The 72,089-nt window shown below is 46.1% G+C and overlaps 1 protein-coding gene and 1 pseudogene across 4 annotated transcripts; both read right to left on the bottom strand.

The window, feature by feature from the left end:
• Nucleotides 1–30,649: 30,649 nt before the first annotated feature.
• On the bottom strand, nucleotides 30,650–38,856 carry LOC139057037 (alpha-1A adrenergic receptor-like). 4 transcript variants are annotated; one of them, XM_070534846.1, is made up of 3 exons: nucleotides 38,779–38,856; nucleotides 34,102–35,042; nucleotides 30,650–32,781 (listed from the first exon to the last, which is right to left on the bottom strand). In XM_070534846.1, exons 2-3 carry the CDS (start codon nucleotides 34,994–34,996, stop codon nucleotides 32,492–32,494), a joined length of 1,185 nt encoding a protein of 394 aa, XP_070390947.1. In that variant the 5' UTR covers nucleotides 34,997–35,042; nucleotides 38,779–38,856; the 3' UTR covers nucleotides 30,650–32,491. The 4 variants fall into 4 exon arrangements, with proteins under 4 accessions (XP_070390947.1, XP_070390943.1, XP_070390937.1 ...); XM_070534842.1 differs by lacking the exon at nucleotides 38,779–38,856 and adding an exon at nucleotides 35,180–35,453 and having other exon boundaries at nucleotides 34,102–35,092; XM_070534836.1 differs by lacking the exon at nucleotides 38,779–38,856 and adding an exon at nucleotides 35,132–35,453.
• Nucleotides 38,857–68,981: 30,125 nt separating this feature from the next.
• Nucleotides 68,982–72,089, bottom strand: part of LOC139054955 (uncharacterized) — a 17,302-nt pseudogene continuing 14,194 nt past the window's right edge.

Raw genomic sequence — 72,089 nt, forward strand, 5'->3', positions numbered from 1 at the left:
TTTCTTGCAGCAGGATAATGTCGGGTTCCTTGTTTACTGTGGTAATATTGTTGCAGTACTGCTTTCTTGTTGTTGCAACTGTAGCAGTTCCACTGCCAGACCATAAGGCCCGGCAGCGATCCTATTGTGGATTGGGCCTGGGACATAGTTGTGGCGAAGGTGGGGCTTGCGTCTGTTCTTGGAGGTATGAGTGGTTGGCGAATTCCGCTAGAAAAACGGGGATGCGCACTATGGGCTTGAGGGTGTGTTCAATGAACTCGAAACGCTCTTGTATGGTGAGGCAGGACGTGGTGATCAGTTCCTCCAGCCGCGCCAGTCGTTGGTCGGTCACGGCAGCTGTGCTGGCGTAGGTGTTGGCGAGCGCTTCAATTTTGGCTTCGAGCTGAGTTTCCAATTGGGTCAGGTCCTTGTAATGTCGTGACGAAGTGCGTGTTCGTTTCTTGGTGGTTGGGTCAGTGGTCTTCTCCTGGGGCGCGTCTTGGGTTTTGTCCTTTGATTCTGTGCCTTGGTTCGATAGCGTGTCAGTGTTCTGCTCGGGGACAGCGGTGGGTGTAGGTTCGGTGCATGCTCATTTCTTGGGGGTTGGATAAGTGGTCTTCTCCTCCTGGGGCTCGTCTTCGGTTGTGTCCATTGATTGTATGCCTTGGTGTGATGGCGTGTCGGTGGCGGGTGTAGGTGTCTCGGGTGACTGAACTGGGTCTGTCCTTGGGTGGGCTTGCAGAGCTTGAAGTTCCTTCTTCACCTCGGCTAGCTATTCGGCAAGCCGGCGCGTGGTTTCTAGCAGCGTCGAATTGCTTGCGCGGAGTTCGAGTTCCTTGTAGTAGGGGCTGGTAACCCACGCCTGCCAGCTCTTCGGAGTGCTTCGGCCAGTAGTGGCACTGTTAGAGCTGGCGCTGCTGCCTTTAACTTCACCCTTGGCTACGTCGGCCCAGCTGACTCTGTCACGGGAGCGCAATCGCTTTGCGCCGTAGCTGTTCCTGTCCGACGAGTCACGGCCGCGGGATGCGCTGCGCGAGGCATGACGGCAAGCGTAACGTGATGCGTGACGTGAGGCATGGCGCGAAGCGCTGCGGGATCTGCCACGGGAAGCGCTGCGCGAGCGGGAGCGTCCTAGGCGTGGAAAGGAGCTTGATTGGAGTGCTTGCTTTCGCTGTTCTTCGGCGTTACAGCGTTCCCATCGCCGTCACCGCATGATGTATGGTACCTTGTATTTGGCTCTGCAGAGGCGGTCCCCAGTGGGGTGTTCTTCGCCACAGAGCTTGCACTTGGGGACACACTTGTGGCCTTCTCTAGGATTAGAAACACCGCATGAAAGACAAACACGTATGTTCGGTGTGGGGCACACGTCGCGCCTGTGGCCGACCTTGCCGCATACTTTTGCGAACTTCTATTTGCTTCCTGTAGAGACTTCACGGATAGAGCGTGGATCCATAACGCACATACTTAGGTACTTTGATACCATTGAACACTACGATTATTGTCGTCGTGTTCCCTATACGCATTGCCCCCACGGCGAGGGGGTTGTACTTGGTAACGATCTGCTGCATTATTTCGGCTTCGCTGTCCTTGAGCGCTATGCCCCTGATCACGCCCTTGACTGTGTCGTGGGCGGTCGCTCCGTAAGCGCTCACTTCGTATATTTTGCCTTGGATGTTGATAGCTTGTATTCGAGCATACTTCTTCGCTCGCTCCTCGCACGGAGTGCTGAGCACCATAATGTTCTGGTGGGTATTGGGACACGCCATATGCTCAGCTCGATCTGCCTTCTCAATTCCCGCTGCCGCCATGATGGCAGTAGCCACGCATGCCGCTCCCGCCTTGGAAATATCGAGCCCACCGCGGGACCGCACGACGATCTTAATTTCTTCCGCAGGCATTGCGGGCATGCGAGCCGCCCGGATAACTGCGGTCCTTACGTTCTTGTTCAATTTAGTCTTCTGTTGAGAGCTCGGAGTATGGGTACGAGAATTCGACTCACCCTGCGTTGCTTGCAGGCGTGTTCGGCTCGTATGCCCACCGTTGTGCAGCCATACGGGCGTGCGATGAAATTCCTCGGGCATAATTTCTTCTCCCTCTACTCGCACGCACATTTGAGAAACCTGGGAACCGTGCGTCAAAGCGGTGGGGAAAACCTCCATATTGCCGTGGCAGTAGTACGGCTGGCTAGGCCTAGCAAGTCTTGGCTTCGCTTAGGCCTAGCAATGCCTATTAGCGGTGAACCAGGTAAAGTCTGATAAATCGATGAAAAACGCACCTTTGATGGAAAGTCGGGTATCGGACGATAGCGGATACCTTCACAATCACAGTGGTAATAAAATCTTCGGGATCCAAACTAATTAGCACTGCGAAAGCTGGCATTAACGACGGAACCGATATGAGCACTTCTTTGTCAGCAATGGCTCATACCCTCCACCCAATCATCTGTACTTGCTGGCATGATGTATGCATTGCCAGTGTTGAAACTGCAGCCTTTAGTTCGATGTCTAAATTGGAACGCGACCATCGAGGTAAGCCAAGATTCATTCTTGGCTTACCTCGTGATGCGTAGTCTCTTCCATAACTCACTGAAGAACACCAGCTGCCCCTGACGCTGCAAGCAGACCAGAGAGCGTTACATCACGTCGAGCGTCTGTATAGAGCATCAAATGGGGAAGCAATTATTAACCGGCTGATTCAGCGACCGTTCTCTCGCAGGGGGAAAATGGCAGCATTGTTCGTTGCCCTTGCTGGCAGCTCAGACGATACTACCTCACTGACGACTCCGAAGGAATACAACAACAAATGCCTCCTCCCTATTCATCTTTCGATTCCCGAGATACACAAAAAGTCTGACCAGCCTGTTTCGGCACTGTTCCAGTTGGCCCAACTACACTTACCTAAAAAGTATGGAGATCATCTAAAGGTATTTACGGACGCATCGGTAAGCAGTGACGCTCGCGGCACTGCAGGAGCTTTCTTCTGCCCTTCGACTCACACAAGAAGGGTCTTCAAGGGGTGTACGGTAGTGCAAATAAAAGACGGGACAAAAGAAGACACACAGGGACACACAGAAAGCTGTTTCGAGTGCCTCATCTATCCTCATCAACAACTGCGGGGCTGCCAGCGATTTATGTTGCTCTGAAGTACGTACCGGAAGAAATGAGCACATCGAAGGTCTTCATCCTTATAGACTCCCGTGCTGTCCTTATCAGGCTGTTGAGAAAGGATGCCAATAGCCCAATTCTCCACAATATAAGAGAGTGCGCCGACAGAATTACTTCTCGTGGAGTGTCCCTCACGGCCCAGTGGATACCTTCACGCGTAGGTATTGCTGGAAATGAAGAGGCTGATTGCCTCGCTTCAACCTGTGCTCAAAACGGGAGTGACCGCCCAGAAATGTATTGTATGGTTGACAACGCCCGTTTGTTAATGCGCCGATACCTCCTAAAGGAACACGCAGACTAGCCTGTTGTAAACGGCTCGTTCTCTCTCCGCATTCGGGGTCGTGACTTGCCTCGTAGTGCCACAGCACTGTTAGTGAAATTAAGAGTTGGCTCTGTGTTTGTGCGCGAACGTTTGTATCGTCAAGGACGTGTGGGCAGTCCGTCGTGTACGTCCTGTGGCTCCTGTGAGACACTTGAACACCTTATACTGGAGTGTCCCACATTGGTCACACAACGTGCACTGCTAATTAAGGAATACTGACTGATTGGACTCAAGTGTACCACCATCGATGATTGCCTTTTTCAGAGGGGGAGTGTTGTTCAACGCGACCAGGCCCATAGAGTCTTGCTAAGTTTCATGCAGAAAACTGATTTGACCTCCCGTTTACAGACATTTTTTCCGCTTTCCAACTTTGTTTTATTCGTGTCTCTGTCATTTGTTTATTTGGTATTTTCTTTCCTATTTCTTTGTTTCTCATCTTCTTCTCCTCTTTTCATTCCCTCATCACGAAATAATAACTAAGCGTTAATTGTGCCCCTCTCGGTTGCAGTTGTCAGCTTGCTCCCTCCCTGTTTGTTTTGTGTGTTTGTATGTTTCTATACCCAATAATATAATAATCTATAGAAAACAGGGGGAAGGTGGGAGATGGAAATTCAAAATAATGAGTAAAACTAGAACAAGGTGAAAGCAGGAGTCAATGTTTGGACAAGTGGACTTGTCGTGGGCATGCCGTGATCCCATTATACATCATCTGCAGAGACAGAAACAAGTGGCAAGGCTGATGAAGTCAATAGGCCGGTTGCGTTTGATTTTGCGTGACATCAGCAAATGCACCGGAAGTGATAAATACAGAGACCACAACAACATGTATCTATATACTGTAAACGGCAACATGTATGCACCGCTCACAGCACCTGTAGATGCACGAAACTTGGTTTACACGTGCATTGCACAATGTTCTGTTTCTACGGAAAAGAGGCATACTTCAATAAACTGCTTTAGATATAGGGTACTTCTTTCTTGAGAAGTATATTTTTTTAACAGAGTAAAAGTTGTAATGCCACATGAAAGTGAACATATGCTTCCCTCGTCATTTTACTCAGTAGAAAACTTAAAACAATGAGCAAAGTTGCATGGAAGCAGACACCTTCTGTGTGTCTAGCCTTACATAAAAAAGCATAGCGCTTCCTTTAAGAGGAAGCTTTAGCTCGGGGGCTCCTATCTGAACACATGAGAAATAAGAAATAGTGTTTCTCAGCAACCACTGCATGGTCCGTCTTTTTTCTTCACTTATTCTGTAGGAAGGAACCCGTCTTGTGAAGACCCGGCCACTCAGCAGTAACACCCCAGTCCTTACTTTATTTGGCATTCCGGAAAAGGTGCAAAACACCAAAGCCTAATAAGTGCACCTAAAGCTTCTGTAAGTTTCTGCATAGCTTCGTGTGATCTACCTACAGCATTCATGCACTAATCACTGCTACATGAACCACAATGCATGTACAGCAAATTGGATTTTAGGGTTTTACGTGCCAAAGCCACCACTTGATTATGAGACACGCCGCAGTGGGAGACTCTGGATTAATTTCGACCTTCAGGTGATCTTTAACGTGGCCCCAATGCATGGTACACGGGCGTTTTTTATTTCGCCCTCGTCGAAATGCGACCGCTTCATCCCGGATTTGATTCTGCAACCTGGTGCTTAGCATTGCAACACTATAGCCGCTAAGACACCCCGGTGGTTGTCCTATTTCTTCTTGCGTGGGCCAAACCTTATGTAACCTTCCTGTATCCATGCTCTCGGAACGACAAGTAAACCAACTGGTTTCCGAAATTGCTTCGCCCACCACTATTCGTGCCAAGCTACCTGGCCTTTTCTCAATGAAAATGTCCTGCTCAAGTGCTATTGCGCAATAAAAAGACATGGACGTAAGGGAAGAACACATACCAAGCGCAAACTTTCAACTGAATCGCCACTGAATCGGTTTATATATGTGAAGCAGTATAGACTGCGCATGCGCTTGCATGAAGAAAACGAACTGCTCCTTCGTGTAACAAGTTATGATTCATGCGATGTCACCTCCAAGAAACTTTGTTCTTTTTCTGTGAAAGCCAGTGAAGGGAAACTAACACACTTAGCACGCAATTTTGCAATCATCTGCGCTTCAGTGATTTCACGGATGAGCTGCGTTCTGCCACTGGATACAATCCTGCAATCGTCCTCGATAGGTTTCTAGCCATGATCGAGACAATGAATCGCCAAGAACCCGCCGGTTACATTGTTTACGTTGTTGCGGTGCTCCCGGAGCCGATCATTGAAGCAACGCGCAGTTTGAACCGATATATTGCTTCCCTCATGAAATCGGGAGGTTGTAAACCACACGGTGAACACACTTGACGAAAGTTTTTCGGCGATGCTTAGTGCACTAATCGGACGGGATGGCATTTGGATCCGTCAACTTGCAAAGCATGTCGAGCATGTTGGGAGAGAAAATACAACTCTTACATTTACCCTTTGGGCCATCTTTTTCAAGTTATGGTATATGCCCATGCATATAAGGTCCAGCACTCACTTTAGGGCTTTTGCCGGGAGGAACATCGGCAACTGACTTCTGCGTGCTGGATCGCGCGACTTTAACAATGCCTTCAGTGACAGACCTTAGGATATCCAGGCAAGTACAAACGTCGAGTGTGGTTTTGAAAAGCTAGGTCCACTACATGGCAGCAAGACTTGCTAAGGGCGTTCTTGAAGCACAAGCTGATAATGTCCCGCTCAACAAGCATAGAATGTCCGGACGTATATGGCAAAAGTGGCTTAGTGGCTCGCCGCTCATATGACCAAGACGAAAAGAACTAAGTTTCGTTGAGGCGACATCACATGACTCATAATTTCTAACACGAATGCGCAGTTCGCTTTCTTCATCCAAGCGCATGCGCAATCTATCCTGCTTCACGTATATAAACCGATTCAGTGGCACAGTAAATTAATGTTTGCGCTTGGGGTGTGTTCTTCACTTACGTCCGTGTCTTTTTGTTGCGCGATAACACTTGAGCAATGAATTACGAACTTGCCCGAAATGCTGCTCTCAGGAAATGTCTAATCCCAGAAGAAATCCGTGCTTTATATGGGAATTTATGTTAGATGCAGTTAAGCACGCGTGCAAGCTATTGAAGTCTGAGTAACGCATAATATCTTTCGTCTTTTTTCTCTAATATAGCGGTGGCAATTATATGGACACTCCAGGCGCATTTCTGCCGTTGCCGTCGTTATGATGTTCCGCATAACGTCCAAGGGCGATAACACCGTCGCTGCGCGCCACCTATGCTGTATGTACGAGTGAAAGCGTGCGAGGGGAGCCGACGGTCGCGGTTGAATCTCGCCCGGGCGAAAGGAAGGAGAACGGGGACGAAGCGCGCCGCCTTCCATCGCGCGCCAGGCACACAACGTTGCGTGGCGCCGGGAGAGGGGAGGGTGGGACGGTGTTCTACTCTGGCTGCAACTGCGTGTGCACTGGCGACGCGCGGTCGCGCGGTCGCGCGGCCGTATCTTGAGAGTAATGTGCGTTGGAGGCAGAGTCTAGGTGTGTCGACGGCTCGTACCTTTGAGCGTGCTGTCCGTTCCCGGCGCTCAGTTTGCGTTGAAGCGATAGACAGCACGAAGGCCACTTTGTTCGCGGCTGCTGCAGTTATTTCTCACCCCAGCCTTTTGACAGTGAGTGTCCGCGATCATCGAGTGTGATCCGAGGTCATCGAGTGTGTCTGAAGTGCGCGCTGTCATCATGCTTGCTAATTTAGTTAGCAAGCGAATATTTACAAGTTGGAACAGCCGATAAATGTGATATCCTTAGTTCGTATAGCTGTCTGCTAATTTGCTATCGCAATTGATGCGTGACCTTTCTGGGAAAACTGCGACTTTTTCTTCAATTATGGCTCTAAAACCATGCCCCAACATCGAAACCACGTAGCTCGACAGAATGTTTGCTATTTTGTTGTGATTTCCAATTAGATGTGCTTATGGAATCACGCTTTCAATTTTCCGTTGAACCTTGCCTGATATTGGTGCAGAATCAGCACGTCTATAGCCAGCATAATTATCTGATTGACTTGCATATCTAGAAGAATCTAGATATATGTCCGACTTAACACTCCAGCCCAATTATGCGGCCAGGGTTTTTTCTTTCTCTAGAGTGGTATAGACTATGTTTGAAGTTGTGTAACAATTCCTGCTTCGGCCACCAATAGGAAAGCCATAGACTAAGTAAAAACATTTACTCACCTTTGGCAGCTTTCACCAGTCTCTTTTAGCATTAAGGGATTGGCAATGTAGAAACCTTGATCAAAGAAAAACAACTTGAGGCATTGGTAACGATAATGTTTCATTTTTTATCAGACACTGCATGCAAACTTGTCAGGTACAGAAGGCTGAGTTTCGGTAGAACGATAATCATGGCAGAAACTGCCAGAAAATATTGGTTATATAGATGGATAAGCAGTGCAATGGTTTGGAGTGTACGAGTACATACTATTCTTACCTCCAAGGGCTCTTCGTAGTGATGATTACAAAACGCTTGCTCGCGACATTTCATTATTAGCTTGTGCTTTACTTTCAGAGATAAGCTTTCTCGAACTGTAAGCACGAAAATGTGGAATGGTTGCGTGTCATTTACATAGAGCAGCTGTAGCATGTTTTCTCTGCGCAATAGTTATCGAATCGGTCAAACCAGCGGACGGCCCAAGAAATTAAACATCGCTGATCCCGGGTAGCATCGGACCGTGTGTAATGCGAAAGTATTGGCGGCGAGGAGTTACGGAGTCGCCATCTAGCGGAAGCGCCTCGCTGGCGTATTATGAGGGATCCCGCGGCGTGCTCCTCATAGGTTTTGCTGTCAGCGCTCACTGAAAACAGCACGCGCGAGCTCTCCCGGACATTTCTGTAAGTACTTTCGAAAGGAGAGGAGTTTTTTACTGTCTAAATAATAATCTTGGGCAAACTGAAAGCACACAATCGTTTACAGACGCTATCTCTTTACCGAATACGTACAGTGAACGCCACTGCGCGCGGTCGCCGCGATGGAGTCTCCCGAACCAGCTTCTTGCGTGAGAGCAAGCTATGTGAAATATGTTCTTATAGTGTTTGTATAACCAAATGGAGCGTAGTAGAACGAAGCCTCAATCCAGCGATCGCGCAGATTCCCAGCGACCGGCGCGTCTGGATGCTTGTCCCAGCACTGTTTCACTTTCACCGCGCGCGCTCGTTTTCGCACCGCGCCATGAGCTTTAGGCCGCAGAATATGAGCATTTGACAGTATACAAGCAGCCATTGTTGCGTGGGTGCTATCAGAGCTCTTCAAAGATAACTTCATTGTAGAGATTTCGATGCCTACGGGGACTGTGATGTGCCGTCGCGACGATTCAATCTTTTTTTTCTTCTAAATTCTTTGATCTTTCAATATTATTTCTCGAGTTACGTCGCACTGTATGTTTATCGGTGTTCTCAGCGTGCAATTTCCCGCTGCTCCTTTTTTGTAATCCAGTGCATGCATTAATTCATAACACAAACATGACCATATGCCAGGCTTTTTTCAATGTCCTTCTTACCGCTGTCTTTCCACTCCACTCAACTTGCCAGTATCTATAGCATCGACAAGTTCATAGACCAAACCGTCATGACATTAGTCGGGCAGCGGACTCGGGCGAGCGTCTCAGTGCGCGTTTTCAGAACATCGCAGACCACGCGCCGTAGCAGAAATCTTCCTCGCGTCTGTGCTTGCTGCATACCCGAGTTGTAGCCGATGACTGTTTGCCGGTTTTATATTTCGTGAGCCAAGCTTCACGCAGCTTCTTGTCCTGCGGCTACGTGTGAATAAGGCTGACACCGGCCTCCGTTACGTGCGTTCGGCCCTGCGGCACTGAGCAGTAGCCTACTATTTTGCGCGCCCTCAAAGGCAGCCACTACCTATTGTAGTGTTTTCAAGCGTTGTAAAGGAGACACTCGAAGCGGGAAAATTTCGCCGTTAAATGAGGACCGCAGCGTATGAGGGAATTTAAACTTGTTTTCACCTCGCTTCGGCGCTCCCGAAGCAGCCGACGCGGCCGCTATGTCCACGTGATCCCTCCTAGCACGTCACGCCGACGGTGGCGCTAGCTTTTCCAGTGGTGGAGCTCGAGGCCAATAGTAAAAAGAGCGCGACGGGCTCTGCAGCAGCTACGTCTTGATGGCTGTGCCAACGCGACGCCAAATGTGTAACGAGAGAGCTCATGGTCTCGTCGGCACCTCTGCCTGAGCGTGGTTCAGCGCTTTACCTGTCTCCCACAGGCAAGCAGCGCTTGGGCGAGTCCGCCTTTGTTTCACGGCGCATGCGCCCTGCCCTAGCGGGTAAGTCGCGAAACGTTTTGCAAGTGCCGCGTGCGTGGCGGGATCTCGAGAACAAGTCCCTTGAAAAAATGCGCACTACTACAAGCACTAGTGCAGTGTACTGTGTTCGAACTCCAACGGTAGGTGTATGCACGTGTGTAGCGTACGACTGCAACTGCATGTTTATAACGGAAACGACCAGGAGTTCGTCCGGAGTGCAACCTGAACCTCACAGTAGCCGCGTTTCATTGATGGCTAGCAAATTTATATAAAAAGCGCTGCGTTACATTAGGGCGACACATGAAAAAATCACGTCGCTGACGGTCTTCTTTGAGCGTCGGCTCTCTGTTGCTAAGGTGGCAGCGTGTGCCTGGCTTCACGTACTCATTTGGGACGCGGTAACAGTGGTTCTATACGATACCGTCAAGACGCCGACGCCAACGACTGGCCGATGATTCAGCACAGTGTGTCGCTGGAAACCATTTCATCATAGCAGGCCGATGCCGACGCAAACAACGCGTGCGAGTTATATATAGTGGGGCCTGCTTTCGTGGCGACGCCACTGACCAAATCAGCGTGCCGAGCATCCTTCGAACGATACCCGCCTGATCGGCCGCTGAACCGACAGCGCAATGTCAGGAGTGCCTTCACTTGTATAGTTATTCGCGCTCAAAATGAGTCGAAACATACTTTCGAAGTTAAAATGCACGAACTTCAGGCCTCGAAAACTGTGCACATCAAGTTTGAGCCGATGTTGATCCTGTTGAGCGTATAAGGTTAGGCCTAGGGTGCCGTCAAGTTCGTGCACCGGCTACCAGTGGACCTGACCTGATACAGTAAGGAAGAAAGGAGCTGCTCTTATAGTTCAGTTATGCCTCTATAGCGGCTTCCAGTCAACTACTAATCCACTTTGCACGGCGCGCACATTAAGCAGCGGCACCGCGCTGTGCCATCATCTGTGCGCGCCCAGAGGGCTGCCAGTTGTATCAGCTACGTAACGGACGTTGCTCTGTTTTTTCGAGCGTGAAAGAGGGCCGTGAATACACGCAAAGTGCCTCGAGAGGCCAGTTGCGCGGCAATTTCGCGTGTATTCGGGGTCTTCTGTCAAGGTCGAAAAAACACTCTTATGTAGCACGTACAGTGCAATAGAAAACTGTATCGGCAGTTTTTCATGTCGCTCTACAATTTTCTCATTGACCCTTGTCAGAGAATAATAACATTTGAAAATTTAATTATTTAAGACTAATAATATAATTAGGTAGAATGCAATAGATAACCTCAGTATCTACACGTGAGGGCAAACAACATTACTTGCTGGCTACGTGGAATGTGCGTATATTGAAATCTTGATGCATTATAGTTGGGACACCCTGTATACGTATCTGGTTCACAGTCGTCGTTATTTAAGATGCTCGACCACTCATATTATCTGACCTCTGGGTGGGAGAACGGCGCTCACATGAACAGATGTGTATCTTTTGACATGATTGCATACCCTCATGCTCGGTATTCATAATATTTCAGGAAGATTTGTGGCTGTAGTTGTCGGTGTAGCAAATGTACCGACGCGGAAGACTTCTCGAATATACGAAATGCCTAGAGAATGTTTAAATAAATACAAAAAGCGAGCTGTGAGTGCGAGAAATCAATGCCAACAAATTGCAAGGCAGCCGCGTCGGCAGATGGAGCCTTTATCGGCCTGTTAGCAGAAAAGGCGTTCGCACTCGGTAAGAGGTTCCAGGAACGACATCCCGCCCCGGAGAAACCGTAATTAAATAATCGCCATCAATGAAACGCCCGACCGACTCTACATGGTATACAAACCAACAGCCCCGTAACCCTTCCGAAATGTTTCCAGCGGCGTGCGGCAGAGGTAATCACTGAAAAAATGAAAAAGGCTGATTGCTCAAGTGCCCTCTCTAGTGGCTTCACTGGCAACAGAAAATTCAATGGCCGAGCACGTGCTGGAATTCTCATAAAAATTAATCGACGAAACTTCTCCGCGGCATATTTGATCACAGCGCACAAAAAATTGACAGAAACCGACAGAGTCGACACTACAAAGCGCTTACTGCAACTGGTTCATTGCCACGCAAAGCCCTTCCTCGACAGCGGTCAAAGGTTTAGTGCGAATCAAAGCCACTTCGTATATAAAACAAAAAGAAGTCTTTGCTTATGGGTGACGTGCGCTTGATTCGCACGACACCTTTGACCGCTATCGAGGAAGGGCTTACTATATCGCCTTGGCCATGTTGTTTTTTTCTCCTTGCGATTATGCGTCGAATTGTATGTTTACAAGCGCTTTGCGCAGCAATGAACCAGTTGCAGCCAGCGCTTTGTGGTATCTGCTCTGTTGGTACCTGTAAATTTTTTATGTGCTTTGTTCAAGTAGACATGCATAACTAACGCGCCCACAAGTTCTTCCTGAGTAAAATCTCCACGATGTTTGCAAAAACACGCTCCGCTCTGAACCCCTCCTTACTGGCCTCATGAGAAAAGTATCTGTAAATTTGCACTGTTTGATCTTCCATGAATACTATATACCGCTATCACCGAAATACGAAACGTCACTTGTAGAAAGAAAGTGATAGTTTCACCTCAAGTGCCAAATAGTGAGAGCACCTACTATGCGACTGTCAATGAGTCAGTTGTATCTGCTAGCCAGGCAAGATGGACACATGCTGCGGGCTCTCAGGGAAAGCCCATAGAGATATGACTTTCCTGTTTTGAGCGAGGCGCCTTCGTGTGCAGTGTTGTGGTCGAAAACTCAACAGTTTTTCCAGGTTTTAAATCAGCTCTTAAAATGAGAAAGAAACCTTGTAAGAATGAGCAAGAAGATGTTCGGGAAGTGCAATATGCTTCAGTGATGTTCGTTCAAGCACGGCTACTGTTACTGCGTCACGTCGCTCAGCACCAAAGAAGGTTCAGCGGTATCGCATCGTTCCGAAGAGGTTTCATATGCTGTGCAAGGCGTGCGTACTCTTTTTCAGCCACGCTGCTTCCAAGCTGGAACACTGCATGCTGTCTCGTCTGGCCGCTTTTTACGCATGCTATTTGATGTCGCGCACATCATATGCAAATGGTTAGGCTTTGCATTCAAGCCGAAGTTAGTACAGGTCCAAGAAAACAACCTGTTCACTTGAGACGTGCCACCAAAAACTAATGATTTGTTTGCAAAGTATACATGGGCAGTTTGTGCTGCGTACCTTCTCTGGTAGAACTTGAGGAAAAGAAGAACGCAGAAACGGAAACAAGACACAGCGCTTGCTTCTGTGCGTCTTTGCTCTCGAGCGTTGCAAAATATTTTTTGTTTGAAATTTGTGTCCAGAAGATCACATATTCTACGCATGCCTTGCATCCACTTGGATGTGTACGTTTCCGAGGTCGGAAGTGTCAAGTCAAAGCGCAATTGCTGTTCAGTCTGTTCTCCATTTTACGGCGAGGGTTGTCAACTTGCAGGAAACATAAGCAAGCAATGCGAATCTCTACTGCTTACAATAAAATTTTCTGCTTTTGATATAACATATCAGGGAGCAAAAGCGATCACTGTAAACATACAGGCTGTTTCAGAATATCGGCGCGAAATTACTTAAAGATAACGAAGATGCAATAATTATGTGATTTCATCGGGACTGCTTTCACAACCAGGGTATGCATTTCCAAAATTAGATAATGTTACAGATAAATAAGTAATTTTAAAATTTACTGCTAACTTTTAACCGAACGAGTCAGATGACTGGTCCTAAAAACTGGAAGCCTTAATCTGAGACCCGTGAAGACTTGAAGACCGCATTCTGAGGAACACATAACCGGTTTATGTTTTTATGAGAGTGGACTTCACAAGACACTTCAAAGAATCTTGGAGCCCGCAAGATTTTCTCTACAATCTTCATCCCCATAATCAACGTCTTCTCTATTATTTCTATCTACACCCTTCCCCCAGCGCCGAGTAGCAGGTCAGAACATTGATTGAGGTCGACCTCTCAGCGTTTCTATCATAGTAATACCTTTATCGCGTTAAAAATACCTCTCATAGACGCATAAAGTTGAAGGGCAATGAATTCCGGTCAAGTTCACCTTGAAAATTGAAACTGGGGCTGAATTCACCAAGCTGCTTTTTCGTAAATGCGAACCGCTTGTGAATGCAGGGTGCCCTTTGCTCAAAATATGTCCAGCAGATCAGTATCGGCTGACGTGTCCTCTTACGAAGACCTTTTATGTGCGCTGAAGAAGACTTGAGCTTGACTAACGTGATCGGCCAGGCAGGTGGGAACGTCGATCATGGGCGCTTCCTTAGGGCACCATAGTTTCCACATCGTGAGTAGCTTCATTTTGGTTGTATTGCCCCGAATTTATTACCCTGTGGCCGTCAGCTTTTTTCGTGTCCGGAACCAGTTTTTAACTCCTCGGATTACCGGCTTCAAGTCTTAATCGCGTCAGCATAAATGGTCCAACTGCTTCGGTTAAAATAATAATTCGTTTATTTTTAACACTAAATTTATGATTCCTACCTCGAGTCATCTTTTGTCACTTATGTTTGGCAGAGGCTACGATCAGTGCCATGTTTATGGAGGCTGTCAGCTGATTGATTGATTAACTTTTATTTTACAGTCCTGCAGAACGCGTATTAGCACGTCGCGGGCCGCTCCCACGTCGGGACCGAAGCCATAGCGAATAAAGAGCACTCATGAGCGTACAGTACGGCTCAATAAGGAGTTGCTGCCTTTACATGTAGTCATTGCGTTCTTCATTAGAAAAAGGTAATTGCTTCTCTTATGAACTACCTTATAAAGGTCATAAGGGGACTTCGGCCAAGTCAATAGTTACAAAATGTTGTCGATGTAGGATTTTAATTCCGTTTTGCCACATACTATACCCTTGTGACATTTATGAGGCAACGGTATTAAGGTGCATTGCCCAGTACAATGTCGCAAAAGAATGCGCAAATACTGTACTTCCGCGCTATATTTAACAATTTAGCCTCTCACGTGCTGCAGCCCGCAGCAAGATATGCTCAACAAAGCACTCAACCATGCCTCTATAGTCAGGTACGTTGCATAGGGAATCACAATATAGTAATTGTCTGCTCCTGCTTTGTACTTATTGTTCCTCAGTTTTAATGAATTATCGGACCATATATCATGTCCCCTGTGCGCACGCAATTTCTAGTTTAGACGACTTGTTTTCGTTCTCTGTTCTAATCGTGGATTTTATTTTATTGGATGAGGGCAATTATGAGGCACGTCGTAGTTGGGTACTCGGCAGTTGTTTGGACTACTTCGACTTCTTTAACATGTCTATAAATCGAATTGCAAGGGCGTTATCTATCTATCTATCTATCTATCTATCTATCTATCTATCTATCTATCTATCTATCTATCTATCTATCTATCTATCTATCTATCTATCTATCTATCTATCTATCTATATATATATATATATATATATATATATATATATATATATATATATAGAGAGAGAGAGAGAGAGAGAGAGAGAGAGATGAGAAGCGCAACTTCGCGGTTTCTTTGGCTTACTTACCGAATGGCGTTGGTCGGTCCACCGACCCAATCTGTTGGTTCACTAAACCAAAGATAACCACGCAGTTGTGCTTCCCATCCAATATATATATATACATATATATATATACATATATATATATATATATATATATATATATATATATATATATATATATATATATATATATATATATATATATATATATATATATATATATATATATATTGTTGCGCGCGAAGGAGACCGTTTGTAACCCTTACGGATGAAGGGGACCGTTTACTTTAAGTCGCGAAGGTGAGCGCAAGAGCGGTCAGCTGGTTTATCCACTGAGCGTCGTCGTCTTCCTTCCTCCACTCGGGACCGCAAGCACGTTCACTGGTCTTCGTTTTCTTCACGCGTAACATTCCTCTCGTCCCAGACGAAGCCCGCCGGGCGAGTCAATCCATGTGTCTTGACGTGAACAATTTCAAGCGGGCGACATGGACCACCTGTGTCTTGGCAGCTCTTCTACCACTCGCCGTGAGGCGAGCTATGTTATACGTAACTTCCGTGAGTCTGTTAATAATCACAAACGGTCCATCGTAGGTGGCCAAAAGCTTTTGGCATAACCCGCGTTTCCGTACTGGAGTCCACAGCCAGACTAAATCACCAGGGCGATAGGTTACCGGGCGGTGGCGAATGTCGTAGCGTGCTTTTGATCTGTCCTGCGATGCCAAAGTGCGCAAACGAGCAATACGACGAGCTTCTTCGGCGAGGCAGAGAGTCTCGGCGACAGTGGGATTTTCGTGACTGCAGAAGGGGAAAACAGTGTCGATTGTGTACCGGGGTGGCCGTGCGTACAGCAGGAAGAAAGGGCTATAGCCGGTGGTCTCGTGCTTGGCGGTGTTGAACGCGTACGTGATAAAAGGCAGTACGTCATCCCAGTTCTTGTGGTCGGATGAAACGTACATAGATAGCATGTTTACAATTGTTCGGTTGGTGCGCTCCGTCAGCCCATTCGTTTGTGGATGGTATGGTGTCGAGTGACGCAAGTGGGAATCACACAAACGAAGCAGCTCCTCTACGACGTCTGGTGTGAATTGTCGTCCACGGTCGCTGATGATCACGCGAGGCGGACCATGTCGCAGGATCACATATTGCAGCAGGAATGTTGAAACGTCAGTGGCAGTTGCGGAGGGCACGGCCGCCGTCTCGCAATAACGTGTGAGGTAGTCGACGCAAACAACTATCCAACGGTTTCCCTTGGCTGATTTTGGAAATGGGCCTACGAAGTCAATGCCCACTTGTTGGAAAGGCGTGCTTGGAGGCGGGATCGGCTGCAGAAGACCTGCTGGAGCAGTAGATGGCCGTTTGTGGCGCTGACACTGCATGCAGCTGGCCACATACGTCTCAACAGATTGTCGCATTCCAGGCCAATAAAAGCGTTCCTGAATCCGGTAGAGCGTCCTCGCCGAACCTAGATGGCCAGACGTAGGGTCGTCGTGCATAGCACTCAGAATCGCTGTGCGAAGGCTCTCCGGCACCACTAGGAGAAAACGTGCGCCAGTGCTGGAAAAGTTCTTCTTATAGAGGTGTCCATCACGTACACAGAACTGGTTTGCTGTCGTCGAGGCGGTCGTAGAGGTGAAGAGCGGTGTTAATTTATCGTCTTTTCGCTGTTCGGTTTTGAAGCAGTCGACGTCTGGAAAACGCGGCGACACAGAAGCCACGACGTGATCGAAGTCGTCGGCGTCACAGTCCGTAGTACTAAGTGGCATACGCGAGAGACAGTCCGCATCAGCGTGTCGTCGACCACTCTTATAAGAGACGGTGAAGCTGTATTCTTGCAGTCGGAGCGCCCAGCGCGCAAGGCGGCCACAAGGGTCACGAAGATTCACGAGCCAACACAATGAGTGGTGGTCGGTGACCACTGTAAAGGGGCGTCCATACAGGTAAGAACGAAACCGCTGAACCGCAAATATTACCGCGAGGCATTCTTGTTCCGTCACAGTGTAATTCTGCTCGGGCCGACTTAATGAGCGGCTTGCATATGCGATCACGTGTTCGCGATCACCGTAGCGTTGAACTAGGACGGCACCAATACCTATGCCACTGGCATCCGTATGGTGTTCTGTCGGAGCTGAAGGACTGAAGTGTTGAAGAACCGGTCGTGACGTCAGCAGGAACTTCAACTGACGAAAAGAAGAGTCGCACTCCGGAGTCCACTCAAAGGGGGTGTCCTTTCGTAGCAGGCATGTCAGCGGATACGCAACGTCGGCGTATTTAGGAATAAATCGGCGGAAATAGGAACAAAGCCCCAGAAAACTACGGAGCTCCTTGACAGCGCGGTGCACTGAACGCTTCAACGGCTGCTGTTTTCTGGGGATCAGGGCGGATGCCATCCTTGTCGACGAGGTGCCCAAGCACAAGGGTTTGGCGGTCTCCGAAGTGGCATTTCTTAGAGTTTAAAACTAGACCAGCGTTTCTGATGCAGTTCAGGACAATATCTAGACGCGAGTTGTGTTCGCTGAAGGTGCGGCCAAAGATGACGACGTCGTCGAGGTAGCACATGCAGATGTTCCATTTCAAGTCACGCAATACAGTGTCCATAAATCTCTCGAAAGTTGCCGGAGCGTTGCACAATCCAAATGGCATCACATTAAATTCGAAGAGCCCGTCAGGGGTTACAAAGGCAGTCTTCTCCTTGTCGTCAGGATGCATCGGAATTTGCCAATAGCCGGATCGTAAATCTACTGAGGAAAAGTAAGAGGCGGAATGAAGGCAGTCTATTGCGTCATCGATACGTGGGAGTGGGTACACGTCCTTTTTTGTTACAGCATTCAAACGGCGATAGTCGACGCAAAATCTCCAAGATCCATCTTTTTTTTTAACAAGAATCACTGGAGCTGCCCACGGACTTGCTGACTCTTGTACGACTCCCCTTTTCATCATTTCGTGCACTTGTTCGTTGATAATCTGGCGCTCTGATGGTGAAACACGATATGGCTTTTGTCTAATCGGATTTGCCGAACCCGTGTTAATGGTATGGCGCGTTCGAGACGCAGGGATTGCAGGTATATTGTCCTTCTGCGCAAAGTCGAATACCGAAACGTGCTTTGAAAGCACACCCACTAACGTTCGGCGTTCACTCGTGCTGAGCGATTTATTTACCATCGACAAAAGGGCCGTTTCCGAACTGTGGCCATCGGGTTCTTCCGGCACATCTGTAAGTCCAGCCACTGATAAGGACGCGTGTTCCCTGGCGAAGGCTAATTTCATGCCATCTGATAGTATAACGGGCTCCTTAGAACAGTTTACGGTCCATAAGCCAGTGCGTCCGCCTTTGATCGACACCACACAATGTGGCACCAACACATTCTTCTTCATACAGTTAAAGTGCATCGGTTCTACGGTAGCTTCGAAGCAGTCGGAATCGGCGCCGCAACAGACAACGGGAACGCAAACGGTAGATGATGCAGGTATGACCGTATCACCACAAACACACAGTGCAGTTTCGCGATCTACAGGGTTCTCCAGGAGTCCTGATGGAATCCTACCACTTAAGAATACTTTTCCTGTGCGGCAGTCGACAGTAGCACCACACTCCCGCAAGAAGTCCATGCCGAGAATAACATCATGAGTCGACCGAGGAATAATTACAAACTCTGTCGTAATAACATGGCCTCCCAAAAATACGTCAGCACTACACACACCAATAGGTCGCAACGGCTCACCACTCACTCCACAGAACTTTGAATCTTCGTCCCATTTAAACAAAACCTTTCGCCCTAACACGTGTTTAAAAGAGACACTCATGACGGAAATTGTTGCGCCTGTGTCCACCAGAGCCATCACAGGGACATTATCTACAAGCACGCACACTTTGTTTTTCAGCATCAACACAGGAGGTATTTCTGTCAGTAGCAAGTCTCCAGCGACCTCACCTCCATCGGCCGCGCTAGCTAGTTTTCCGGTGACGAAGGGGACGCGGTGCGACGCAGCGGTGAGGGAGAACGGGGAGCACGACGTTGCGGTGGGGGTGTCAAACTTCTGTCAGATGCTGGGGAGCGATTCCGGGAGCTTCTCGGCCAATACTCATCGCCAGACGATACGTGTGCTGGCCACGGGGCACCGTGTGGCCGTTCGGAGGGCCGAGAAAACTCTGACGGCTGGCCATACCACGTGGTCATACGCTGGTTGCAAAACCGCGATATATGACCCGGGACGCCACAGGAATAACACACCGGGAGAGGTCGAAACCTTGGTCGTTCGTCGATGAAGCGGATATTACCATTTTCCCGCGTGTAGTGGGTTGGTTCGTGGCGTGTGTCACGAGGATACATCGGGCGTCGAGAAGGCGTGCGCTGAGTGCGTTGGTCATAGCGCGGAGTCGGCGGGCGTGTTGTCATCCTCGACTGTGGGGCTGCGCTGTACTCCACGGCCGCTGCGGTAACCATCGGTTGCCAAGGGGCCGAATGTTGCGCCGTCATAGCCTCTCGCGACGTGTACACGCCATGGTGGTCAACAGTCGAATGCAACAACCCTTCGCGGCGGGAAAGTTCCTCGCGGACAATCTGTCGGATGGTCGAAGGAAGGTCGAGGCAAGGACTCGTGTCCACACTGGCAACCGTCGTAACGTTTGCCAACCGACCAAACTTTGGCGCAATCCGACGCATCTTGAGCGTTTCAAAAGTTCTGCAGTGCCGAATGACGTCGGACACAGAACTGAGGCTCTCCTTTCCAATTAGAAAATTGTAGACATCCTCAGCCACTCCTTTCAGCAAATGTCCCACTTTATCTTCTTCCGACATGCGAGCATTGACCACCTTGCACAGCTTTAACACTTCTTCGATGTATGTTGTGCATGTCTCACCTGGTAGCTGCGCCCGTCGCGACAGTGTCTGCTCCGCACGCTTCTTTTTGGCGACTGAGACCCCAAAACACGCCTTTAACTCGTCAACAAAATGTTCCCACGTCGTAAGCGCGTCCTCGTGGTTCTCATACCACACGAGGGCGGTATCGGTCAGGGAGAACACCACATTGGTGAGCTGAGCGGTTGGATCCCACCCGCTGGATTTGCTCACTCGTTTGTAGTGGACGAGCCACTCGTCGGCATCTTCCCCCGCTTTGCCTCCGAAGGTGGGTGGAACTCGGTAGTATGGCAGTGGACTGCTAGGCGCTGCCCTCGGAGTGGCTCCTTCTTCTGGCATGTCGAAGATGGTCACGGCTGATGGCGGGAGGCCGGCAAGTCGACGGCTTCGACGAAGCTGCGGCAGTGGTGGTTCCGTTGTTGTGAGCGGTACCCAGCACCTCCACCACTTTGTTGCGCGCGAAGGAGACCGTTTGTAACCCTTACGGATGAAGGGGACCGTTTACTTTAAGTCGCGAAGGTGAGCGCAAGAGCGGTCAGCTGGTTTATCCACTGAGCGTCGTCGTCTTCCTTCCTCCACTCGGGACCGCAAGCACGTTCACTGGTCTTCGTTTTCTTCACGCGTAACAATATATATATATATATATATATATATATATATATATATATATATATATATATATATATATATATATATATATATATATATATATATATATATATATAGCATGTGCCTGGTTACTCCCACTGCAGGGCCAAGGCCTCTCCCATATTTCTTCAACTACCCTGGTAATGTACTAATTGTGGCCATGTTGTCCCTGCAAACTTCGTAATCTCATCCGCCCACCTAGCTTTCTGCCGCCCCCTGCTAGCTTCCCTTCCCTTCGAATCCAGTCCGTAACCCTTAATGACCATCGGTTATCTTCCATGCTCATTACATGTCCTGCCCATGTCAATTTCTTTTTCTTCACTTCAGCTAATATGTCATTAACTCGCGTCTGTTCCCTCACCCAATCGGCTCTTTTCTGATCCCTGAACGTTACACTCATCACTCTTCTTTCCATAGCTCGTTGTATCGTCCTCAATTTAAGCGTAAGCCTCCAGGTTTCTGCCCCGATCGTGAGTACTGGTAAGACACCGCGGTTGTAGGGCTGTATATATATATATATATATATATATATATATATATATATATATATATATATATATATATATATATATATATATATATATATCATAGGCGTGTATATATTAAATTGATGCACTTTTTAACAGCAGCTGTTTACGGTCATGGCGATCCGGCCAAGGATACTTCTTGTTCCTTTAAGGGCATATATATATATATATACATATATAGATATGTATATATATATTGGATGGGAAGCGCCACTGCGTGGTTATCTTTGGTTCAGTTAACCAACAGATTGGGTCGGTGCACCGACCGAAACTGTTAGGTAAATAAGCCAAAGCTGCGCTTCTCATCTCTCTCTCTCTCTCTCTCTCTCTATATATATATATATATATATATATATATATATATATATATATACATAACGCCCATGCATTTCGATTTATAGACATGTTAAAGAAGTCGAAGTAGTCCAAACAACTGCCGAGCACCCAACTACGACGTGCCTCATAATTATACTGTTGTTCTGGCACGTAAAACCCTAGAATTTAATTTTAATCAATGTGTGTAAATGTAACCATCTCTGTATTGTTCCATGTTCACCTTTCTTTATTGTTCCCTTTTCTTTAGAATGCGATTGCGTGCTCCATGTCAAGTTCAATGGCGCTATGGCAGGCCCGATTGATGTACTCTGTTTTTAAGACACAATAAAGATTATTATATTAATTTTGTAGCTATATGCCCCTATGGTAATAATCTCATAAAAGTACCCATACCCCGCATACGCATGCCCACACCCATACGCATACCCCGTTTTTTCAGGAATTTCGAGCTCATTCTCTGATACACCCTGTATGATCCTCAACTTGCATGCTTCTATACATGTTAGAAGCATGCATGTTACAAGCATGCATTTTACGCGTGATTGAGAACCATATTGTTTTGCCGCCCGTTTAGGCACTTTTAGGTTTAGCCACTTAGACAGGATTTGCCCTTTGAGCGCAACTCTCTGTCACTGCACCCTACTCTCATGTGAAGTCCCAGCCTTGGGCGGCGCTTCAGTATCAGTTCCGTCTCGTTCGGAAAGATTTCACCAATGTCTGAGTGCTGTTTTAAGTGATGTTCAAATTCACCAAAAATATATCGTGTTTGTCGGTAAGCGCTGAAATCTTTTTCCGCTTCCTTATTTTTTTTCTCACAGAAGTTTTGAGTGCTTCCGCCGAAAATATATTGTGTGCCTAGGCGCTTTCAAGGCCGCATGCGTGGTGAGATTCGGGAACCGCGATATTAGGACCATCGAGAATTGACACTATATCGTGCAACATATGGCGATCAGCAAAACCCGCCGATGGCGGGTAAACCAACGGAATCTAGTAGGCATGTAGGCCCCTCTGAGCTGTACTTTTCGACGATTAGATAGCCTCGCCGCCAGCGGGATTATCTGACTGAGCTATGTCGAGTGCTCGGTTGCCATAGTCGGAAGTTCGAATCCCTCTATGACATTTTTTTAATCGGACGATAGTGACCTTGAATTCGTCCTCCTCCTGTGCGCCACATCTGCAGGCTTGTAGTGACGCCTCACACAAAGATGCCATGGGCGCGTGGGAATTTACTAATCCAGGTACGATCAAATTAGGACGCCCCACTAAGCTTCAACAAAGACACTCCCTCACCAGTACAGCAATTGGCCTCCCTAGTGCAGTATTCGGCCGATACCTCCCTAATGATTTCTACAATTAATCCATGGCCCTCAATCCCCAGCAGCTGCGGAGCACCTGACCAAGGCGGCGGTCATACATGTAAAGCAGTAGAGGGTATTAGAACCTCTGGATCCGGACAGGCCGCCAATGGAAACTGACCCTGGGAACCTTTAACAGCCGAACTCTGCCGAGTGAGGCTAGCTTAGCAGGACTCTGTGAGAAACTATCAAATGTTGTTTGTGATATCATTGGCCTTAGCGAGATTAGAAGAGCTGATGACGCTTATACAGGGCTGAATAATGGCCATGTCCTCTGCTAAAGGGCTCTTCCAGATAAGAAGCAATACGGGGTAGGATTCCTAATCAATAAGGACATATCGGGAAACATTGACGAATTCTACAGCATTAATGAGAGGCAATATCCAGTCACGATGACGATGAAGTAGATCAGTTTTACTAAGGTGTTGAATTAGCGATGAGAAAAGTGCAAACTCAGTATACTTTAGTAATTGGAGACTTCAATGCAAAAGTGCGGAAAAGCAGGCTGGTGAACAAGCACTTGATAACTACAGCGTTCATTCTAGGAACTCTAGAGGATAGATGCTGGTAGAATTCGAGGAAACACATAAGCTGCCAATAATGAGCACCTTTTTCAGGAATCGTAGCAACGGAAAGTGGACCAGGAAAAGTCCTAATGGTGAAACAAAAAATGAAACGGATGTCATACTTTCTGCCGATCGCAGCATAGTGCAGCATGTAGAAGTGATAGGGAGGGTAAACTGCAGTGATCATAGGTTAGTGAGGGCTATGATTCACCTCAATTTGAACAGAGAACGAGTAAAATTGGTCAAGAAGAAGCAGGTCAACCAAGGCGCAGTATGGGTAAAAGCAGACCAATTGAGGCTGGTACTTGCAAACAAATATGCAGCCTTGCAACAGAGAGATGACGATGACATAGAGGTAATGAATGAAACCATAACTAGGCTGGCTTCAGAGGTAGCATTTGAACTGGGAGGCAAGGTGCCATGGCAACCAGTAGCAAGATCTCCCACATAACCAAGGACCTAATAAATAAACGATATAGAATGAAAGTGTCGAACTCAAGAGAAAAGATGGAATTCGCGGAACTGTCAAAACTGATCAACAAGGCGAAAATAAGTAATATTCGAAATTATAATGTGAGAAAGACTGAAGAAGTCGTAAAAAAATTGACGCAGCCTGAAATTAGTGAGAAGGAAACTTAGCATATGACAAACAATGATGTATGCACTGAAAGATAAGCAGAGTAATAGCATTAGCAATCTCGAAAGTAAAGTAAATGCAACGGAAGAATTTTATACTGACCTGTACAATACCGAGAGGAATCAGGATACCTCAATTCGAAACAGTAATCAACAGGATAGAGAAACTACTCCTATACCTAGCGATGAGATCAGGAGGGCCTTGCAATACATGAAACGGGGAAGAGCGGCAGGAGAATATGGAATAACAGTCGATTTAATGAAAAACGGAGAAGCTATAATGCTTGGAAAACTAGCAACTCTCGATACGAAGTGTCTATCCTCTGCAAGGGTCCCCGAAAACAGGCAGAATGCAAATATTATACTAATCCACAAAAAGGGAGACATGAAGGAATTGAAAGATTATAGGACCATTAGCTTACTCCTAGTATTATATAAAATCTTGACCAAGATAATTTCCAATAAAATAAAGGCAACACTGGACTTTAGCCAACCAAGGGAACAGGCTGGCTTCAGGAAGGGACAGACTACAATGCATCACATCCATGTAATTTATCAGGTGATCGAGAAATCAGCCTCTCTATATGGCTTTCATGGATTACGAAAAGACATTAGATTTAGCACAGGTAGCAGCAGTCATAGATGCATCATATAATCAAGGAGTACACACTGCTTTCTTAAATATCTTGGCAAATATCTACAGAGATTTCACAGCTACCCTAATTCTCCACAAGAAATGTAGGAAGATACCTATAAAGAAAGGGGTCAGACAAGGCGACACAATCTCTCCAACGCTATTCACTGCGTGTTTGGAAGAAATATTCAAGCTATGAAACTGGGAAGGCTTAGGAGTAAGGATCGACGGCGAATACATCAAAGCTTCCGTTTGCCGGTAACATTGCTCTATTCAGCAACACTGCAGACGAGCTACGACAAATGATTAAGCACATAGAGAGTGCAAGAGTGGGGTTGAAGGTTGGTATTGTTAGATACGGGACATTTTCCTGAGCCTCCTTCGAGTTCACCAGACCACATCGAATCGCATCACACCTAATTAAGGAGCGCAGAAGCACATATACCACGTTCCCGAGGCGCGGAACGTCCAAACAAGTTGGCGTCCCCCACCACGTGCGCCGCATCTGGAGCTATTGTCCCACTGCTTGACTCTTCCCGAAAGTGTAGCGGGAGCCTGGCACGGTTCCAGGTAACGTGGGTCCCGAGCAACGCTCCTTTGCAGCTCTGAAAGGTCGCTCGAAGACAACCCGTCTCCGCCCATCCGCCTATTGTGACGGCGCTTGCAAGCCGCGAGGCAACGACGGCCGTAATGCACCGTAAAGCCCTGGGAGAAATCCCCCCGCACGCCTTTGTGATGGCAATTGCAGACTAGGAAGGCAATACCGCAGACAAGTAATCCCTCGGACAATTGGAGCCCAAGGAGCGACCCTCTGAGCCAAATGTGACGTACATTCGCACGGGCGCCTACCATTGGCCGAAAATGACGCCACCTGAGCAGACTCGCCGATTGGCCGAACGTGGCGTGACTTCGAGACACCGAACGGGTGAAAAACCAGAGACCGGGAGCAGCAAGAGAGCATTCCTTCATTCATCTCTTTCGAGCTTCTTGCCACGGGCCGCAGCGTCCGAGTTGCTGCCAGCCCGTAATGACTTTATGAGTGTTAAAATTTCTTTGTACTCTCACTTTAAATAATGTAAATAAACCTCCAGTTTTCATCTCAAAGTCCTCCTCAACCTCGGCTAACTCCCGCACCCAACGGCAAAGTCCAATATCTGTACGGGAACCCTATATATATATATATATATATATATATATATATATATATATATATATATATATATATATATATATATATATATATATATATCCTCAATTAGGTATGACGACACATGTGCAGGTCATAAATACCAGGTTCTCTAGTCGAGTGCCATCCGTGCGGTATAACCGATCTCAGCTTGGTCAACCTTGACTTATCAAATAGGGCACCACTGTAGCTTAAATGAGGCGCACAACTCCTGCGGGACCCGCCGTGGTTGCTCAGTGGCTATGGTGTTAGACTGCTGAGCACGAGGGCGCGGGATCGGATGCCTGCCACGGCGGTCGCATTTCGATGGGGGCGAAATGCGAAAACACCCGTGTACGTAGAATTAGGTGCACGTTAAAGAACCCCAGGTGGTCGAAATTTCCGGAGTCCCCCACTACGGCGTGCCGTATAATCAGAAAGTGGTTTTGTCACGTAAAACCCCATAATTTAATTTCTTAATTTAACTACTGCGGCGACGGTAGAGTATCTGTCTCCCGTGCAAGAGGTCCGTGGTTCAAATCCCGGTGCCGCGCTATTCTCCACCGGAAAATACAAAAAAAAAACCGTGTGTTGAGAAAATTGCACAAACAGGCCTGGAGTGCGGCCTGATCCCGGCGACCAGAACCGGTAACGCACTCTCTCACCAGAGCAGGATTGGCCACCCTGGTGCAGTACTTGGCCACAACCTCCCATATGAATACAACAATCAAACCCCGGCCCTCAGTCCCCAGCATCCGCGAAGCAACTGACCACGGCGGCGGTCAGATCTGTGACGCTGCAGAGGGTGCTAAGAATACCTGGCTCCGGACAGGCCGCCATTGTAATCTGAACCTGGGAACATTTAACGTTAGAACGTTATCTAGTGAGGCGAGTCTAGCAGTGTTATTGGAGGAATTAGAGGGTAGTAAATGGGATATAATAGGGCTCAATGAGGTTAGGAGGACAAAAGAAGCATATAGAGTGCTAAAAAGCGGGCACGTACTGTGCTACAGGGGCTTAGCTGAGAGACGAGAACTAGGAGTCGGATTCCTGATTAATAAGGAAATAGCTGGTAACATACAGGAATTCTATGGCATTAACGAGAGGGTGGCAGGTCTTGTTGTGAAACTTAATAAGAGGTACAAATTGAAGGTGGTACAAGTCTATGCCCCTACATGCAGTCATGATGACCAGGAAGTCGAAAGCTTTTATGAAGACGTGGAATTGGCGATGGGTAAAGTCAAAACAAAATACACTATACTGATGGGCGACTTACATGCCAGGGTAGGCAAGAAGCCGGCTGGAGAGAAGTCAGTGGGGGAATATGGCATAGGCTCTAGGAATAGCAGAGGGGAGTTATTAGTGGAGTTTGCAGAACAGAATAATATGCAGATAATGAATACCTTTTTCCGCAAGCGGGTTAGTCGAAAGTGGACGTGGAGGAGCCCGAATCGTGCGACTAGAAATGAAATCGACTTCATACTCTGCGCGAACCCTGGCATCATACAAGATGTAGACGTGCTCGGCAAGGTACGCTGCAGTGACCATAGGATGGTAAAAACTCGAATTAGCCTAGACTTGAGGAGGCAACGGAAGAAACTGGTACAGAAGAAGCCAATCAATGAGTTAGTGGTAAGAGGAAAACTAGAGGAATTCCGCATCAAGCTACAGAACAGGTATTCGGCTTTAACTCAGGAAGAGGACCTTAGTGTTGAAGCAATGAACGACAATCTCATCGGCATCATTAAGGAGTGCGCAATAGAAGTCGCTGGTAACGCCGTTAGACAGGAAACCAGTAAGCTATCGCAGGAGACAAAATATCTGATCAAGAAACGCCAATGCATGAAAGCCTCTAACCCTACAGCTAGAATAGAACTGGCAGAACTTTCTAAGTTAATCAACAAACGTAAGACAGCGGACATCAGGAACTATAAAATGGATAGAATTTAACAGGCTCTCAGGAACGGAGGAAGCCTAAAAACAGTGAAGAAGAAACTAGGAATAGGCAAGAATCAGATGTGTGCGTTGAGAGACAAAGCCGGCAATATCGTTACTAATATGGATAAGATAGTTCAAGTGGCTGAGGAGTTCTACAGAGATTTATATAGTACCAGTGGCACCCACGACGATCGTGGAAGCGAAAATAGCCTAGAGGAATTCGAAATCCCGCAAGTAACGCCAGAAGAAGTAAAGAAAGCCTTAGGAGCTATGCAAAGGGGGAAGGCAGCTGGGGAAGATCAGGTAACAGCAGATTTGTTGAAGGATGGTGGTCAGATTGTTCTAGAGAAACTGGCCACCCTGTATACGCAATGCCTCATAACCTCGAGCGTACCGGAATCTTGGAAGAACGCTAACATAATCCTAATCCATAAGAAAGGGCACGCCAAAGACTTGAAAAATTATAGACCGATCAGCTTACTGTCCGTCGCCAACAAAGTATTTACTAAGGTAATCGCAAATAGAATCAGAAACACCTTAGACTTCTGTCAACCAAAGGACCAGGCAGCATTCCGTAAAGGCTACTCAACAATAGACCATATTCACACTATCAATCAGGTGATAGAAAAATGTGCGGAATATAACCAACCCTTATATATAGCTTTCATTGATTACGAGAAAGCGTTTGATTCAGTCGAAACCTCAGCAGTCATGGAGGCATTACGGAATCAGGGTGTAGATGAGCCATATGTAAAAATACTGGAAGATATCTATAACGGCTCGACAGCCCCCGTAGTCCTCCACAAAGAAAGCAACAAAATCCCAATAAAGAAAGGCGTCAGACAGGGAGATACGATCTCTCCAATGCTATTCACCGCATGTTTACAGGAGGTATTCAGAGACCTGGAGTGGGAAGAATGGGGGATAAAAGTTGATGGAGAATACCTTAGCAACTTGCGATTCGCTGATGATATTGCCTCGCTTAGTAACTGAGGAGACCAATTGCAATGCATGCTCACTGACCTGGAGAGGCAAAACAGAAGGGTGGGTCTGAAAATTAATCTGCAGAAAACTAAAGTAATGTTTAACAGTCTCGGAAGAGAACATCAGTTTACGATAGGAAGCGAGGCACTGGAAGTGGTAAGGGAATACATCTACTTAGGGCAGGTAGTGACCACGGATCCGGATCATGAGACTGAAATAACCAGAAGAATAAGAATGGGCTGGGGTGCGTTTGGCAGGCATTCTCAAATCATGAACAGCAGGTTGCCACTATCCCTCAAAAGGAAAGTGTATAACAGCTGTGTGTTACCAGTACTCACATATGGGGAAGAAACCTGGAGGCTTACGAAAAGGGTTCTGCTGAAATTGAGGACGACGCAACGAGCTATGGAAAGAAGAATGATCGGTGTAACGTTAAGGGATAAGAAAAGAGCAGATTGGGTGAGGCAACAAACGCGGGTAAATGACATCTTAGTTGAAATAAAGAAAAAGAAGTGGACATGGGCCGGACATGTAATGAAGAGGGGAGATAACCGATGGTCATTAAGGGTTACGGACTGGATTCCAAGGGAAGGGAAGCGTAGCAGGGGGCGGCAGAAAGTTAGGTGGGCGGATGACATTAAGACGTTTGCAGGGATAACATGGCCACAATTAGTACATGACCGGGGTAGTTGGAGAAGTATGGGAGAGGCCTTTGCCCTGCATTGGGCGTAACTAGGCTGATGATGATGATGATGAATTGGGATAGTCCTACAGATCCAACGGTATGCAGAATACAAAGATAATGATGAATAGCCGGGCAAGGAAACAAGAGTTCAGGGTCGCCAGTCAACCTCTAGAACCTGTGAAGGAGTACGTTTACCTAGGTCAATTAATCACAGAGAAGCCTGATCAGTAGATGGAAATTAATAGAAGAATAATAATGTGTTGGATCACATGCTATACATACTGTCAACTCCTGGCTGGAAGCTTACCACTATCATTGAAAAGGAAGGTGTACAATTAGTGCATTTTACCGGTGCTAATATATGGGGCAGAGACTTGCAGATTGGGAAAGAAGCTTGAGAACAAGTTAAGGACTGCGCACAGAGCTATGGAATGATGAATGCTGAGGTCAAGAAACAAGAAGACAGCGGTTTGGATCAGACAGCAAACGTGAATAGCCGATATTCTAATTGACAATAAGAGAAAAAAATAAAACTGGGCAGGTCATGTAATACGCAGGTTAGATAACAGTTGGACCATTAGGGTTACAGAATGGGTATCAAGGGAAGGGAAGTGCAGTCGAGGATGGCAGAAAACTAGATGGGGCGATGAAATTGGGAAATTCGCAGGTGCTAGTTGGAATCAGTTGGCGTAGGGCAGGGGTATATGGAGATTGCAGGGAGAGGCCTTCGTCCTGCGGCGAACATAATACAGGATGATGATGATTATGGTGTCACAAATTATTAACACGCTAAAACGCCGGTGGATACTTGACGCTAATGTGGAGCATTCATTTCTCCCACGTGGACTAGCATGCACGTTAAAGAAAAAGTATTGAAATGTAGACAATAACGCGGCCTAAGTATTTTCCAGTCAAACGCCGAACGCAGGTGAGCTTTCCAGTAATATGTTTGTTTTGTTTATTTACTGAGTAACCGGTGTCGTAGACGTTACTGAGTAACGGTGTCGTAGAAGCGACAGCTAGGCACACGTTGGAAGAGATCGCCATATACACTTGAAAACATACCCATCAGTCGCTTCCAAAGCAAATATGGAACTCGGAGCACGGATTTTATTGCATTTGCAGCCGAAAGCCCGTTCTAGCATTTCGCTGTCACGGTGGTGCCACTTTCCCGTAATGTACTCGTGAATAACGCCTGCAGGCACGAATAGAGGGCCAGGGGAGCACATTCCTTCCGACACCATAAGTCAAGTTTCACGCGGAGGTTCGACTACTATTTTTCTCCACCCGGAGCTAAACACATCTCTGCGTATTGCTTCTCCCATTTCAGCTCCTTCATTGCTAATTGTTTGCGTTCGATTGTCCAGTTTGTTTTGCCTTCTTTACCATGAAAAGCCGACAACATTTATAGACTGCATATTAGCACACAAGACATTCTATGACCCTGATACGTGCTCCAGTTCTTTGTGAAAGAGGTAAGTGTGCAGAATATGAATAATAATATTTCGTTCGATATGAGTAGCAGTGATAGCGGCACCAAGTATAATGTCCCAACGCATGCTATACAGTGTTGCTGTTTCCTTGAAGTGTTGCGATGGCGGCCTCCATTGCTGCTCCTGGACGTCGAGGTACATTTCATGTGACGTTCTCACTGCATTTAACACTGCTTCAACACCGTACCAAGATTCAAGATATTCCTGTTCGAATAACCCAAGGAAACATTGCTGGTATTCTTCAGTTTTCAAATCCTTTTACAGTTTTGAAAGCCTCCAACTTATAAAGAAGGTAGTTTTTAGAGACAGTTAATCATGTTGTTCTACCATGAAACGATAAACTGAGATGTATTTCTGGCTTTCATTCTCGTAGCCTAATGTACGGGACCAGGCTCCTGCACTTAGAAATTTTAGATATCGTGCAGTGCAGAAGTATTCCCATCAAGGAACTGACAAAGCACTCAATAAAGCACAAGACGTCACGTACAGGCGGCTTCAGACGGGCACCTACCCATGCCCGGCCTTCCTGCACAAATCTTTCAGGACGCGCACCCTCACAATGCGTGTAGCTTTTGTCAAGATATAGCTAGCCTTGCTCACATGCTCTGGGGTTGCCCCCCGGCGCCGGGGGCCAGAACCACCAAGGAAGAGTGGGACCGAGCTCTAGGCAGCTCGGACCTTGAAGCACAGCTCTGGGCTGTCCATCGGGCCCGCGACGCTGCGGAGGGGCACGACCTCTTTGTCCCGACGTGGGAGCGGCCCGTCGCGCGCTAATCGCGCGCACCGAGAGACCTCGATAAAGTTATTCATCCATCCATCCATGCAGAGAGACTCCCATGATTGGTTCGATTTACGGGCCGTCTTATTGGAATATTTCTGGAACCACTTAAAACTGGGAAAGTATAAATGCTCGTTGAGGAGCTGAAAGCGCGCTGCACATGGCAGTTTTATGGCAAGGAGGTACTTACAGACGGACGCATCATATAGCCCATAAGCGCTACCGGTGTAAAAAATTGGGGGCCAAAGCCTCACACATTTCCCATTTGTTGAATTTCGCAACATGCTATCCCTATGAGTGTTATCAGTGTAGTCATCCTCTATACCAATAAAACATTATGGTTTCTAGAACAATAATTCATCTTCACACCTTTACCTTACTTATTGATTTATAGGTATAAATATACTTGACGTTTACGGGGGCCCTGCAGAAAAATAACTATAGCGACCGCCTATATGTCGATTATATATATCTTTAGTTACACCACAGCTGGCCCCTTGTTCCTATCTACCGTGTCCCAAGACCACTTTCGGTTGGCAAAAGACCACACAAGAGGTGAGACACGCAATCCTCTCAACGAACTTCACTGTCTGTGCCCTCAGTGGAGCGCCCGAGGCTGCTGACACCCGAACGACTGGTTCTCTGTCTCGTGTTGCCAGACCAAGCTTGATGCGTGTCCGGTGGAACGAAGGAGGGCTTGTTCCACTGGCAATGCAGAATAGCACGAAAGGCGCGGTTGTACTCGCGGCTGGTCGACGCGTAGATGAATGGGTTCAGGCAGGAGTTGAAGTAGCCAGTCCAAAAACAGAAGTCGAACAGCAGTGGCGGCACGGTACACGGCTCGCACAGGGTACCTGCAACGAGCAGAAATGCGAGGCTGGTGACAGCCTTCGTGTAAATCACGACTAAGGTTAGTGCTTTGCACAAAAGTCTACCTTTAATGCGTATGTTCTACTCGTTACTAGCCATGCTGCAATTGTCTCAGCCACATTCTTAGAATTTGAGTTGCGATATTGCCAGCACTAAAGCTAATTTAATTGCGTCCCACCTGTGAAACAGGAACGGCACACTGCCGACAATTCCAAACGAGTGCATAACGTGACGAGACTGCATAAAACATAAGATTGGGGAATACATTAAAAAGCTACCCAGTGCCTTGTCAAGCAATAGGACTGTGTGTATGACCTTGGTGCTCATCAGCGCGAATTTGAAATAATAACATTATTATAAGAACAGAGTGGCGTTTCGGCGGAGCTGGAACAGCGCTGTGTGCTTGTTACAATCTTGGATTTCTTGTCCCTTGTTTTCGGTAGTGTGCTGACCACCATTATGAGTTAATATATGAGCCATAATTACTTTTCAAAATGGCGAATAATAGCCACTTTGTTTACATTGCGACGGCGGTTTAATGCAAGAAATTATTGTGCACTTATATTTAGGTGTTCCCTACTAAACATACTGAAGCTATAAATTGCACCCCCCCCCCCCCCCAATGACGTGCCTCAAAACCCACATTACAGTTTCAGGGGTCATATGAAGGAAACTAGTATTTCTTATGGTGTCTCACCTGCCACAGATTGGAACCAGTAGACATAATTGATGCTGATTGTTCAATACAATTACATTCTTTCTGCTCACAAGAAAAAAGAGCAGCCTCGCAAAGCTACAATATCAGTAGCTTGGCGAGGTGGCTGCCGTCGCTGCGAAAAATGCAGTAGCGCAGCAAGCTTCATCCATAAACGTGCGTGGGCGTGGGCTATATTGATTGCAGCTAGTTAGCAGTAGATCAGGGGACAAACGGTGCCGTCTTATTCGGGATATGACTACCTGTGTCAACAATCACATAAACAGCTTGCGCTTCCGCTATGATTTCCCAGCCCTGTAAAGCCATGTGTCTCCAGCTTAGATGAAAGTAGTTTTCCTGAGCACGTTTTATAATGGCAGCTTATGTCTAAAAAAAACTAAACAATGGGGTTTTACGTGCCAAAACCACGATCTCATTGTGAGGCACGCCGTAGTGGGCGACTCTGGAAATTTGGACCACCTGGGGTTCTTTAACGTGCACCTAAATCTAAGTACACGGGTGTTTTCGCCGCCATCGAAATGCGGCCGCTGAGGCCGGGAATGGATCACGTGACCTCGTGCTTAGCATCCCAACACCATAGCCACATAGCAACCATGGTGGGTGGAGCTTGTGTCTGAACTTACCCAGTGGTAGCATGAAGAAGAAAGGAAACCAGCAGACTATGAACACGCCGACAACAATGCCAAGCGTTTTGGCCGCCTTCTTCTGGCGCTTGAACTTGGCTAGCCGGCCACCAGCAGCCGAAGAGCTGTGCGCATCCTCTCCCGCCACAGAGGGTGTGTGCACACGCAGAGTCAGTTGACCAGGCTCGCCCTTGATGGTCTTCACTCCCCTACGTAGGAACTTAGTCTGGCGAGTGGCCGCCTTGTAGATGCGGTAGTAGAGCACCAGGATAATCAGCGTCGGGATGTAGAAGGAGAAAGAGACCGAGAAGACGACATAGCCTGTCTGCTTTGTCACCTCGCAGACAAACGGATCGGCGGGAGGGGGCTCACGCCATCCGAGTAGAGGGCCCACAGAAATGACAGCCGACAGCAGCCAGACAAGGACACACGCAAAGAGGGCACGCCGGTGTGTCACCACGCTCGAGTAGGTGAGCGGCCGCGTGACGCCAATATACCGGTCCACGCTGATCACACACAGGCTGTTGATGGATGCCGTGCAGCAGAGCACATCCGTGGCGGCCCACACGTGGCAAAAAATTTGACCGAAATACCACTGCTTATCAAAGATCTCGAGCGCCGCCGAGAAGGGCAGTACACTTGCACCCAGCAGTAGGTCGGCGAGCGCCAGGTTCACGATGAGGCAGTTGGTGGCTGTGCGCAGGTTTGCGTTGAGGAAGACAGCCAGCAGGACCATGAGGTTGCCGCTGATAGCCAGAAGAATAATGGCAAGCAGTAGGCAGCCTTTGAGCAATGCCACGGGGGCCACAGTCGCGTTCGTGGCACCGAATGAAGAGGAGCCGTTCTCGACGAAAGCCAAGGACAGCAGCCACGGCTCGCTCCGGTTCGCCTCCATTGCTGCGGGGGCTAAGAAGTAGGAACAATGGCCGCCCTTGGGCTGCCTGAAAAACAGGCGCGCGTCACCTGTAAGGTGGATGCAGGTAGAACCACGCTGCAAGGATAAAATAAATATTCAAGTGATTCCACTCACAACTGGCACGAGGTTTCTGGGAACATTTTCGCAATTATATTGACTAACCGGGTGAATTCATCCTGCATAGGCACGGAGTCGAACTCTCGGCAGAAGTGAACCGCTCATTCGTTGCCCAACTCTGAACTTGGCCGGAACGAAAATGTTCCACTACGTTGAAGTTGAACCAGAATCAAAGCAAAAAAAATACCAACATACGCAACCGGTTCGGCCGGTGGCTAAAAATTCATTCGGAGGAAAGCAACGGAGCCTTTCCGAACCAATGTCAGATGCAGCATGCGTCGAATCAAACCAAAGCAGTTCTGAACCACCTTCGCGGGCGTTTGTGGACGTTTCATCACAAATTGTATTTCTACTTATGGTTTCCGCTGCTGAAACTCCCCGCTAAATTCAGCAATCCATTGGGGTGATGAAAGTCCTTTTATCTAACGAGAACGCTACTTTTTCTAAGAAAAGACAAGCAACTATGTTCAACGAAATCTTGCGAATTACGCTTTCGTGCGTGACATATTAAATCATCAGGCTTTTCAATTTATTTGTGACCTTACATGCTAACATATGCAGCTTTTCTGGACACGTACCAACTAGTGCCCCAAGCGGCCCCGGCACGAAGCTAGCGCGTTTTCAATGGAACGAGCGGGTTTTTCGCGAATAACAAAAGCTGCAGGTCGAATATTCAAAAAGGCAGGTGACAGACATTTTCTGGAAGACAATACACATGAGCCAAATGCAGTGATCACAATGTGGCAAGCAAGAATTCTGTTCCCAGAACGGCTAAAAATATTGCAATGGAAGCCTATGGAAAAAATGAAAATTTGTGCTCAATTTTCGAGACAAAAACGGCACCTGTGATAAAAATATGCTGTCTATCATAAATGTCGCTGCAGAGTATGTAGTCCAGAGACTCAGCTTTCAATTTATGCCTATCTCGACTCTCTACACATGGCGTAACACTGTTCCCAAAAGCGATTTTTGAAACACAGTCGTGAAAGTTCACGTGGTATCTATAAAAACCCGAGCGTATCGCCCACTGCAACGTTGAAAGCCGTGGCCGAGTCGGTTAAGCGCTCGAACCTATCGTTCCGTGTCATGCTGGCAGCGGTTCGATACCGTGCTGCGTGATATCTATTCTTTGTCTGACGCCACTTAAGATTCAGTTCGACAGTCTCCCACCAGGTGACCAAAACATGGTTTGAATGGTTTATTTATTTATCATCAGTTCAGCATACATATCCAGTGGTACAGCGGGAAGGGGTGGCGAAAAGGCAACTGAATGCCTGACAATGCGCCAATCCCCGCCCAGACCACGACATTTCACAACACTCAGCGAGTCACTAGATAATACATAAATGTAGTAAAAAACGAAAAAAAGAAAGAAAAACAATTGTTGCAGTACACTCAGCATGTAATACATAATACATAAATATAACACTACATAATGACACATAATGTAACACTAATACATCATGTAATACATAAATGCAGAAGAGAAAAAAGAACTAAGCCGTGGTTTTAATAAGTGAACTAGAACATAATTGGTATGAACAGCTTATTGACAAAAAATTTTCATGGCTGAATTTTGAGGCACAATGCAGTTCTGGAAGAAAGCTTATACAATATAAGGAAGTCTTACACGGAAGAGAAAGAAAAAAAAATTGAAGAAACTGAAGATTTGGTTTCAGTTTAGTTTTTTTCAGGAGTGCTCTTCAAATATTGTCTATTTTTGCTTCCTAAAACGTACTAACGGGTTACTTATTTCTTAAGTCATCGCTTTTATAACCAGATTGTACTCTTTGGACAACATAATAACAAGCATGCGCATGTCTTTGTTTTACGGTAAAAAAAATACTGTCGTGCCTTGTAGCAAGGACATACTCAGGAATTCTGGACATTGCACTTTCACCATCCTGTGGAACTTCACGGCAATGCACATGCGTAACTGAATGGGCAGTATTTTAACCAATTTTATTTCTATATCATAGTCGAGTATCAACAAGCTTCAACTGTCTGCGCCAATAGGTTGCCGTTTGTAAGAATATATTCATTTATGGCACTTAGTCGGAACATTGCTGGTGCGTTAAAGCAGTTTTGTTCGGCGATGGGCGGTTATTTCACACGACAGGAGGAAATGGCTGCACCCGCTCAGCAGAGGGCAGATTCACTTAAAGAAGCGCAAAATTTATAGCGTAATGTGATTTTTGACAGCTGGGGCGCGATGGGAGATCTTTGTTCGATACGCATGCTGTTCGGTTGCTGCAACGTGACAGAGTGGCAGTATGCAAAATTTCTGAGAACGGGGTGGAGAGAGCAGCTAATCGACAAGCGGTGAACTGCCCGGAAATTTACTTCTCTGGTTTGTCGTCTGCTTGGAGACAGTATACTACGAAACGAAATGTTTCTTGTCTCCTAATGAATGAAATCTTTATCTAAAAAATACCTTTTTTTTCTTCTCAAGCTTAAGCACGTTTTCACATAGTAGTATATGTGACTACTGCAATTTATAACTAGTAGATTCTCTGCGTCGTCCCTAGGTGGTGTCGCGCACATCGAGAAGAAAAAAGAAACGACGGGAACGGCGCACTTTTCAAGAGGCAGCAACAACATTCCAGTGGCTCGCGTGCACCGATGATGGGGTCGATTTCGCTATGCAGCCAACGCACCATTTGTTTCGAGAAACCAAAGCGACACCGGAATTCGCTTTCTGGCATTTTTTGAAACGTGTTTCCCACCGTCACCCGCTCTCCTTCTTCCTCGAGCAACGCCAGCGCAATAACCTGTGGCCAAATCTTATAACGGTTCGGAATACGAACCGTTCGCTTCGCCGCTTACGTTACTAGATGTGCCACTCACAAGCCGGTGGTGGAAGAAGGAGAGGACGCGACCAATAGATGAGAGGGTGCCACCTCTGAAGTGTACGTCATTATATGACGAGCTAATCGAGGAATTGCAGAATGATTCCGCTTGCTAAATAAATGTAAAATATAAATTTAATATTATACGCCAAGTTCTAAAATATAAACGTGTGGAGCCGGGCGTTTACGAAATGCAGAAGTAATTTATTAATGTCATTCTTTTTCATTCTCAGCCGACAGGCGGTATGGCAAGCGTAAGTGCGTTGGAAGAGCGCAGCGCTATGTCGTCCGCTACCAGGAGCTCACACGATGCACGCAACAGGAACGCACTGCAGCCCTTCTTAAGTAGCGAGCGCGACGAAACCGTAAACCGGTTCTTAGGGGCACCTTTACTAGCCGACTATATCAATTTTCCTTCTTTTTCCGCCCTTCGTCATCGGCTCAGACATGATTCGCTCGCCGCCACGGTGAGTCGCGTGGTAGAAGCAATGGAACATGAAATCGAACGTTACGATATACGGGCCCTGCATTCGCCGCGCGAAGTAGAATCCAATAATGTGGTGCTGACGGTGCGCGTTGTGCGGTGAAATTCAGGAACAAAGTGTGGCACTCCCGAACTAGAGAAGAAAGGGCAGCCAAATAAGAGATCTACACAATATCTTCCCATGCTGACTGCATAGTTTTATCACCCGAACGAAGGAAGCGCTGAACCAGCCTAGGTTGAACCCTTCTGATTGCTGAACGGCGATCTGCGAGCTATTCAGGCTGGCGATAGCACTGGGAATTCGATCTTACCATGCAAATATCTCCTTGGCATTGGCTTTGGAGCGGAGGTCACGGGGAAGCTGACCCAGCCCTTCTACCGGCCAACACAGTAATTGCGAGAGCAACTTTGTGGACTGTGTCGGCAGCAGAGATCTAGGCCATTCCGATGAATGCTTCGCATCCGACCAACCTCTGCGAGCTGCAGGCGGGTGGCGATGAACCGCAGCGCGCAATATTCCTTCCTCTGCCTGGAATGACCACTTGTACGCTCGCCCCCTAGTGTCCTCCATTTGATAGCGTAGCCTGCAAAAGGTCTACTTAGAACGCCGGCAAGGGCGGTGCAACTCATTATCCGTCACTTCTTCGAACGCATATCGCACTACCAGCCGTGGTCGACACCGAAAGAGCAACACCAAGCAGACGATGAAGGCAAGTAATAGCCTCCGAAGCAACCAACGCACCCGCGCCCGACGCCCGCGTGTCTCCGGGGTAGCGCGACCGGCGCGTGTGGTCAGGGTCCCAAGCCAACAGCCAAGCCACAGCAACGGAACCCAAAGTGGACTACACCTTCGCTGGTTCCTACGACTGGTTCCCTTTGAAGATGATTGACAGATGTGTGACGTATACATAAATTGCGATAGCGCCCCGCTGCCTCTGATGACCTGTGACGTAACCAAAATTTTTGCCAATCAGGTGAAGCCAAACGAACGGTTCCCCAACCGAGCCGTTATAAGATTCGGCCCCAAAGTTCCCTACGCAAGCGGCATTTTCTCGAATTATAAAATTGATTCGATCCGAACTGCCATTCCGCAGCCGCAGCCACCGGTTGGATCCAATCGAATCCACCAGACGCGCTATGCGAAGCCGGTTTCCTAAAGGCCGATCCACACGACGGACCATGGGCGCTATTCTGGACATTCCGCCATTTTCTTCGATGAGTGACGTAGGCGCGACGCAAACAAAATGGTGCGGGTGGCCCAGTTTTGCTTACGTAACGTGACGCCAACTTGACGTTTCGCCTAAGAAACTGATATGAAGACACTGAATGTAGCGTTATCGGTAAAGCAAAACAGTTTTCCTCCGCAGTAAAAATAAAGCAGCTATCTCAAAGCGTATGATTGTTCCGTCGAAAACGCTTCGCGCTTCCGTCGTCTGCTGCGTACAAGCCGTCGTCTGCTTCAATAGCTAGGATGCGTGTCCCCGGAAAATGCAATGAGTCATCGCATGTTGGCGCCAACGCGCTTGTTTTCTTGCTTGAGACAACATACGCGACCTACCAGTGGTGATGCGCGCACGTTCTAGGCCACGTTATCGCTATTTCGTGAAACGCAAGTGACTCAGCCCGACTCGGCTGGCTGAGAAACGGCCGAATATCACCGATAGCGTTGCGGGCGCCAGAGATAACCACTAGCGCGACGCAAACGCCGGCGCTGCCATCTCTTGCTCATTTCGCTGGTTACTCGCACCGCGGGAGGGAACTTCAAGGCGCCGCCTTGCGTACATTTCTTTTTGTAAGTTAGAAAGAGGCCGTTGTCACAACGTCTGATTGTGCGAAAAGGCATTAATCTCGATTACAATACAAATGCAGCAGTGAAAAGTGGACAACATTGCTGAAAGTTTGCTATGTTCAACCAATATTATTTTGTATAAACGCGTTCTTTAAAAAAAATGGTGGCCCCAAACACAAATGCCAACACCACCCGAGAGCGATGCAAATACTGTGAGCACGCGTTATGAACAAAAGATTTTCGTGGTGCCAAACGATGGGGAAAGTGTGGCGATACGCATTCCTCTCGGCTGCCATTGCATATGGCTGCTCATTAGCATAATTCGCGTGGCTCGTCGCAGCAAAAATTATGGCGGAAAATCTCAGCATTGGCGGCCCAGAGCAACGTCACGCATCGTCAAAATGACGATTACGAAACAGCCCTTCCTGTGCCGCTCCTCACGAGATATTCCTTCAGCCAATCAGCAAGCTGGCATGGCGCATATCTTGAATCGCCACCACATATTCGCGCAATCGCAGATGCATTGCATTGGATTCTGCACGCTACCGCTCACATTCTTTTTGAAGCGCTAACATCACAATATACCTGCCAAGGACCAAAAAAATGTATTAGTCCATAAAATTTGCAGCTCCACGTCACGTTTCGTCATCTTGATGAAAACGCAAAATGACGTTTCGCAAAACTTCCGTTTCCCGGCAAAAATTTCTAGGCACGTGAGCTCGCCACAGCCAATAAGAGAGTAAACACGGCGGATAATGGCGGCTGTGCAGCCGCCATGCGTGTCCAGAATAGCGCCCCAAATTTATCTTTTGGACCGCGGTCCGCGCATCACGTGATAGGACGTCACCAGTTCGTGCGTACCGCCGTTGGCCCGCGCAAGACCGCGGCCCTCGCGGTCCAACAAATCGCCGAGGCTTTTCCCGATTTCGTTTTGGCGGCGGACCGCACGCAAACCGCAGCGATATTGGCTTAGCCAACGAATGTTGTCCGGCAACAGAGTGTCTTCAGCCAAATCCAATCTAGTTTTCGGCTCAACAAAAGCCAGTCAAGCCAGTCGTTTCATGTCCGCTGTTCCACCTACACGTGCGTGCAGCAGATATATTTTTTAGACACCGTGTGCTCTTGGAGTGACGAGGAGGTTTTTTCATTTTGCATACCTCGTTGAGCAGTTCCTGGCTTTGTGGGACTCGAGCCGGTATGATAACAATGATAACACTCTGGCCGAGAGTGTAGCTGGTTGGTCTGCTCTGCCGTCTGCTATGGCGGTCCGCCGTGTGGATGTGCTCTGCGCCGTACCGGACTGCGGCGGGCCGTGACGTCGAATCACGTGACCGAGCGGCCCGCGGACTTGGTCCGTCGTGTGGATCGGCCTTAATGAGCCTACGACCGCTCCAAACTTCTCAACTCCCATTGGGTTCGGCGCCTAGCAGACGACGAGCTCGGTTGCACGATGATTGACAGGAGCGTGTCGTCATCTTGACGTCATCAAAAACGTGGCCGGCTGGCGACGTCGGCGCAGAGTAGGCCAATCGCGCTCGCCGGTAACAGAACGAACGCGCCGAACAACGATCTCCGATCGCACCCTGCAGTTTTGAACGGTAATTGCCGAGCGAGTGTCATTCAGTCTGTTTCCACGCGCATGTTTTTGGGAGGCAACAGCGAAGGAGAGTAAGTATGTATGAGTGGTGCACACCTTGAGCGTGCGTGCGTGTACACTTGTATTTGCGTGAGCGCGCATGCTTGTGTGTCAGTATTTAAATATGCGTGTGCAGGAGTGTGTGTATGCGTGGGCGAGCGTACCCGTGTTTGTGCGCATGCAGTTCCTTGGGCGTGCGTGCGTACATTTTTGTGCGTGTGTGCATGCGTGGGCGCGTATGAATGTAAACGCGGGCGAATATGTGTCGTCTCCCTCTGTGTGTGTTTGTGTGTGTGAAAGAGCACTTCCATGCTAACGCCTACTATCCGGGATGAATGGTATATAAAGTGTATTTAAACCGGTGTTTATGCATACGAGACAAGAATGAATGACTGCATTTATGACATTTATCTCTTTCCGAAAGGGAAGTCAAGGCAAAAAAAAAGAAGAAAGACGCCTGCGCCGTCAATATCGCTGCCCCAGAGTTCGTTACGATGGCACCGTCACCATCGGTACGGCTCCGTGAGCCGCTATTCACCTTCGTAACCTTCTTTCCCACAGCGGCAGCTCACTGTCTTCAAGCCAGCGACGCGCTAGACCTGCACCATCATCGCGTCATGCGTCGCATCTACCAACAAGCCAGCTTTCGGCGGCACACGTTCGCGGGTATATTTATATTAAAAGGGTGAACTGCTTGCCTTCGAATAAACAGCGTTAAGAGGAAGCTTTAGCTCCTAAATACATTTATATTGTGGGGTTTTACGTGCCAAAACCACTTTCTGATGATGAGGCACGCCGTAGCGGAGGGCTCCAGAAATTTCGGCCACCTGTGGTTTTTTTAACGTGCACCTAAATCTAAGCACCACGGGTGTTTTCGCATTTCGCCCCATCGAAATGCGGCTGCCGTGGCCTGGATTCGATCCCGTGGCCTCGTGCTCAGCAGCCCAACACCATAGCCACTGAGCAACCAAGGCAGGTTCCTAAATACATGGAACATGTGAATTCGTTTTTCTCGGCAACCACTGCACTGAATTTGAAGAGGTTTGTGGCATTTAAAAGAAAGTTTGAAAATCTAGTGACCGTTGGTTTCGAATTTTCGATTTTGGTCGTCAATGCTTTATTTAGAAGGGGCAAAATCAAAAATTTTCAGAAAACGAGACCATCAAGTTTACAATTGTGTATCTCAGCAAAAAAAAATGATGTAATAAATATGCGAATTGCATGTAATAGTACATCTAAAGCGGACGAAATCGATATGTTACACATGAACCTCAAAAAATTGAGTAATATGTAGATACAGCTTTTGCGGAACCCTAGTATACAAAGTAAGAAATACGCGTAACATCACAAACGGCATATCAAATTTATCAGCTTTCAATGATCTAGTGGATGCCGTTTCCAGAACCGAGATATCTGTTCTTGATGCAGAGCTATTATTTTTATAAAGTTGCGCTTCTATTCTTTTCAAACTTTCGAAGTTTTGAAAATCTTTTTAACAAGATTGGTGCGCTAAATCAAAATTCCACTTCCAACAGCCATTACAATTTGACTTTGCCTCTCAAATGTAACAAATGTTATTAAAATCGGTTCGGGGGTTATCTCAGAAAAATGTTTTTGTGTTTTAGATGTATTTCAATAGGCTGCGTCGGAGTTGGGCCATAGCTAAACTTTCCTCTTAACAAAAATCGCAAGCGGGCTGGCCACCAGGAAGACGATTACGGAGCCATAATATGACACCACAAAAGGCTGCGTGCGGTTACGTTAACATTACAACCTTTCTTTTTCTGCGTCAGCTACGCTTTCCGAGGCCATTTAATTGGAGCATTTTTGCTCGCATAGCTCTTACAGACGCATGTTTAATCAAAATGTCTTCGCTCGGCTAGATAATCTCGAGGATGGGCTCCAAACAACTCATTTTCTTTAGCCATTTGAGATCAATACATGAAAATATAATTAACGTAGCTTCGTTAATTATGCACACAACGTCTCAAGTTATCCGTATCTAGGGGTTACCAATATGAACACTCGAATGATAAAATGATCTCACCAAGACTTATAATGGTAAGTATTTTCATTTGGTGCAGTTAAAGACAGCCGTCATATTGATAGCGCAGTAGGCTTCCTATAAAGCAAGTGTGAAAGCATGGGCAGGTTTTCTTGGTGCAAATCAAGTTCGTGAGCTTAAACGCACGTGCCCAGCCGTGCACTTCTGCATTATACAAGAAGAACCTCAGCGCTACGGTACATCACAGAAGGTGTGCGAGAACATTGCGTGTGTTCCCCATTACATTTCCGAGCCTTGCTGGCCTCAGGCTCGATTTCCTGGTGTCATTACGAATAAAAAGTCGAGGTACGCTTAAGCTTTGCCTTTAAGAGTGGAACGCGATAGCATTCAAAGATTCCCGACTGCTTCTCACGCTTCCCGGGAGCTGCAGCTTATGTAACCCAGTTGAAAAAGACAACATGAATTATTGTCGCAACTACAGAAATTTCTGTTGTACAACAGAAGTTCCTGATGTTTCTGTAGTTGCAACAGACATTTGTGACATTACGACAGAAATTTGGATGTCGCAACAGAAAGATTCTGTCGCGACGACGAAGACTTCAGAAGTCCCAACAGAAACGATCTGTCGTGACAACAAGAGTTCTGTCGTTACAACAATAGATTTCTATCGTGACAGTGACTTTGACGTTACGACAGCAATTGTGACGTCGCAACAAAGATTCGGTCGCGACGGCCAAGAGTTCTGTGGTCGCAACAGAAACGTTCTGTCGCGACAACAAGAGTTATGAAGTGGCAACAACAACTTTTTATCGCAACAGCGATTCTGACGTCGCAACAGGAACTCTCTGTCGGGACTACACAGAAAAATTCCCCTTTCTGTCGGAGCGACATAAGTTCTGACGCCACGACAGAAGCGCTTTCCGTCGCCACGCTTTAAAATTGTATGCCAGTTTCGCATCAGTGGTGTACACTGTACTTTTCTCTTGCGCGGTATTCAATCGTCCTTCTCTGAAGCCGGCAATGGTGATAGCACCAACACCGGTATTAAAGTCGACGTGGCCAATTGTAATAATTGTGCCGTGACGATGAGGCGCCAGCAACACGCTACCGGCCTCCTCAAAATCATATCATCTGCGGGAATGGCTGCGTATCCGTTTTGCTTTATTTGGTAAGATGTGGCACACAGGCCTGTGGATTTACATAAGCCGTTATACTGACACATTAGTTAATTTCGCAGAAATATTGCATAAGCTTTTGCGAGGCGAAAAGGAAGTCTTGGCTTGTTCCACAAAATTGCGTGAAAAGCTGTCTCGCTCGGGTCTCATTATTCTGGTATAGCGCTGCCGTGAGAAATCAGTATGCTGTCAGAAAGAACCGTTATCCACGATTGTATATATAGCTATTTTGCATTGAACACACGAATTATATGCGCGCTCAAAAGTGTAAAGAGCGGGAGACAACTGTCGAAACTAGCAGTAACAACCCTAACAGTCACCGTTGTCTATTTCTGAATTTCTGATTTAATATGGATGCCGTACAGCAAAATCGATGTTCTAGCAATCCACGATGTACCTGTCGATGGTAACAACACTTTTGCTCTTCTAGAGATGCGGCAGTGGACGCGATGGAGTGACAGTGGATCTTGGCTCTTAAAATGCAAATGTAAACATCAGCGCAGGCAGAGATTAGTGCTATAGACATGGCCAAAATGTACACCCAAAGATATGTTCGCACGCTCTTGGTTTATCTGCGGGCTGTTTCCTGTTTCTGAAAAAGAGCCTACTTTATTCAGCATTTAGTTACCATGTCGACACTGAAGGTCGATATATATGTTGTGATTTTGTGTTGCAGGGTGCACTATGGCGAATAGTCAACGTCTATGCATTTATTGACGCTGCAAGACGAACTCTTTTATTTCATACTGTGTCCAGTCTATTGTACTGTGATCGCTGCATTGTTTTAATGGGAGATTTCAATTGTGTATGTGATCCCAACGATCGACGTGACATTAACACTCAGTGGGACAGGAGTGGTGAAGTTTTGTCTGACATAATAGAAAATGCAGGGCTCGTTGATATAGGAGTGTCGAGACAGGGAGCTCGCTCTTATACAAGAATACAAGGTCATTCCTACGCCCGCCTTGATCAGATTTATGTTTCTTCATCACTCCTCTCTCGAGGACTATCCTGTATTAGTATCCCAGTTTCATTCTCTGATCATTATATGGTTATCGCAAACATTGGTAAAAAGTCTGTAACTAATTTCCGACCACAGTGGGCACTCTGGAAGCTAAAAGCCTGTTTCACATGATGCGATTTTCGTCGCACCGGAAGTGCGATTTCCGTCGTTTGCGATGAAAATCGCAGTCGCAGTGCCGACCCCCCGATTTTCGGCTGCGACCAACCGGTTGGTCGCACAGTCGCACCGTCGCACCGTCGCACCGATCGCTGCGATTTTCCGTCGAAATTGCGCGGAGAGCTGTCAACGGAGCTATTTCGCCGGTTTGTTTTGGAAAGTGGCGTCTCGCCCGACAAGTGCAATGCGCGGAGACGTGGATCGTCGAATTCGGTACGTACGCGAAGGGAGAATAAAAAACTTGTACCGCAGATAGCATTCTCCGATTTCTATGCGTTTGTTGGCACGCTACACAGCAAATGAAGTGCATTTTCACGTTTGCTTCGTACGCCTTTGCGAGTTGTCAGTGCTAGCTAGAGATGTTCGATCCCCAGCAGACGACGAGGTCGTCACAATTTTCTTTTGTTGAGTAGCATGGAAAAATCTCGCTTACGGAGCAGCTTGAATTATTTCAACCTCGGCAAGGGCAAATGACAAGACAGCAAAGTACCCGAAATTTCAACGTTGCGCTGAACGCGGTACCGTTCAGTTGCATTTTCTTGTCGGTTTTCAAGCATGAATTTCCCGATGCATCTTGAAAGCTCATCTTTGACAGAGCAAAAGTGTAGGCTATCGTAATGAATTTGCTACGATAGCATTAAATCCGTGGCTCGAATAAAATATTACATGCACGTTAAGTTGCACCTCTTCTTTGGAGAATTTTTTTTTCTTGCACAAGAACCAATAAACATCGACTATGTTGCGGAGTTTGTATCCTTATTGCATCTGTATGAACACTTGCTCTGCAAGGTAAACTGTACAGCTAGTAGATTAAGTAAATTGCTTGCTATAGTGGCACAGTGACAACGTACCCTCCTGCACAATCATGTAGAACTTGTGCAACAATGCAAAAAGCAGGCAAACGGCCTGTTCTTGCGGGGATAAAACAGTATAAAACGACACGCTGAAGAAAAGTAAATCAAAACTGTGCAGTGAAGTCAGCCAGTACAAGCAGTTCTTGCACGTTCACAGCTGATCAAGTGTGCAGAAATATTCATGCCTTACATGTTTCTAGTAAGTTTCTAATAAGTTTGTGATCACATATATTAGTGTGTTAACCCATATAACGATATCCGCTGCGATTACTATCTTTATAAGTAATGAAATACCATGCTACTTGCAAGAACATATATCACCCGAGGATCTTAGAACAAATTTCTGCATTTCAACAATACACAATATGTGGTTTATTCAATAAAGGACCACAAACTGGGCTTTTTTTGCAATGACAAATTTATTCCAAACTTTACTTGCATACAGGCAAGAAAAAAAAATTATAGACAGAAATATTGTTCTTCAATTTGGTCACCTGCCACTGTGTCTATAGCATTCTGCTGCTAACACAAGGTGAGGGGTTGATTTGCCGGCCATGGAAGTCGCATTTCGATGGGAGTCATAGGTGAAAAAAAAAAAAAGCTCTTGCACTTAGATTTAGTTCATCACCTTTTATTGAACCCTTAGACTTCAAAATACTATTGCATAGGGGGGCATGCTTATGAAAATCTAACACCAATAAAAAAGCAATAGAAAGCAGAGGGCAGAATTGTAAAACAACCATCTTTCGTGATAATTCGAGTGTGTAAATATTCATTGCGTCAATATGTATTGTTCAACAGCACTGCACAAATAAGCATGATCAGGTATAGCAACTACTCTGTCAGGAAGCTGGTTCTACAGATGTATAAATGTCAAGGCATGAATGCTCATACTACGTCGCACACATAGCACAAAGAAAACCTTTTTTAAGAGTTGTCCCTTCTGGCAGTTATGAGTGGGCCATAAGCAGCAGAAACTTTATCGCAGGACATTGTGTAATACCGCTTATGAAAGAGTGAAGAGGCCTTTAACAGCAGTACCTTATGCTGCTCTAATAAGAGGAGCGATGAGCAAAAACATTTCTGGTACAGCACTTAAACAGTAACTTTCTGCAAGACAGAAAATTCAAGGTCAGAGTTGGAGGTACATTTGGCCCACACACACCAACAACACGGGCATACTACAAGAAACACTACAGCCTATGGTGTATTACAGTCTATGTGAAAGCTATCTTATACAGAAATCAAGAATGATGCAAGAAGCCCTCGACAACACTGCAGACTTTCTTGGCCAGTCTGGCCTCTCGCTTTCTGATAAGTCAGCTCATATCGACGTCGGAAAAAAAGAAAAACTAGAATCAAGAACTACCCCAGATTGCACATTGTGATCCACATAGCTGGACAAGTATGCCCGAAAGTCAATGTCCACAAATCCTCAGCAAGTGTAAGCCCATGACGGCAGAGCCAGCACGTGGGTGAAAAAATTATGCAATGCCTGGACGCAACTTCCACACCTGGTGAAAAGAAATCTCGAAATAATGGGGGTGGACGAGTGGATACTATAGAAAATCGCAGATGCATTGCTTGTGTCCAAGGTATGGTACGGTATGAATTACCTGCAGCACACAAAAAAGACAACTCATCGAATACAGGCATCGGGTAGTAATAACAGGTCTTTCCAACTGTACCATGCTTGAAGACCTCTATGAGAAAGAGCTAACGAGCAAGCACCTAGACAGAGTAGAATTGCTGCCTGCAGCACAAATTCTTTGTCGCAAGAGCTCAGAACCTCGTACCAAGATACTATGCCAGCTAGCATATGAGATGCAAAGACGACTACCCCTCCCTTCAGAAACACAACCTCGGGAGTACCTGAACTTGAAACACAACAGGCCCATACCGTGGAATATGGGGGTAAAGAATTAGGCCAGGAGACTATATGCAACTGCCAAAACCACAGGGGAGGTTGCTAATCATGAAGATGCAAGCAAACATAAGGCACATATAGTACACTGATCTGGCAATAGCAGTGTAACAGCAGTACGACACTACATAAAACTAAACCCCATATAAGTGAGTACCATTCCAGGTCATCCTACACCTAGAAAAGCTGAACTGAAAGCAATCAAAGCAGCACTTGTAGTGCAGATTACACCCTGCACAACACCCTGCATGGATTCACCAGAAACTGTCTGGGCCTGCACATCACACAAGATTGTCAGGAAAATCAGATTGACACGCGACTTGCAAGCACATGGCCAGAAATTAAATTACAGGATACATAGCCATGCAAATATTCCAGGACACAAGCGGGCTTATAAGCCTGACATAATAACTGAAAATTAGAGTTTGTGTGTATTCATTATTAACTAAAGTGCAACAGATAGACAACAGACAAGAACGAAGCGCTCTGTGTGTTCACTCCATTCATGTCCATTGCATTTCTGTTGCACTATAGTTAATGAATTCATAAGGCTGCACAGGAGAAGAATGATACCTCTGCCCAAGGGCCCGATCTCACATCCAAATCCACATGTGTGCACACACACGCACACAAATGTTGCAATAGTGCATAGCATGAAGCAGTATCAACAGGATGACACTAGATATGGATGAGGACTAACTTTCAACTGAGGTTCATTTGTAAAAATGTGGCGAGTTATACAAATTACCAGAAAAAGAAAGGACGACGAGCAAAACGAGAACAAGGTGAAAGCAGGAGCCAACGTCTCGGCTAGTGGACTTGTCTTCTTCAAGGTCCACGTTTGGAAACATTGGCTCCTACTTTCACCTTGTTCTCATGTTGCTCATCGTCTTGAATTTCCATCTCCTGCCTTCCCCGAGTTTTCCCCAGAAAAAGAAAGACATCTTTGAAAGATAGATAAAAATTGGTGCTTGATGCAGCCAAACATAAATAAAAATGCTACAGAAAGAAAACAGAGAAAAATTCCAAGTGCAGGAAAATATCATTACAATTGCCAATCCTGCATGCCAGCACCTTTCAAGAAACACTGTTGTTATTCCAACAGATAGACTGACAGCTTGCTTATGCAAGCACATTCTTCCAGTTCCATGCCATTGGGAAAAAAAATGAGTTTCCTGGAAGGTAGCCACATACACACTTGGTGATCACAATGTTTTTTTTTTTCCCTGGACTTGTATATTTATATGTATATTCTCCCTTTCCTGCTTTTATGTTTGGTTTCATCAAGCACTAGTCTTTATCAGGTTTTATTGTTGTACTACTTTGTGGTAACCTTTATAGATCATTGCATTTTCACAATAAACCTTTTAATTAGAAGTTAGCATAACCTGTTCTTACTGCTTCACACTGTACGTTCTTGCTACATTGGCCAAATAAAAGATTTTATAAGGTCTCATGAGGGCCATTAAAGTGACTTGTTGCAGTCTAAAAAAAATGAATAGCCTGGCTGCAAATGGCACCAGAGAACACATAGGACAAACAAGAAAACCGAGATGATCTAACAACCAAAGGTTTAATGTACACACTGAGTAAATGCTCGCTGACAAGCAATAGACTGAACATACACAAAAAGGAGAAGCAAAAATTCATGTGCGTTTCCTGACAGGAAATGCATCCATTCTAGCGGAGGCCGTGATGACAAGATTAACGCAGCGTTTTTAGATCTACAGCTGCCGTAACTTCTCTAGGCAGCCGATCTGCACAGAATGCTAGCTTCTTCCTCTACAATGCACGCTCAGATGTGGAGAGTGCATTGTAGAGGAAGAAGCTAGCATTCTGTGGAGATCGGCTGCCTAGAGAAATTATGGATGCTGTAGATGCAAATACACTGGGAGAATCTTGTGTCAGCATGGTCGCTGTTACACTTTCAGAGATGGATGCGTTTCCTGTTGGGATCTGTATGGACACACATCAGATCTTGCTTCTGCTTTTTGTGTAAATTTGATTTATTGCTTGTCGAACAGCATTTACTCGGCATGTTCAATAAACTTTCATTTGTTAATACACCTCATGATTGTCTTGGTCTTTAGCAGAAAGGTGTTCATTCTTTTTACAGTGAAGCTGCTTATGCCTAGGCGAAACACTCATGGTCCGATCCCCAAAACCCTAGTGTAGGGGTATGAGCCATTGTTTAAGGGAGTGTGAGCCATTGCATTCGTCTTGCATGATGGACGGAGACATTTCGTGCTGGGTAGACATAGAAATGCTTATGCATTTCAAACATACATTTATCTGCGTATTATTGCAGGGAAGGGACACAGAGAGGGATGGGGTTAAGACAAGATCGTGATGTCATTATTATCTCGCAGCGAAGGTGTGGTGGGCCATTGGCTAGACCGATAGTGACATCGTTTCTCTCTAGCAGCAGAGTGCGCGTGCAGCAGTCTCTCTCCGACTTCCCAAGAGGTTCGAAAATGTGTCCCTGTATTTAATTAAATGAAATGTGCAGCCGCGGTGTGTCACTTCGTAACTACAGTGCATAACTGAGTCATAAACATTATGATTAACGTATTACAAAACACAAGTGCGTAACATAATCCAGAAAGACTTTGATGGACCCGCTGGATTAACGCAATGAACCACTCATTGCACTTTCCACGATGGTGATCTTGCAAAGTGCAATGCGTGGCATTCCAAACAAACAATGTGATAAACCCAAGCCAAACATGTGCATAACCTCATTGAGAAACACAGACATAACCAATAATATAGAAAGACTTGAATAAACCATTGGAATTAACTCAGTGATAAACACCGGGGCCGCACATTTCAGCTTCGCAGGTTTACCGTCTGTACAGGGTGCATGGGCAGTAACTTTTTCTGGTATTGTTTGTTAAGTATTGTATAATGTTGTGCCAGTAAAACATGTTGGGCTAGTTGGTGCAATGTATTGGTACTGCTTTTTTTCTTAATGTTGTGCCCTTCTTCCTTTTGTAACAACTTTTTTATTCCTCCTTGCATAATACTCCAACCTTGCAGCCTGCGAGGTATATAAATAAATAAGTACATAAGCACGTCATTCATTCATCTGCATACACCTCGCACCATTCCTTGCTCAACAAATGTCACTGTGTTGATGTCTCGCAGCATGCATCTACATTAACTGTCATTTGGGTTTCGGTATCGTTTGTGAACAGTGTAATGCATAAAGATTACATGACATCAAGGTTGTGACTTATGCGGTGCATAAGCAAACCTTGCAAAAGATGACAAGTTGGATTGTTGAAAGTAAGACAAATTGTATATATCGCAGTTACTTTAACCGCATTTAATTGACCACTTGACAAAAACTTCACTTCGCATAGATTCCAACACGTACACTGAATCTGCAGTTTTTTTTTGCTTATTAATGTAGTTGTTACTGCATGGCCACATTGTAGATTTGAAAAGAAAGTTAAATAAATTTGTTTGTTGCAAAATAACAATATGTGTAGATCACTGCGATTGTAACACCAGAACTTGATACAAACATGCACACTATAGGATGCAAGCAAATGCTCAGGACAAACTCCAGAATGTTTGCATCCTGATACTTATGAAAGTGAACGGTTTCATTCCATGGCTGTCAAAAGAGGGAGAGAGAAAACTTAATTGTGTTCGTGGAACAAAAACGCATTGATAAGCTTAGACATATAGTCATTGCTTAAAGCTTTCGAAATGAATAATTATAGCTTGCTATCGACATTGAAGCAGCCTTTCGACAGCAAGAAAAGGAATCAGTTTTTCCAGCTCTGAACATTGAATTGCAGGAAATGCAAGCAGGCATAAAATTCTGCCAATATAATATGTTTAGGAATACCAAATTGGAATAAACATTGAGGCTTGGATTTTTACTTTCTCTGGCTGAGCAATCTAGCTTGAAATGACTCCCATAAGCATGTCGTAGCAATGTTGATCTAATACAGGTTAAATGCATGACTACCTTAAGAAATCTGGATGATTGCTATAAATTACAGTGAAGAAACTATAATATCTAATAACATTAATAATATAATAATAATATTTATTTCCACAAAAGAGGCTAACCGTGAGAGGCGTGCGAGGCTGAGCAGAAAGCTGAAAAATTCTACGGCAAGTGCGAATGCCGCAGGCCTACGATCCTGCTTTATGAATAGCGCGTATTGATATGGTCTTCTTGTTAGAAGTTCCGAGTATACTGCCAGCATGAGACACAGAACAACAAAGTGGACGAGAACCGTGTCCTTTAGAATGATATGTTACAACGTACAGGTTTCTACAAAAGTGACGGTAACTGCTCGAAACATTTGATGCGTCGGCTTTTGCGCCTTTAGAAATATTTAGAGAGGGCTCCCGTATATATATTCGCAGCGCAAGCACGGCGATGGACGAACCAGGATAGCGCTAAGGTTGAATTTCACAACATAATTTTCATTCCACGTCGTAATCAGACAGATCATTTGAGGCTTCGTTCAGTGGCACACGCGTGCTTTCGGGTTGGTGCTTCTTGTTGCGTTTGGCGTAAGAATATGGCTAGTAGTAGGCACCACATATGCGCAATCACGGGCAATATACACGCATAATTTCTTCAGAAGCTGGCGCTGAGCACGGGTAGCGCGAGGATCTTGTTGGGCTGACACGACGACTTCGTGGCAGCCGAATTCCGAATACTGCATATGCGGTGAGGGTAGCAATATGAACTGGTCGATAGGTCATCTTGGAGATTGTTGTAGCGCAGGCAGAACGAAACGGTCATAGAAGGCAGATGAGACAACACACGGCGCAGAACCATGCAGAACCACCTGCGAACAGCTGTTTACGTGCGCCATGTCGCACTGAACTACCGAAACCGCCGTCGCGCACTCAAGACAAATCTTAACGTTTTTAAATTAGTAAACGTACATAATATTTGCTTCTAATCAAGAAAAGTCAAGAATATTATACTGTAAACGTTTTATTCATTACAATAAAAGAATTATGCAGCGTGTGCCACGAAACCTGGCAGTAAGCAATCCTGGACGTCGCACCAGTCGCATTGTTGAAATCGCAATCATGTGAAATGAGCCCTCTAAAAATCGCATTGCGACGCGTGCGACAGCACCGATTTTCGTCGTTGCAGTCGCAGCATGTGAAACAGCCTTAACTCTGAGCTCCTAAATGATCAGGAATTTATTAATCGCGTGCGCATGGCCTTAACCAATTCTCTTTATACTGACTTGCCATTATTTACTGCTTGGGAACTATTTAAACAAGAGGTTCGTACAGTGGTTATAGAAATTGGATCGGTGAAATCATTCTATAGAAAGAAAGAGGAAAGAATGCTCCTTAAGAGCCTATGTAGCCTTTATGAGATTGAATGCGAAATGCCAGGGACTTACATTGTTGACGGAGAAAACCTTAAATGTGAGTTACAAAAGTATGACGCACTGCGTTACAGAGGTGCGCGAATTCGATTTCGAAATAGGCGTGCTCTGCAGTCTGAGCAACCAACACGTCAAACTTTACCTGACGAGCGACGTCACGGTATTTCCAAAGTAATTCCGGAAATATACTTTGAAGGTAGTCTTCTAACAAATACAAATGACATGATTTCTCAGTTCGAAACTTTCTACACTATGTTGTTTAGTGCCCCTCCGGACGATCACGATGAAAAAGTTTTACAGAGTTTTATATATTTTGTAAAACCGTTACGGTATGATGACTGTGCAGTCATCAGTGTTAGCCTTACGATCCATGAAATTGAGCTAGCTATTGATCAGCTGCCTTTGTCGAAAACACCCGGCCCCGATGGACTTTCAAGTGAATATTACAAAGCGTTCAGATCAATTATCAGCCCCATATTATTAGACATATTTATTACAAGTATAGATATTGACGCCCTTCCGCAGTCTTTTTGGAAAACCCACACAGTTTTAATTCCCAAAAGTTCAGATAAAGAGAAACTGCGTTCTGTTGAAGGCTACCGACCAATCACATTGTCAAACGTGGATTACAAAATTTTTGCGAAAGTTTTATCTAATAGATTGCAATTTGCGATGCCAATTCTAAATGGTTCCCATCAGACGTGTGGAATCAGGGGCCGATCAATTAAAACCAACATACATATAGCCCGTACACTTCTTCAATACTGTTATGGTTCCACTGAGCAGCTTGCAATGCTCCAGGTAGACCTTGCTAAAGCTTTTGATCGTGTCAGTCACTCCTTTTTATTTTCTTTTCTGGAGCATGTCAATGTTGGCTCCATATTGTGCTTAAAGGCGTTAGGCTTTGCTACACCTGTTGTACTGCTCATTTAGTTATTAAAGGCCAACTCTCCGAACCCATTTCTATTTGCTCATCAGTAAAACAAGGATGCCCGATGTCCCCACTACTATTCGCCATTTACCTGAAACCTCTATGCTTAAGCGTAACTCAGTCGAGTCACATCTATGGCTTCAATATACTGGGTAATGAAGTAAAAATCTTAGCTTATGCAGACGATCTAGCGTTCTTCTGCATGGACAAGTCCAGTATTGAAAAGGCAGTATCGAGAATAGAAGAATTTGGCAGCGTATCAGGAGCGCGAATGAACTCCTCAAAATGTTTAGGCTTATGGTTGGGCTCATGGTGCTACACACCAGAACAGTTTGCAGGCGTTAAGTGGACTGATGTCCCGCCAAAGTATCTTGGCGTGCCGCTAGACGCATATAATTTAAGCGCACACTATTGGACAGAACGGGTTTCGGCCCTGGAAAGTAACGCCGAGAGATTCGTTCCAGAAGGACTTTCTATTTTTGGGAAAGCCGAAGCCTGCAATAAGTTCTTGGCAACAAAAATTTACTATGTATTGCAAGTTATTCATTGTGCTAGGCTATACATCCAACGCGTCCACTGTATCTTTGCAACCTTCGTATGGTTTTCAACTTTTGAGCCCATGAGGCGAGAGAATATTTCTAGGCGCTAGTGAAGGTGGGCTGGGCTTAGTACATCTTTATGTGCGGCAAATAGTGTCTCGTTTCTTCTTGTTTCGCGATAATTCGCATCCTATATTTCGGTCATACATGCAAGTCGCACTTGTTAATGCGTTACCTGATTTAGTTGTTTCTTCACATTTTTCTTCGCGCTTATGCTTGTGGGGGCTCATGCAAAAAGCTTGGCGGTTCGCTTGCTTGGCGGTTCGTTTCCTGACAGTTCGGTTTTCCACTGAATACTTGTATTCTGTGTCGCGCAAAACGTTGTACAAAGACTTACTGTCCATGCTATTTCCGCCTCCACTTTACCGATCAATATACATTAAATGGCTAGGCCACGATGTACTAAAGCGAGTTCGCAGAATGTATTTATCCCCTTGCTGCAAAACATCTTTTATAAAGTTCATAGTGAAACCATACCGGTTGAAATATGGCTGGCTACAAAAAACGGGTATCTTTGTCTCTTCTGTTAACCGTCGCCTTTGTGATGTACCAGAGACAAAATTTCAACGTCCTTCAACGTACTTTAAAGAAAGACTTTGAGATTAACGCTCATACTGTGCGATACCTGCTGCCAACCTCTGATAATAGAGCACCTTTCGATATGCCTTTGTCATAGGAATGCACAGTTTGTGGAAAACGCGAATGATGGACCGAAACGCCGAAACGGTGGTACCTACAAAGGTAAATTTTATCCAAATGACCGTACACCTAAAACATGTTTATGATGGACTCGGTGTACAACCAGACTGGTACCCTATTTTGGTGAGGTGCTTATCCTTACCGACCTTCTAAACAGAAACGAACTTTTTTACTCACAGTATGAACGCTGCCTTTTCTGTGTGTGACTTTCATTGTGCCCTCCATTCTTTGAATATGCAGAACAGGTGAATGTCTGGTTGAATGCTACTATAATAAATACCATGAAAGAAAGAAAAGAAAGGTCGGAATGGTGCAGTTTTTTTTTTTTTTGTGGTAAGATGCTGGGCTCGGAATCGTCAGGTCGCAAGTTCGATTCCCTGGCAAGGCCGTCTTTTCTATTTTTTTTATATTTTCCTTTTTTGTACTAACACATTTACATAGCCGTAAAGAGGTGTCCATCGTTTATTAATTAAATATTGATCAAGAACTGCAGAACTTTCGACTACAGGACGTCACACTACACACTACAGAACGACAGAATTAAACGACGTCCCAAAATACGAGAGACTGAAATTTCCTGTTGTGTGTTTCAAATGGGAACTGTAATGCTTACCGCCAAATGCTGGCGGCGAACGCTATGCACGAAGGCGAGCGTCCTGGTAGAATCGCGGCCTCTTGCGTGGGCCGATCCCGGAGGTAGTGCACAGTGGCGCCAAGGAAATTACGTCATTTTCAGGTTTCTAACATTGTTTTTCACTTTTATTATTTCATGTTTAGAAGACAGAAAGGAAGGAAGGAAAAAGAGAAGCAGAAAGCAGGAAGGTTAACTAGAATAATTTTCGGTTGGCTACCCTACATCGGGGTAATCGGGAAGGGGAAAGCAAAGATGACAGGTAGAGACAGGAGGGAAGGAGGAAATTAGCGGGGTGTTTGCTGATGCGTGCGGTCTAACAGTAATTGCACTAATAGTGACAGACGTTCACACAATTTCGTCGTCCTCAAGAAGCACAAAAGTGCCTTCACCGCTTTATGAGCCGACGAGCGACGGGGGCGGTGTTGCAGCAGCACCTGCACGGAAAGCGGCCGATTGTCCTGTTTTTGGAGAGCGTTAGCAAGTTCTTGTCTTTCTGGGGCATATCGTGGACAGTGGCACAGCAGGTGGTTGATATTTTCTTCGGTGCCGCAAACCTCGCATGCTGCACTGTCAGTCACTCCAATTAATGTAGAGTATGCCTTTGTGAAGGCAACTCCTAACAAAGGCGACAGAGAAGCGTAGCTTCACGTCGAGGAAGTCCGGCTGGAGGTAGGAGTTGCAGTGAGGGGTTTAATTTACGCAGTCGTCAAAGTCTTAAGTTTGGCGAGTTCCACTCGGTCAGTGAGAGACTGTGTGCGAGGTGTCGAAGCTGCCTTGCGGCGTCTGCCCTCGAAAGCTGAATTCGAACGCAGTGCTCTTCTTGATGTGATGTGCGAGCAGCGTTGTCGGTGGAATCAGTGGCACTGATTCCACAATGGCCAGGTACACATTGAAAGAGAACGCCGAGAGCTTTTTGTTGGATGTGATGGTGAAGTTTCATGATTTCGTATGTGAGCTGTTCATGGCAACCAAGTCGGAAAACTGATTGCGTGCACTGTAATGCTCGTTTTGAGTCAGAGAACAAAGCCCATTTTCTCAGTGTTAAAAGATTTGACATAAAAGATATGCGCTCTCAATCTAGCAAGGCATAGCATATACATATGCAGAAATATGTACGAATATGTTTGCTCTCTGACAACGCCGCCGACGCCGACACGAGATTTTCTGAGACACGGGGCCCTTAACGCTTTCGCGTTAAAACAGCTGCCTGGAGGAAATCATTGCATATATTCTTCAGTACTTTGCAACAGATGTAGCAGCGCCGGACATGTACGTTAGAATGAAAAGTACTAATGTATTAGGATGAGTGTTTGCGGCGTATATTTTGGCTATCTAATGTTAAGACGTAAAAAAGTCAATACCGTGATTTTGTGACAGTTATTGCTCATAAATGTAAAGTAACGTGAAATATGAGCTCCGACACAGTGCCCGTGATGGAACTGGCCCGTGGACTACAGGGACCCGCCGCGGTTGCTCAGTGGCTATGGTGTTAGGCTGCTGAACACGAGGTCGCGGGATCGAATCCCGGCCACGGCGGCCGCATTTCGATGGGGGCGAAATGTGAAAACACCCGTGTACTTAGATTTAGGTGCACGTTAAGGAACCCCAGGTGGTCGAAATTTCCGGAGTCCCCCACTACGGCGTGCCTCATAATCAGAAAGTGGTTTTGGCACGTAAAACCCCATATATTATTATTATTGGACTACAGGGCTAGATTGACACGCGAAGTACTGTTTTAATAACACGTGTTTAGCTCTGTTTAACTCGTGTTTATAATCTTTAGCTCTGGAACGTTTCGCATGTCTGCGCCGCTGTGCAGTCTTGGGGTTCGCCTTTTACCATGCGCATTATATTTCAGCGATTATTTAGAGTCACAGTACATTATTGTTTTTTTTTTTTTTACGGCTGAGATTCCTTTAGCGTCTCACCACTGCTCCAAAGTTATCGCTTAGCTCAAGAAGCGTCTGCATGTATTTCAAGTATCCAGAATGTCGCAACAGGTTTCATAGCGAGAGTTATATAATCAGATTGCACGCGTGAAGCGAATACTGGCGTGTACATTCTCGATCACATTTCAGCGCCCGCGGTTGCGCTCCAATGTACGACCGCTACAATTTGATGAACCAATGCATTGATTCGTAGATCAGATTCAGAGGAAGCCCTATCTTGCGCGCAGCCATCGTTATGCCCCCCCCCTCCCCCCTCGATTGTTTATATTCGTGACTCACTCTTTTGGAACTTCCTTGTTTTGCACATCACTACAAATTGACAGTATAGACGTGCTACATCTTCATTGAGTGAATACTGAGAAATGCACAAGGATTGTTGTTGCGTGTGCGTTTACTCATTTATACAAATCATTTAATATTTACAACTGACTTTTTAATCTAAGAAGTGGTCATGACATCAAGCTGGACATTCTCAAGATGTCTGCAGAATAAAGAAAAGTTAAATGCTTCCTAGTCTGCTTTCACCTTATGGCAAGTAAGGAAATTTGGATAAAAATATGCTTAGGATAATTCAAAGCCTATCCACTTGAAAAGTTTAATCTGAATTCCCCCATTGTAAGCTGATACCCACTTGAAGGTGTTTCTGAAGGTGTTACTTCCAAACTTGGAACAAAAGGTAATTCCAAATTTTTCGTTTCGGGACACCGTGTTACCCTCCTGCCTCTAACTCCGGTTCACAACCACGCAAAAGACAAACGTTCTGCGTGAGTAGCGTCGTTAGCCGAAACCCATGAGCCACCGTAACTCACCTCGCCTGTATCGCTGTCGTTTAGGCTTGGATAGGAAATGCATCTTTTAAATCGACGCAGCAAGAATCCAAAAAAAGCTGCCCTCGACTAGCGCAGCTAGGTTTCTTTGATGTTGTATTTCTTCCTGTGAGAGATGAGCCAGGCCACCGCCAAAAATAGCGAAACAAACTAAAGAAAAGGGCAGATAATACAAATACTAAAGGCAAGGAGTTTAACCATGGACCTGCTCTGGAGCATACCACGATGCTTATATATATGTATATATATATCATAAGCCTTGCTACACCCACTGCAGGGCAAAGGCCTCTCCCATACTTCTCCAACTACCCCAGTCATGTGCTAAAGGTGGCCATGTTGTCCCTGGAAACAAACCTCTTAATCTCATCCACTTGCCTAACTTTCTGCCGCCCCCTGCTACGCTTCCATTCTCGTGGAATCTAGTCCGTAGCCCTTAATGACCATCGGTTATCTTCCCTCATTACATGCCCTGTCCATGTCCATTTCGTTTTCTTGATTTCAACTAAGACATCATTAACTCGCGTTTGTTCCCTCACCCAATCTGCTCTTTTCTTATCCCTTAACGTTACACCTATAATTCTTCTTTCCATAGCTCCTTGCGTCGTCCTCAATTTAAGTAGAACCCTTTTCGTAAGCCTGCAGATTTCTGCACCGTACGTGAGTACTGGTCAGAAACAACTATTATGCACTTTTCTCTTGAGGGATAATGGCAACCTGCTGTTCATGATCTGAGAATGCCTGCCAAACGCAGCCCAGCCATTTTTATTCTTCTGATTATTTCGGTCTCATCATCCGGATCCGCGGTCACTACCAGCCCTAAGTACATGTAATCCCTTACCACTTCCAGTGCCTCGCTACCTATCGTAAGCTGTTGTTTTCTTTCGAGACTGTTAAACATTACTTTAGTTTTCTGCAGACTAATTTTTAGACCCACTCTTCTGCTTTGCCTCTCCAGGTCTGTTAACATGCATTGCAATTGGCCCCCTGAGTTACTAATCAAGGCAATATCATCAGGGAATCGCAAGTTACTAAGGTATTCTCCATCAACTCTTATCCACAATTCTTCCCAATCCAGGTCTCAGAATACCTCCGCCAAACACGCTGTGAATAGCTTTGGAGAAATGGTATCGCCCTGCCTGACCCAGTCCTTTATTGGGATTTTGTTGCTTTCTTTATGGAGGGCCACGGTGGCTGTGGAGCCGCTATAGATGTCTTTCAGCATTTTTACATACGGTTCATCTATGCCCTGATGCCGCAATGCCTGCATCACTCCTGAGGTTTCGACTGAATCAAACGCTTTCTCTTAATCAGTAAAAGTTATATGTAAGGGTTGGTTATATTGTGCACATTTGTTTATCATGTGATGGATAGTGTAAATGTAGTCTATTGCTGAGTAGCCTTTACGAAATCCTGCCTGGTCCTTTTGTTGAATGAAGTCTAAGTTGTTCCTGAATCTATTTGCGATTACCTTAATAAATACTTTGTAGTTTGCAGAAAGTAAACTGATCGGCCCATAATTTTGCAAGTCCTTGGCGTCGCCTTTCTTATGGATTATGTTGGCGTTCTTACAAGGTACCGGTACGCTCGAGGTCATGAGGCATTGACTATACAGTGTGGCCAGTTTTCCTAGAACAGTCTGCCCACCACCATCCTTCAACAAATCTGCTGTTACCTGATCCTCCCCAGCTGCCTTCCCCCTTTGCATAGCTCTGAAGGGTTTCTTTGCTTCTTCCGGCGTTACTGGTGGCATATCAAATTCTCTTAGACACTTCACTCTTCCATTATCGTCGTGGGTGCCACTGGTAGTGTATAAATCTCTATAGGACTCCACAGCCATTTGAACTATCTTATTTATATTAGGTATGATATATCGGGCTTTGTCTCTTAGCGCATAAATCTGATTCTTGCCTATTCCTAGTTTCTTCTTCACTGCTTTTAGGCTTCCTCCTTTCCTGACAGCATGCTCAATTCTACCCATATTATGCATCTTTTATATCAGTTATCTTACGCTTGTTGATTAACTTGGAAAGTTCTGCCAGTTGTATTCTAGCTGTAGGGTCAGAGGCTTTCATACATTGGTGTTTATAAATCAGATCTTTCGTCTCCTGCTATAGTTTAATGGTATCCTGTCTAACGGAGTTTCCACCGACTTCTATTGCACACTCCTTAATCGTGCCCATACGATTGTCGTCCATTGATTCACCACTAAGGTACTCTTCCTGAGTTAAAGCTGAATACCTGTTCGGTAGCTTGATCCGGAACTCCGCTATTGTCCCTCCTACCGCTAACTCATTGATCGGCTACTTATGTACCAGTTTTTTCCGTTCACTCCTCAAGTCAAGGCTAATTCGAGATCTTGCCTTCCTATGGTCACAGCAGCGCACCTTGCCCAGCACTTCCATATCTTGTATGCTGGCAGGGTCAGAGCAGAGTATGAAGTCTATTTCATATCTAGTCTCGCCATTCGGGCTACTCCATGTCCACTATCGCTTATCCCGCTTGCGGAAGAAGGTATTTATTATCGGCAAGTCATTCCGTTCTGCATACTCTACTAATAACTCTCCCCTGCTATTTCTATAACCTATGCCATATTCCCCCACTGGCTTGTCTCCAGCCTGCTTCTTGCCTACCCTGGCATTGAATTCGCCCATCAGTATTGTCTATTTTGTTTTGACTTTGCCCATCGCCGATTCCACGTCTTCATAGAAGCTTTCGACTTGCTGGCCATCATGACTGGATGTAGGCACGTAGACCTGTACGACCTTCAATTTGTACATCTTATTAAGTTTCACAACAAGACCTGCCACCCTCTTGTTAATGCTATAGAATTCCTGTATGTTACCAGCAATATCCTTATTATTCAGGAATCCGATTTCTAGTTCTCGTCTCTCCGCTAAGGCCCGGTAGCACAGGACGTGCCCGCTTTTTAAAAAAAAAGGCACTGTATATGCCTCATTTATTTTTAACCTTACGGAGCCCTATTATATCCAATTTAATGGCCGCTAGTTCCTCCAACAGCACTGCTACACTGGTCTCACTAGATAACGTTCTATACGTTAAACGTTGCGAGGTTCAGATTCCAATGTCGGTCTTTCCGGATCCAGAGATTCTTAGCGCCCTCTGCTGCGTCACAGGTCTGACCGCCGCCGTGGTCAATTGCTTCGCAGCTGCTGGGGCCTGAGGGCCGAGGTTTGACTGTTAAATTCATGTAGGAGGTTTTGGCCAAGTACTGCACTAGGGTAGCCAATCCTGCTCTGGCGAGGGAGTACGTTAACGGTGCTTCACCGGGATCAGGCCGCACTGCAGGCTTGTATATATTTTTACGATATCATCGAGCGATGCTCAAGAAACGAGCCACCGCGAGAACGACGATGAAGTTGGTCCGTGCGCTTGGCGCGAGCGAGTGTTGGCTTGGCTGCCTGGCTCCAGTGTAAATAGCCTGTAAATAGTCTCTTCTATCTGTGTCTTGTCACACGCAACATTCTGGTGGAGGTGGAGTGGATGAAAAAACAACTTGCCGCAGGTGGGAACCGAACCCACAACCTTCGCATTTCGCTGTGGTTGTGGGTTCGGTTCCCACCTGCGGCAAGTTGTCTTTTCACCCACGTTAATTTCCATAAATTTATCGTTTCTTTATTTCATTTATTAAGTACAAGTTATTTCCCGTATGTTGTCCTTGGTGCCAGTGTTTGTTGGCTTCTTATGATATGACTAATGAAAATCGGGCCCCTTGGTTAACCCCTCCCCCCCGTTCTTCTCGTTCATTATATATATATATATATATATATATATATATATATATATATATATATATATTTATATATATATATATATATATATATATAAACGGACATTCGAAGGGGTCCCATCTCTTCTCTACTTTTCCCACGTGGCCAGCTTGCCGAACTTCACACGGCTACACTTTCTTTCCACTTTAACACTGTTAGTGCTTCGCATTAAAATATAAACAGAGAAATAAGGGAAAAAATGAAGAGGTACACACAGTTTCAAGAAGCACAGTTGGGGTGCTATGCAGGATGCGCCAAGTTTCTCGTTCACCCGAGTTTTGCCCGAGTTTGCTCGACGGCAGTCAGTGAACGGAGATAGCGCGGAACAGGCCGAAGGTGCAGGCAAAAAAATATGTAGACAAAAAGTCGCGTATGACAACATGAGCGCACCCTGCGCGGCACGCTGCTTCCACGTTTCAAGCGCAGAAGGCTGCACAACGAAACGCGCCAGCGCCGCGTATTGTTATCAACGGATTATCGCAACTTAGCGATACCGTGACTGCCCCGCTGTCTGTCAGCACACTTGCCGTGAGCCGTTTGCCACGCCTTTCCCGGGCGCGTCAAGGGCGTGCCTCATCTTTCGGGCGCTATCTATCTATCCTCCATCGAATGCGAACGGGGTACATGCGGCGCATTCTTGCACCTACACTTTCACTCAAACGAATACGTTAAAGTACGACAAATAAAATAACGCACAATTTTATTTCTTTAGGTATCTGTTTTTCGTTTTCAATGCTAGAAATTTGTGATGACAAACGGAGATCGAGCAAATTATTAAATTTTGCACTTCTTGCCGTGAGTGGCGACAGGGAGGCGAAAGCTTAGAAGCGGTACATTGAAACGGGTCGCACGCACGAGGGCGTTCATACGGTGATAAGTCGCCTAGGGGCGCTGCAGTGCTATTCTCGATAAAGTCGGTCATGATCCATGGAGGGTCATGGCTACTCTTTCTCTATTAGGGGAATAGAAACGCAGCGCCGCGGTACGGCTGTTCATCGCAGGCGCTTCACTAGGCTATTAAGGCCCCCGCTTTACCTACTAAAAACGACACAACAGCTGTCGCTGTAAAATGGCGGTATGTTATTTTATAGTGCGTAGTGACGCAGTTCAGTGAAAATGTACCAGTTTATCTTTGTGCGCGAAGCCTCTGCGATACATTGCGAAACGTGCGTGCTTCCCCAGCGACAGAATTCATCGCTTGTCATCGCTTGCCCAGTGAAGGCGCCTCTGAGCGCATGTACGCAGTATATGAGTGTGTTGTGCAGTGGAAGGTGCTTGCGGATTACCTCTGCTGGAGCCAGCAGCGATCGCAGATGGATATCGTAACGACACCGCAGCACTCGCATTTTGGCAGGTGAGGGCTCTTGTGTGCAGTTATGAAATCAGATTTCGAACGGAGAGAGGTGTTGGAACTGTTGAGTGCGCATTGCTTGTGATGAAATGCCATTGCACTGGGCCTAGAAGAGCGAGCGATTCTCGGACGCTGATCGTGTTTACGACATTGTGGCTCCGTTTCACCACCGATGACAGAGCAGCCATCTGAAACGACTGCTGCAATAAGCACTCCTCAGCATCGTCGTCCCCCTCGACGCCTTGCAAGCACCTACAGTGACGTGCCGATAATTATTTACTGTGCGCTACGCGCCGCAATGCAGGCAATGAAACCGTGTTGTGCGGCCATCTCAGCCCGAGAAGATGTATGCCAGCGACAGTCAACGCTTTGTTTTCGATAGTGGTGCTCAGTGCATCACCGATGACAGTGCGTTGTGCGTGTTTTATGTCGGCGGTCAATATTGTTGATGCCTCTCAGCTCGACACCGCGTCGCTGTTGCTGGAAGATAAGTTGGGCGTGGCCCAACTGTAGTGGGTGCGCGCGCAATAGTTACATGCCTCGCGCGGGGCGTGACCTCTGGTTTTGATTGACAGGCGAACTCGTGCTAAACTCGTACATCGCGAAACCCCCTCCGAGTTCAACTCGGGAACATGGCGGCGGCAGCAGCAGCCTGTTTCATTGCATCCAGCGGCAGCAAGCGTCAGTATGACCGTCCGGACCCGTTCACCTGCATGACCGACGGGGAGTTTCAGCGTCATTTTCGCTTGTCGAAGACATCAGTGTGCTGGCTGTGTGACGAGCTAGGCGAAGACTCTCGTCTGCGGAGACAGCGTGGCGGGCTTCATTCGCTCACCGTCGTAGAGCAAGTCATTTGTGCCCTCCGTTTCTACGGGATTGGGAGTTTTCAGGGAAGCGTCGGCGCCGAGCGTTACATCGGACGCCATGAAACTACTGTTAGCCACTGTGTCAGAGATGTGTCAGACGCGCTTATCGATGCTGCAGTGCTTAATCGGTGGCTAGCTTTCCAGAATACTGCGGCGGAGCGGGCATATATAAAAGAATGCTTCCCACTTCGTGGGAACATTACGAACGTAGTCGGGTGTGTCGACGGAACGTACGTAGAAATTAAGGCGCCTTCAATGTCAGCGTTACTGTGATTAACAGACTTTTTCGCTGGTTGATCACTTTTTGTCGATTGTTCTACTTATCTGTCAGGGTGCCTTCCAAATGGCTGACTTTCTTGGGAAAGGGGTTAAGGATAAATAGATACATGGATATCACTAATTGTGTGAAGTAACCTATGAATCCTAACCTCATAAACAACTTGGGGTTCTTCATTGGTGAAGTTACTAAGTATGCACAATGCTGAATTTTGGTCATGCGTAATCTATCGGCCGCACTATGAAACAGCGAGGCATTGCACAATTTGTTGCAGCGCGAGATGTGGATGTTGCGCCAAGCCGGTTGTGCCTATGCATTTGTGGCGAAATGAAAATGCATTGAGAATCTTAGTGTGTTGGCTTGCATGAAGAAAATACTTCAGATTGTTTGCTCTGTTCACTGTCGATGCATGTGCCAGAGGTTCAGTGCATCTTCTTTTTTTTGGGGGGGGGGGCGGCGTTATTCTGGATGGATAAATTGTATATTTTCGTCTCATAATGGGGCTCTAATTCTTAAGCATTAGAACAATGCACATCCGATACTCTGCAGAACTCTCTGTACGTGAACATGTCATGAACCATCAAGGCATTATTACATATCGGGAGAAATGTGGTGCAGATGCCAATGAAAAGTGGGTCTATAACCTACCATGATAAAAATAAAACTTGCAGAGCAAATAGACCATTTGTACAGCTTTAGAGCAACGATTACACAAAACGTGATATGCCCAAACGAGTAAACACTTCCCGCATTGCCAAAGTAGGCTGAGCGACATGCAGCATATATTGGCATTGAACATGTCTCGTAACTGTTATTTTTATTGTAAGCCCTCGCTGTCACCTTTCCCTCCAGCACTCCCTTTACTGAAACGTGGCACTGTCTTTCCATTGGTGTCATGATGATAATGGTAACGGCAGCAGCAAGGCTGGTTAATGCTTGCCTCTTTGATTCCTGTGAGTTTAGTGGTAAAGAATATGGCACGTTCATACATACAGCTGTGCTGCAAAATTTACCATTTGTGATTTTTTGGAGAACTAATTTGTGTTGGGAAATTTCAAAGATGTGCACCATTGTGGCCTAATAACTAGAGCATTAGTGAGGTTGAAGACGGTGCATTGGTATAGAAGCTTGAAGTTTAATTGCATAATTCGACGGGACACAAAGAGAAATACACACAGCAGAATGCTTTGCTGTGTGTGTTACACTTCTTTGTGTGCCGTTGAATTGTTGTGCGATCCAACTTAAAATAGAGCATTGGGCTTCTTTGGTGCAGGACCGAGGAAGTGTGAGCTATTCGACAACATGCCAGTGCCTTGCCACACACTTATGGAAGTCGGAAGGTTTGCAAACAAAGCTTTGCTTTCAAATCCACCTGCTCATGTAATACAAGCGCTGATTGAAAGAACTATCCCACAAAAATAATGGTGAAATCAATGGCCTGTGAAAAGTGTAATTTGTATATAGACACTGTTGACATAATAGGTGCCATACCGGTGCCATAATAGGTGCCATACCGGCCTCAAAATTGTACTGGACAGAGCAGTTTGTTTCCTATGTGAAGCTCGACCTCCCTTTACATGCTGTGCAAATAACCAAGCTCAGTTTGTTTTGACGTGCTACACAACATTCAGTGTAATCTGTTTTTGATTCTAAAGAAGTGCCAAACACCACCTCTTTTTCAAGGACGTCATGGGTATATTTGGCGAGACCTTTTTCAGCCCCTCATAATGGAAGTGTGGTCAGCCAGCTTTGCTTGGATGCCTTTATAGATTTCTGCTCCTGATCATTGTGTGCTATCAAATTGCAGAAGTCTATGCAACTGGTCCAAGGCATTACGTGTTTCTATAGTCGGATACAACTTTAGGAGGCTGCGGAATCTGCACTTTAAGGCAGGTGAACACAAGCCTGCACCAGTGGGCATGCACTCGAGACTGATATCGTGCCGCCAGACAGACTAATATTGCTCGTTGGAGAGGGACTATTTCTTTAGACGTGTAGGCAATCGGCTGCTGCGCTTTGGTCATCTGGGTGGGGCGTCTCCTGTCTTCTGAAGTTTTATCCGACTGTAAAGGATGCTGCTTTTCATACAACACAAAAGGACAAAGTGTACAATTATTTGGCCTATGAAATGGATACATCAGAAGTGTGCTATGCAAGGGCTTAAGATGTGTGAAATATGGTACATGCAATTATAAGACAATGTTAAAGAATATGTGGTATCGAACATGCATGTAATGGCACATTTGAATCGGGGAGTGTTGCAGTCATATGCACAGTCTATAGGTGATAGCATTATTAAGCTCCTGCTGTTTCCTTTCTTCATTGTGAATTACACACACCGTTCATCTTGTGGCTAATGAACACGCACTGTATTCTTGCACATAGAAAGAACAAACAGCATGATGACGTGTATGCTGCATTAGTGTATTTTTTATTTACATGGTCCAAGAGTGGCACAGGTTGTCTTACGTTTTTGCCTATTTTGAAGGGACACAAAGTGCATGTTATAAGTCTCCTAATATGCACAGCACAATGTTTACTGCAATAATTTTATTCATGTTCTTGAATAATAAACAAAATATTAAACTGAAAGCTCCTTTATAAGGTGCCTTCTGTGGGCTCGACAGGAGAGCAGTGAGGGCGCCGATACTACTGTTGTGGAGCAGCCCTCTGGACCTTTGCCACACTCTCAAGAGCACGTGCCTGGCGCTCGCCTACTGCCACCAGGCGGTCGAGTGGCTCCGGCAGCAGAATGTTTTGCTGCAAAAAAGTGTATTGGAATGAATCAGCCACGTACAAACCATTATTTACAAAGAAAAATGCTCGTTGCACTATTAGTACTAAGTGCCCTTAAATATGGAAGCCTCTAGTGTAGTATGCTTAGTAAAACAATGCGTTGGGACAACATTGCTTTATTTTTCAAAACTGGGGTTTTCTTTTTCAGAGCCAATTTTCATGTTGATTAGTGTGCCAGCAGCTGAGGTGGCCCTGCACCTTCACGCGTCTCTACTGTCAGCACCACAAACCTATTTTTGTTCGCTGCAAAACAAATGCCTCACCCTACAATCCCGTCTTATACGAGCTGATTGGATCCTATGCCTACAAACATCATAATCTTGTCCCATTACGCAATTTTCTACCATCCTTGGCTGTAGTTCTCTCTCCTTGACATTCATTCTGTAATGCTTATGTAATCACCTGATATGAATTGGCAACAAGTGATCGAATACGTGCATGGCCTGCCTGCCGATTCCTTTCTTTTTTAATCTCAACTAGCATATCAGTTGCCACGGTTTACTACGCCACTGTCTTCCTGCCTTAATGCTATCTGCAACAATTTTTGTTACTTCGCTTTCTACACAGTCCTTGACATCTCAAGTTTCTTTGTTAACCTCCAGGTTTATGTCCCATATTGCATAACCGGTGGAATGCAATGATTCTAGACTTTTTTCAAGGATATCGGTAACGTGGCGATCACGATTCGGTAATGCCTTCCATGTGCTGTTCAACCCATGAAATTTTTGTATAAGTTTCCTGCTTTATATCAGTACTTGCTATTGATATTTCACTTGGATAAAGATACTCTTCCATAAATTTTCTAGCTTAATGTCACTCATGAATTTCTGTTGCCTCACCAAGTTGCTGAAGGTTACCTTCATCTAGTCAATATTTTCGCGGGCCCACTTGCACGTAAAAGCACGAACACTCATTGGTTCTCACTGCCTTCTTTAAACTGCTGGACATTCAGTTCTTTACTACGAAAGTGACTTAATCCGTGCACTCTTATTATGCTAAATATGAAACAGTAGAAATATACTTATCTGCAGTTTGTCGAAGTCTCCTTCACTGTGTTGGTAGCGACATCCATCGTCGGTACCACCTCGTCGCATCGTAGCTATATAGGATGTCTACCTTTTGCCCACACTATGCAATGTTCGTGACGCTCGCAGTCACGCAGAGTGGAGGAACTGGGCGCACTCGCAGAAGCAGCCCCGGACAAGTTGTTTCTTCAGCACTTTGCCGTGAACAATAGGTGCGCGTTACGATCTGTAAAATCGCCGAAGCTATTGGCAGTCTTATCGGGTGCACGAGAAGATTGCCCACGGAGGAACAGAACTATCCAAGAAATAGTGGCCTTCGTCGAGCCTGATCACTACGTCGCGCACTGCAAGCTCGTTGTACGGGTTTGTTTACATTGGGCCTCTCTGATGCTTAGCCGCCATGCTTGCCCGGTGAATGGATGTGATGACGCCACTACAGCGCTCCCTCGTGGTATAATGCGAAGCGTACTAAATTACAAATTAGTCTAAGACGCATTCAGTGCACATCTCGTAAGCTTCAAAATGCTTCTAAACCTAGTTAAAGTAACTAATAATATTGTACTAAATGCATTTGTTTTACAACTTGCTTCTGCATGTAATGCACTCGGTGGAACGACAAACAAGTGAAAGAAGGCACGACCATGCACCGACGGTATGATCACGTGAGTCCCAGTTTGTCGACCGCCCAGAAGGCAACGCCCAAGGAATGATAGCCAGCCAGAGTGAATCTAGATAAACCAATGAAACTGGAGGCTTGTCGAAAGATAAACTGTGTCTCGGTACCATTCGTGCTTTCATCTTGGGGTGTCGCCAGAGCTCGTGAAGATCCCGAGTTTCGCCAAACTCGACGCATCCTGCATAGCACCCTTGGTCTTATGTGGCCTTGTGAATCGACTAATGCTTAAACCAAGCTCCCAGGATATTTTTCTGTGATAGTGGTCTACCTTCGAATCGGGTAATAGTTGCTCATGGAGCAGAGTGTTGAATGTGGAAGTGGCAGAGAAAGTGCTCTATACGTTCTCGTCACCCACCGAAAATTCCATGCCCACTGCTAGGCGCGCCTTGACAACTGTTTACGCGACGCCCAGCCATATGCAATATAGCAGCATAGTTTTGCGATGGCAGATTCCAGGTGAGAGAGAGAGGATGATTATGGAGATGAAGAGACACTATCTGCTGCAGCAGTTTAGGATCAAATGAATGAGTGAATGAGTTCATAGGAAAAAGGAGAACCGAATGTCGGTGGGAGCACGTCTGCGCACATTGAGAAAGGAGCGAGGTACAAAAAGAGCAAAAAATACAGTCCAGGTGGCAGGCGGAGTCACCGTAAAGGACGAGCGAATTTAGGCGGGAATTTCTGAAACCAGTTTAATTTCAATGTAGATGTTTGATGTTGAGCAAATGATTGGAGTCACCACCCAGCATCCGTCCTTTGCCGTAGTATAAGAACCCGCCGTTCTTGGTAATTGACATTTACCAAGCACCAATCTTGGCAATTATATATTATTCGGCCATACCTCGCCGCGCATCCCTTAGTGAGATGCTCTGTGAACTACAGCTGCATGCGCTGTCACGACAACTTACGACTATACCGCGACTCTTGCGGTTACGGTTGCCATACTCGTCACCCTTGCGTTTGCGGGAATACTATAAACAGCGTTTTACTGCATAAGTTAGACAATAGGCCGTTTAGAACAGCGTTTCTCGCCTTGCATACGCTCAACGCAAGCACCTTTGCAGTATGTTACAGTGCGCGTCCCTTCAAGACAAAAGAAAGTTAAAGCTCAGCGAGCCAGCCGGCCAGTGTGCCCAGTGGGCTAGCGTAGACGCCAGTGCGCATGCGCGGTACAACATGCGCAGTGGCGCCTACGCTGGCCTGCTGTGGCCGGTGGCTCGCTGAGCTATTACCTTCTAAAGACGCGAACGCAAACATAAG

The sequence above is a fragment of the Dermacentor albipictus genome, chromosome 1, assembly GCF_038994185.2.
Source record: "Dermacentor albipictus isolate Rhodes 1998 colony chromosome 1, USDA_Dalb.pri_finalv2, whole genome shotgun sequence".
NCBI lineage: Eukaryota > Metazoa > Arthropoda > Arachnida > Ixodida > Ixodidae > Dermacentor > Dermacentor albipictus.

What these genes read in the sequence shown, in the direction of transcription:
- LOC139057037 (XM_070534836.1), bottom strand. Translation starts at nt 35,199, where the DNA reads ATGCAGGATGAATTCACCCGGTTAGTCAATATAATTGCGAAAATGTTC. An exon ending in CCAGAAACCTCGTGCCAGTT is followed by an intron (nt 35,043 to 35,131) that starts GTGAGTGGAATC and finishes CCTGTTTTTCAG; the next exon opens with GCAGCCCAAGGGCGGCCATT. An exon ending in CTTCTTCATGCTACCACTGG is followed by an intron (nt 32,782 to 34,101) that starts GTAAGTTCAGAC and finishes ATTTACACGAAG; the next exon opens with GCTGTCACCAGCCTCGCATT.